The 72,089-nt window shown below is 39.2% G+C and overlaps 1 non-coding gene across 1 annotated transcript; it reads right to left on the reverse strand.

Annotated features, from left to right (window-relative positions):
* Window positions 1-28,098: 28,098 nt before the first annotated feature.
* On the reverse strand, window positions 28,099-28,205 carry LOC148548351 (small nucleolar RNA R71). The gene has a single exon (XR_015897183.1). It is a non-coding gene; the product is annotated as a small nucleolar RNA R71 (small nucleolar RNA).
* Between the last annotated feature and the right edge of the window lie 43,884 nt (window positions 28,206-72,089).

Genomic DNA, 72,089 nt, shown 5'->3' on the forward strand with positions numbered 1-72,089 from the left:
ACTGGTTTCAGGTAACCTCTGGAACATATATGAATTTAAAACAATATGCTTATCCCTAGCGTTGATTACCTTTTCCATTATATGGTTTTCTTGTGTGACTATTACCCTTTGTCTTGATGTGTAAAGTCTTTTTATTTGGATTTCTTTTATAATGGAGTTAATACTCAAATTAGTCTATAAAGTTACACTCTTGCCTTAATTTGATCATCAAAGTTTAAATTTATTCAATTTTTTTCCTCTTAACTTAGCATCTGTAGCTCACGTTAGTTCCTGATCTTGTTTTCGTCATAGAATCGTTAACGACATGATGAGATAGACTGATGGCTGTCGTGTTAGATTCCCTAATGACTATCTAACGTGATAATTGAAACTTTTTACCTTAATCTGCTTCCTAAGAAACTTTTAGAATCCTTAAGTAAAATTAGGATTGTGGTTTCAAATTGAGGTAAAAAAAGGTTTCAATTATCATTTTAGATAGCTGTTAGTAGGTCTAGCAAGGAAGCCATCGGTCTGTCTCAACGCGCAACTAATAGTTCTATCATAAAAAACAAAGCTAAAGACTAACGTGAGCCTCAAATGTGACGTTAGGGATCAAATTGAGTGAATCAAAACTTTGGAACTAGATGGAGGCACAAACTTTAGGGTCCAATCTAAATATGGTATCCTTCATGATGGGTATTAATTGACTATTCAACATTGAATTAAATGAGTAGATCTCCTATTGTGTTTCAGATCATGAATACGTAGCTACTTATTATTTAATTCTCTTTAAATTGGATATTCGGAAGGCCTAGATCGAATGCTTGGGATTTATCTATAACAAATTCATAAAAGACTACATATATGACAATTTGATTCCGAAAAATCATGCCCTTCATAATGGTCTCTAAATGATACAAAATGAATTATAATTAGTTGATTATTAATTAAATGATGACATATAAAAAATAATTTATATCATGTATCATTATCTAATTCACTTAAAAACCAATATGATTTAGGATTGTATCATTGTCTAATTCACATTAGATCTTTTGAGGTCAAAATAAGTTAAACCCCAAAGTGGTCCCTAAAATTCATGGATTGCACCGATTTAGTCCCCGACTTATCAATTGAACGGTTTGTGTCCCTGAGTTTATTAAAAATGCACCAACTTAGTCCCTCTCCACATCTCCGGATAGTTTACCTGCCACCGGCAGTGACATGGCACTAACACGCCACGCTGGCGTATATAACGACTAGCTGAGGTGGCAATTGAAACTATTTGACCCATACTGATCCCTCTACCTATTTTTAACCATAATTTCAGCATCACATCTCTATCGCTCTTCATCTTCTTCTCTTTGTTCAAGAACGTTCTTCTCCTGCTTCTTTGTTGCTACTATTTTAAAAACTACAAACTAACCAACAAGTGCACTGGGTCGTACCAAGTAATACCTCAGGTGAGTGAGGGTCGATCCCACGAGGATTGATAGACCAAGCAACAATAGTTGAGTAATTCACATAGTCAGACAAACAAAAGATAGTGTTTTGAGTCCAAAGCGCATTAAACAGTAAATCAGGAGAATTAAGAAAGCAAACAGTAAATTGGTTGTGAAAAGTATGTAAGAAAATAGTTAAGGTTTTGGAGATGTTCAGATTTCAGGATTAACAATTCTTATTAACTACTTTGATTATGCAAGGATTCAATTCATAGCAAACTTTAGGTGATTAGACTCTAATCCTCTGGTAATTTAATCCTCCTCTATGTCAATTAACCGCTAATTTCTTGGTCACTTAATCTAATCAGAGGGTTTAGGTTCAAATCCTAGTTTATAAGCCACACAAAATCCTAAAGATCCAAAGACGATATGATTATATGTCACGTGTCACATTAAATTTAGATAATTAAAGAGTTGTGAGAATTCATTTTCAAGCTGTTATTCAGGTGATATAATTTTTTCAAGAATCAATAAGAATTCAAGTTAGAGAAAGGTTATTTTCCAATGCACTCTAATCCGTAGGATGAAGAACATGACAGATTCTTGAATGTAAATCAATGCATAAATTAGAAGTAGAAAATAATAGTTATTAATTCATCCAAATACACAAAGCTCATGGGCTTAACAGAGGATGTTTAGTTACTCATGGCTCAGAGAAAACTAGGGTTCTAAAAATTGTGTAAAGTGCAGAATGAGGAAGAGAGAGAAAAGAAGAGAGGAGAGCCCGAAGAACTAAATCTTTTCTCCTTTTATATCTAACCTAATTGATTTAAAAATAAAATAGAATAATAAACCTAAAATCTAAAAGATTGTATTTTGTTTTAATAATCATGAAATGAAAAAAAATCAAAATAATAAATAACAACTAAAGCCAACGAGCCCTTCTTTGAATTCCAAATACACACTACTGGCGCTAAATGCCAGGCTCGGCATTTAGCGCCGCTGAGGCAGATAAGATTTGTTGGATTTGCTGGTTGGCGTTTAGCACCACTAGCGTATGGTCTTGACACTGTTTACGAGGCACATGGCACTAAATGCCAAGTGATGGCGTTTAGCGCTAATTCAATAGAAGGCTTGCATGAGATACAAGGTGCCTGGCGCTAAATGCCAGGTAGCGGCATTTAGCACCAGCTCAACAGAATCTAATTTCTTCCTTTTTCTTCTGCACGAACTCGGTCAAACGCGCTCGAAACTTTGCTGAAATTAATAAAAACCACAATGCGCATCAAATTAGAATCCAAACAGGTTTAAAACACTAAAATCTAAATAAAACTTAATAAATCTTTGTCTAAAATACTAAGAAAATATAGAAAAGATGCTCATGCATCACAACACCAAACTTGAATTGTTGCTTGCCTCAAGCAACTGAAAACAATATGAACCAGAGAAGTGAGGTTGCCTAAGAATTGAGTTTCAATTAAGCTCTTGGCTATTCTCTAAGTGGGGTTAATGATACTGTGATCCTGAACATGTTCGACATTTTACTATCCTTTGAAGCTCAGGAATGTGAATGTCCTTTAGAACTAGAATTCGGATAATATTATGACTTTTTTTTCTTTTTAACCTCTGATTAATCCTTGAACACATCATTTTTTCTTTTCTTTGGTGCTTTGTACCTTGAGCCTAGCCGTGACTCTAAATATTTTGTCTCAAGATTTACTTGACACAAAAACACCAAAAGCACTTAATTGGGAAACTCTTTGAGTTCTGACTTTTCTTTTGAATTTTCTCAATCAGTGGTACTCAGAGCCTTTGTCATACTCTTCATTTGCACTTGGCTTTGACTCTAAGTGCTCTGTCTCAAGAATTTCTTGACACATTCACACCACAAGCATATGGCTAGGAAAATAACTCTTTTGAGCTTTTGATCATACTTATCTTTCCTAGCCATCGATGCTCAGAGCCTTGAGCTTTGCTTTTTATTTTCTTTTTCTTTTTACTGTCTCTTTTGCTCCAAGGATTAATTTCTTGTTTAATTTAGAGAATTTAAGATACTTATCTAAATTCCTGTTCCTCATGAATTAACAGCCTTAACTCCAAGATTAAATATGCACTATTCTTTCTTGCATTCATAACAACAGATGAATACCACCACATCAAAATAAATAAGATAGTTTAGAATATAAACTCAATTTCTCATGCAATGCATCACCTTTTTTCTTTCTCTTTTTAATTTCAAGCTCTGTGAGTGGTACATGAGATATCTTTTTCAAACTAAAAAATAAAAACACTAAAATAATTAACTAAAACTAGAAAAGCTAAAAATGCTAAAAATCATGCAAAGGACTGAAAAAAATAACATAAAATAGAAAATAATAAAATAAGAGCAAAAATAAGAAAATAGCATAAAAAGAACTCAACCACCTCAGTCGTCATGGTGGTTGCCTCCTTTCTCTAATGGAGCTCCCGGGAATCCTCTCTGAAATTTAAAGTCACGCCACATCTGGGAGAGCTCCTGACGTTGAATCTATTGCTCCTCCAGAAGCTGCTGAAGAACAGCAGTGTGGCCCTCATGACTTACCCTCAACTAATTAATGGAGGAGGTCAGCTGCTGCCAATACTCTAGTGGAGGAAAATAATGTTCATGAGGCATCACTGGCTGCTCTGACTGAGGTGGGAAAACTGGCTTCTCCCTCGGGGCTCTATCATACTCCCGACCATACTCCATGGTCTTTTTGAAGATGGGCCTCTCTATGGAGATGGGTGTATTATGCTCAATACGCACTCTGGAAGCATCATAAAGGTGATAGATAAGGTGCAGCAATGCCAGCTTGACGTGGGTGGAGGCATTGAAAGCAATGCTATAGATCTCTTGTGGAATCACCCGCTCCACCTCCACCTCATTCCCGAGCATGATACAATGGATCATCACTGCCTGGTTTATGGTGACCTCGGAGTGGTTGCTCGTCGGGATGATAGAGTACTGAATGAACTCCAACCATCCCCGAGCAACTGGTCTCAAATAATGCCTAACAAACCACAATTTATGGTTTATTTTGGGTTAAATTGAGTGGATTTTGTCAATTCTTCTCACACTTATCTATATAATTTGCAAGTTTTTAAGATTCCTTCCTAATTTTGTGCTATGATTAATAACATGCTTTCTAGGCCTTTGAATTACTAATTTTTAATCCTCCCTTATTACCATTCAATGTTGTGATGCGTTTGTTGAGTGATCTCAGGGTTATAGGGTTGGAATGGCATGGAGGCTGAAGAGAAAGCATACTAAAGAGAAAGGAACACAAGAAATTGAAGTTTGGAAAAGTTGGTCCCGACGCGTACGCATGACTGACGCGTACACGTGACCAGGTGTAGCAAGATGGCATGTACACGTAGCTGACGCGTACACATGACTAGAGCATCGCCCATATGACGCGTACGCATGGCTGACACATACGCGTGGTGAGTGTCACGTGCCTCATTAGAGAGAAAATACTGGGGGCAATTTCTAAGCGAATTTTTGGCCCAGTTTCGAGCCCAATTCAAGGATAAGAGACAGGGAGTGAAAGAGAATAGGGGGAATGCTTACACACTCTAGTTTTAGTTTGAATTCTAGAGAGAGAAACTTTCACTTCTCTCTAGGTTTTTAGTTTCTCAATTCAATTTCACTTGGTTCCTTTGGTTATATCTGTGTTAATTCCAATTTTAGTTTGTTTTAATTTGTAGTTTTCCTCCTCTAATTTTATTTAGTGTTCTTGTTATTCTAGTTATTTTAGATCTTGAATTTGGATCTTGTTGAGATTGATTTCTATTAATGCATTGAGGAATTTCATGTTCATTGTTGTTAATTGCTTTGTTATTGTTAGTTGTTTGTAGTGGATAGCTTTAATTTGAATTATCTTCTCAATTTCATAATGCCTTTCATTTTTGCTCACCAAGTATTTGAGGAAATGTCACTTATGGCTATGGAGTAGATTTTTACTCTTGGCTTGGAGGTTGAGCAATTGGAGACTCTTGAATTGTCAAAGTCTTTTGTTGATTGATAATTGGAAGTTTCTAGTTGACTTGAATGCCACCAAAGCTAGTCTTTCACTAGGATTTGACTAGGATGTGTGGATTAGAGTCAATTATACCACTTGAATTTCCTTCCTGTAAGAGGTTAAATAAGTGGGAGGAATGGACAATTCTTGTCACAATTGATGATGATAATGAGGATAGGATTTCCAATTCTCACCCATAGCCAAGGTTTTTACATTGATTGATTGTTATTCACCCTTGATAGCTTGATCTTTTAGCTTCCTTATTTTAATTGTTAGTGTTCATTGCTTTAATTTCTAGTCATTTACTTTTCTTGCATTCAACTCTAAAAACCCCAGGAACCCCTAACCAGTGATGTGCATCTTATGTCAACTCCTAGGGAGAACGACCCGGGATTCCACTCTCGGTTATTGATTTTATTATTGTGACATATTTTCTAACTTTGACTAGAGGATAGATTGTTGGTTTAGACTATGCTCACAATGGAATTCTTTTAGTAAATTCTATACTGACATTTATCCTCGCGTCAATGCCGCCCCAACTGGTAAAACTGGCCCTTAAAATTGAGCCTCCACTGAGCTCCCGAAAGTATCTACAAGTATCTAGTCTGGCCTCCGGTCGCTATTAACCCTCTCAGTATAAGAATGGATGGTGCACGAAATTGTGATTCACACTTTTCACAACTCCACACAACTAACCAGCAAGTGCACTAGGTCGTCCAAGTAATACCTTACGTGAGTAAGGGTCGATCCCACGGAGATTGTTGGCTTGAAGCAAGATGGTCATCTTATAAATCTCAGTCAGGCGGATTAAAATGGTTATGAGGTTTTGATAATTAAAAGATAAATAAAACATAAAATAAAATAAAGATACTTATATATTTCATTGGTGGGAATTTCAGATAAGCGTTTGGAGATGCTTTGTTGCTTCTGAACCTCTGCTTTCCTATTGTCTTCTTCCAACCATGCGTGCTCCATTCCATGGCAAGCTGTATGATCCTCTCGGATGAAAAATACCAGGTACGATCTCTGCACGGCTAATCAACTGTTGGATTTCTCATCTCGGATAAAAAATACAAGGTATAGCTACCGCACGACTAATCATCTGTCGGTTCTCACTAGCGTCGGAATAGGATCTCTCTATCCTTTTGCACACTGTCATTGCGCCCAACATTCACAAGTTTGAAGCTCGTCACAGTCATCCCTTCCCAGATCCTACTCGGAATACCACAGATAAGGTTTAGACTTTCTGGATCTCAAGAATGCTGCCAATTGTTCTAGCCTATACCACGAAGGTTCTAATCACAGATTTGGATGCTCTGTTGTTAGGAGAGACGATGCGAATCGTGTCTTAGAGACCCAAGAGAATGTACTCCTGCTGTCGTCCAATGACTATGTTGAACATCATGTAGACCGCTTGTGGTTGTCAGGCACGCGGATCTTGGCTAAGCGAGTACTGAAGATAGTGGGTGATTGTCACAGGTCACCCCTTCATTCTGACTTAACTGAATTAAGTATGAGAGTATATCTTGGGAAGAAGTAAGCATGAATTGAAAGAGAAACAATAGTACTTGCATTAATTCATGAAGAACGGCAGAGCTCCGCACCTTAATCTATGAGGTGTAGAAACTCCACCGTTGAAAATACATAAGAGAAAGGAGTTTAGGCATGGCCGAATGGCCAGCCTTCAAATGTAACATAAGATGATAAAGTCTGATAATAGATATCAATACAATAGTAAAAAGTGCTATTTATACTAAACTAGTTACTAGGGTTTACAGAAAATAAGTAACTAAGTGCAGATAGTGCAAAAATCTACTTTCGGGCCCACTTGGTGTGTGCTTGGGTTGAGCATTAAAGCTTTCACATGCATAGGCCATTCGTGGAGTTAAACGCCAGCTTGGGTGCCAGTTTGGGCGTTTAACTCCAGTTCTGGTGCCAGTTCTGGCGTTTTACTCCAGAAAAGGGTCTTTGGTGGGCGTTTAGACACCAGTTTGGGCCATCAAATCTCGGGAAAAGTATGGACTATTATATATTTCTGGAAAGCCCAAGATGTCTACTTTCCAACGCAATTGAGAGCGCGCTAAATGGGCTTCTGTAGCTCCAGAAAATCCACTTCGAGTGCAGGAGGGTCAGAATCCAACAGCATCTGCAGTCCTTTTTCAGCCTCTGAATCAGATTTTTGCTCAGGTCCCTCAATTTCAGCCAGAAAATACTTGAAATTACATAAAAACACACAAACTTATAGCAAAGTCCAAAAATATGATTTTTTCATAAAAACTAATAAAAATATAATAAAAAGTAACTAAAATATACTAAAAACTATGCAAAAATAATGCTAAAAAGGGTATAAATTATCCGCTCATTACAACACCAAACTTAAATTGTTGCTTGTCCTCAAGCAACTAAAAATAAAATAGGATAAAAAGAAGAGAAAATACAATAAATTCCAAAAATATCAATGAAGATTAGTTCCAATTAGATGAGTGGGAGTAGTAGCTTTTTGCTTCTGAACAGTTTTGGCATCTCACTTTATCCTTTGAAGTTCAGAATGATTGGCATCCATAGGAACTCAGAATTCAGATAGTGTTATTGATTCTTCTAGTTTAGTATGTTGATTCTTGAACACAGCTACTTTATGAGTCTTGGCCGTGACCCTAAGCATTTTGTTTTCTAGTATTACCACCGGATACATAAATGCCATAGACACATAACTGGGTGAACTTTTTCAGATTGTGACTCAGCTTTGCTAGAGTCTCCAGTTAGAGGTGCCAGAGTTATTAAGCACACTCTTTTTGCTTTGGACCACGACTTTAACCACTCAATCTCAAGCTTTTCACTTGGACCTTCATGACATAAGCACATGGTTAAGGACAACTTGATTTAGTTGCTTAGGCCAGGATTTTATTCCTTTGGACCCTCATATCCATTAATGCTCAAAGCCTTGGATCCTTTTTACCCTTGCCTTTTAGTTTAAAGGGTTACTGGCTTTTTCTGCTTGCTTTTTCTTTTTTCCTTTTTATTTTTTGCCCTTTTTTTTGCAAGCTTTGTGTTTTTCACTGCTTTTTCTTGCTTCAAGAATCAATTTTATGATTTTTCAGATTATCAATAACATTTTTCTTTTTTCGTTATTCTTTCAAGAGCCAACAATTTTAACATTCATAAACTTCAATATAAAAAATATGCACTGTTCAAGCATTCATTCAGAAAACAAAAAGTATTGCCACCACATCAAAATAATTAAACTAATTTCAAGATAGAATTCGAAATTCATGTACTTCTTTTTTTTTTTCAGAAAACATTTTTCATTTAAGAAAGGTGAAAGATTCATGGAGTCATTCATAGCTTTAATACATAGACACTAAACACTAATGAACATGTAATGAAGAGAAAAACATAGACAGAACATAAAAAACAAAAAACAGAAAAATAAGAACAAAGAAATTAAAGAACGGGTCCACTTTAGTGACGGCGGCTAGTTTCCTCTTGAAGATCCTATGGAATGCTTGAGCTCTGATGGGTGGAAATCCGATTCCACACCAAAAACTCACCGACAAGTGTACCGGGTCGCATCAAGTAGTAAAACTCACTTAGAGTGAGGTCGATCCCACAGGGATTGATGGATCAAGCAACTTTAGTGAGTGATTAGTCTAGTCAAGCTAACATTGGTGAATTAAATGAAAAGTGACCAGCAGAATGTAAATTGCAAGGAATTTAAAAGTGTAGAAAGTAAATTGGACAGAAACTTAAAGAGAAAGAAATGTAAATTACAATAAATGTAAAGGGGATTGGGTGCTGGAAATTAAAGAGGCAGTAAATTAAATCTTAGAACAAGTGACAGAATCTTAAATGACAAGGAAAGTAAATTGCATCAACAGAAAAGGGAATTGAGGTGCAGGGAAATTTAAATTGCTTAGAAATGTAAATCAAGCTCACAGCAAACTCATGTAAAATTTCAGAAAGGAAAACTTGCAGAAGAATTAAAAGCAGCAAGAAGATTTAGATCAATTCTGAAACCCTTAAGAGAATCCACAATTTCAATGATATATTAAAAACAGAAAGAAAGCCAAGAGCTCAATTGCTCACTCGATCAAGACAGAAACAAAATTTCAGAGGAAAGAAAATGAAGCAGAGAAGAAAAGAGAACCCAGATCTGATTTCCAATTCTCAAATTCAAATAGGAAAATTAAAAGAGAGTTCCCTATTCTTCTCCTACTCCTACTGCTTTCTAATAGAGTCAGCCTCCTTTCTAAAATGGAACAGATTCCTTTTTATAGGCTTTTACAAAATTAAAATGAAAATAAAAACAAATTACAATTAAATAAAATTCCTAATCTAACTATTTCTTATGCCTTTGAGTGATGTCAATGAGTTCTGCTTGCTTTGAGGCTTCAATGGGCTTGAATTAATTGAGTCAGATTGCACTTATGGTGGGCTTTTCAGATTGGTGAAGAAGTGTATCCAAGATGGCTTTTTAATTGAAATTGGACCAGGGGCGAGCTCCAGTAGAGCGCTCGGTTAAGTGAGGTAACGCAACGCTCACTAGCCCCCTTGTGTGCCTTCAATTTGTCTCATGCCAAGCTCACATAGCGCTCAGTGAGTTGTTTTAATGTAGCGCCCCTTGCTTCCTCTTGTCTCCCTCTTCGAATCTTAGCTCTCCCATTTTGAGCCAATTTCCTCATGCTTTTCTTTGTGCCAAGCCCGAAAACGTTGAAAGAGTTAATGTAGCGCTCCATTCTTGTTGCGCTTTGCTTCCTTAGCTTTGGTGAGCGCTACGTTGCTTCTTTGAATGCTATGCCTCTCTTTAATTGAACGCTAGGCTTGACGTTCTTATGCTTTCATTTTGTTCTCTTTAATGAACGCTATACATGCTTTATATTGCAATGCATTAATGTGAGCTTTAATAATCAAATGATTCATGCATGCATTCATCTTTATTAATTAATGCCAATGTATTAACGTTAAAGCCATTTGCTTTAATAATGTATTACATGCATTTTTCCATTGGCTTTAATTAATAATGCATGCATTTCAATCATTCATTTATCGTTCATTTCATTGGCATTATATGTTTCATGCATGCATGGTTTTATTTATTTAATTAATAATGCTAATGCGTTCATGCATTGCATAATTATTAAACGCATGCATACATATGCATTAATGCATATGCTAAAGCTTCATGGTCATGGGCCACGCTTTTAAAATGGTGGCCTAAGGTCCAAAGCATGCTCAATCTTTAAAGCCTGCCACAAAATTCTTCTTTTCTTCTTTTGAGCTAATTTTGTGCTATTTTGTTTCTTTTTCCACTTATTTCCTACAAAATTTATAAAATCAAAAGATCAAGGAAATATACCATTTAAGCACAAAAGAATGCAATATTTAAGCACTAATCATCAATTTCTTGTATGAAAAAGCATAGAAAAATATGACATGATGCCATGTCATCACAACACCAAACTTAAACCTTGCTTGTCCCCAAGCAAGAAAAGAATCATGCAATAAAGATTGACAATCCAAGGTAAGAAAAATAGCAACTCAATGTTCATGGTAGGCTAGTTTTCTATGCATGCTACAATCACAAAAGAAATGTAAATGATTGATGCTTCTATCTAGCTCATTTTATGAAATCTTTTCCTTATGTTTCTTCCTTGAAACAAGCTTTTGATTTTCTTATTAGCTTCTCCTTTTAGGTGCTTTGCCCCATGAGTTGATAACAAAGCTACGATTCTAAATGCTTCGTTTTCAAGTATTACCACTTGATACATAAGCACCACAAGCATTTAATTAGAGGACTTCATTAAGCTCATTTGTTTCTTTTCTTGACTCTCTAATCATTGATGCTCAGAACCTTGAGCTTTGAGGGAGTGCTTTTGCACTTGAGCCTAGCCTTGACTCTAAGTGTTTTGTTTTCAAGCTTTTTGCTTGATACATAAACACCACAAGTACTTAACAACTTAATTGTCATTGGTACTCAGAGCCTTCAGCTTTCTCATTCTTTCCCTTTTTCTTTCTTGCCTTAATTTGCACTTGCTTTTTCAAGATTTTCATGATTTCAAAAGATTTCACAAAATATTCTAGATGCAAACTTCAATTAAATAAAATCTAATGCAATTGAGCAATAATTAATCATACTAGCCTTCCAATACTTTTATGCACATGCTAAGTTCTTCTTTAATTCCTTGTTTGTTTATGATCATGATATTTTACTGCTTTGAACTTTACAAAACTCAAGTTGGTAGTCATAGTGGCATAGCAACATGTTACAGATCAAAATTCAGGCTATGTGGTGCACGAATTGTGAATCGCACTTTTCACAACGCGTACTACTAACCAGCAAGTGCACTGGGTCGTCCAAGTAATACCTTACGTGAGTAAGGGTCGAATCCCACGTAGATTGTTGGTTTGAAGCAATCTATGGTTATCTTGTAAATCTTAGTCAGGAAGTCAATTATGTTTATCAGTTGAATTGCGAATAACCAGGAGAGCATAAATTAAAGGTTACTTGTTGTGCAGTAATGGAGAATATGTTGGAGTTTTGGAGATGCTTTGTCTTCTGAATCTCTGCTTTCCTCTGTCTTCTTGTTCACGCACGCACGTCCTCCTATGGCAAGCTGTGTGTTGGTGGATCACCGTTGTCAATGGCTACCTTCCATCCTTCCAGTGAAAACTACGCTCACGCGCTCTGTCACAGCACGGCTAATCACCGGTTGGTTCTCGATCCGGTTGGAATAGGATTTACTATCCTTTTGCGTCTGTCACTAACGCCCAGCCTTCAGGAGTTTGAAGCTCGTCACAGTCATTTAATCCTTGAATCCTACTCGGAATACCACAGACAAGGTTTAGACTTTCCGGATTCTCATGAATGCCGCCATCAGTTCTAGCTTATACCACGGAGATTCTGATTAAGGAATCTAAGAGATACTCATTCAATCATATATAGAACGGAGGTGGTTGTCAGGCACACGTTCATGAATTAAGGAAGGTGATGAGTGTCACAGATCATCACCTCCATCACAGTTAAGCGCGAATGAACATCTTAGATAGAAACAAGCGTGTTTGAATGGAAAACAGGAATACTTGCATTAATTCATCGAGACACAGCAGAGCTCCTCACCCCCAACAATGGGGTTTAGAGACTCATACCGTCAGAGAATACAAAGTTTAGATCTAAAATGTCATGAGATACAAAATAAGTCTCTAAAAGTTGTTTAAATACTAAAATAGTAGCCGAGGTTTACAAAAATGAGTAGACTATGATGGATGATGCAGAGATCCACTTCTGGGGCCCACTTGGTGTGTGCTGGGGCTGAGATTTAAGTGAGTCACGTGCAGAGGCCATTTGTGGAGTTGAACGCCAGTTTTTGTGCCAGTTTGGGCGTTCAACTCCAGCTTTTGATCCTTTTCTGGCGCTGGACGCCAGAATTGGGCAGAGAACTGGCGTTGAACGCCAGTTTACGTCTTTTATCCTTGTGAAAAGTATGGACTATTATATATTGCTGGAAATCTCTGGATGTCTACTTTCCAACGCAATTGGAAGCATGCCATTTCGAGTTCTGTAGCTCCATAAAATCCACTTTGAGTGCAGGGAGGTCAGAATCCAACAGCATCAGCAGTCCTTTTTCAGCCTGAATCAGATTTTAGCTCAGCTCCCTCAATTTCAGCCAGAAAAATACCTGAAATTACAGAAAAGCACACAACTCATAGTAAAATAGAAGACAAATAAAATAGAAGACTAATAGGTTGAGAAGTAATAATATCTCAGAGTTTTTGATTGAAGCTCAGATTCTAATTAGATGAGCGGGACTAGTAGCTTTTTACTTCTGAACAGTTTTGGCATCTCACTTTATCCATTGAAGCTCAGAGTGATTGGCATCTAGAAGAACTTAGAATTTAGATAGTGTTATTGATTTTCTTAGTTCAGTGTGATGATTCTTGAACACAGCTTCTTTATGAGTCTTGGCCGTGGCCCTAAGCACTTTATTTTCCAGTATTACTACCGGATACATAAATGCCACAGACACATAATTGGGTGAACCTTTTTCAAATTGTGACTCAGCTTTGCTAAAGTCCCCAATTAGAGGTGTCCAGAGTTCTTAGGCACACTGTTCTTTTAGCTTTTGGATCTTGACTTTAACCGTTCAGTCTCAAGTTTTCACTTGACACCTTCACGCCACAAGCACATGGTTAGGGACAGCTTGGTTTAGCCGCTTAGACCAGGATTTTATTCCTTTAGGCCCTCCTATCCACTGATGCTCAAAGCCTTGGGATCCCTTTTATTTGCCCTTGCCTTTTGGTTTTAAGGGTTATTGGCTTTTTCTGCTTGCTTTTTCTTTTTCTTTCTCTCTCTTTTTTTTTTCTGCAAGCTTTGTTCTTTGCTGCTTTTTCTTGCTTCAAGAATCATTTTTATGATTTTTTAGATTATCAATAACATGTCTCATGTTCATCATTCTTTCAAGAGCCAACATATTTAACAGTCTTAAACAACAAATTCAAAAGATATATGCACTGTTCAAGCATTCATTCAGAAGACAGAATGCATTGCCACCACATTTAACTAATTAGAATTTCTTTTATTAAAACTCGAAATTTTATTGCTTCTTATTCAAAAGATCTACTACTTTATTCATGTTTGCTGATGATGAGAAAAATAAATTATAGCTTAATTGGAGATAAAATCAAAATAGATACTAATTACTACTATATGACTTCTAAGGTAAACTTTTATAACGACACTGTCACAGAGTTAAGGCGGAAATTGGAAATTAACAACCTTTATTCTGGGGGCACGAGGGTTCCTCTGATCCTTGGGGTGCTTGGTCCTACAAGAGAAGACTTTTGGCGCTTCAGTTCCCTTAAGTCACGCCCCTGCTCCTCTTGTTCTTTAAACATATAGGTCAGCATTTGACTGTGTTCCTTCTGTTCTTTTATTATTTGCTCCATAGCTTCCCGTATCTTGGTAACGAACATCTCAAGATACTCCCAGTATTCAGATTGAGGGATCTCTGGGAGGAATTCCTGTGCTCTCTTCTTGATGGGATCCTCCTGTGCTTGTTGTTTTTCCATTGATGCTTTGGTGATTGACTTTTCAATTAGGATATATTCAGTTATTCCCATCCTTACTCCAGCGTCCTTGCAGAGCAGAGAAATCACGCTTGGATAAGCCAACCTGGCCTCTTTAGAATTTTTGTTAGCAATCTTGTAGAGTTCAGTTGAAATCAGCTGATGAACCTCCACTTCCTTTCCCATCATGATGCAATGGATCATCACTGCTCTTTTGACTGTGACTTCAGAACGGTTGCTAGTAGGCAACAGAGAACGCCCAATGAAGTCCAGCCATCCTCTGGCGACTGGTTTGAGATCCTCCCTCTTGAGTTGATTTGGGACACCCTTTGTGTTGGTGGTCCACCTGGCTCCAGGGATACATATGTCCTCTAGAATCTTTTCCAGGTCAATGTCTGCTCTCATCATCCTCCTGTTGAAGGAGTCTGGATCATCCTTTAGCTGAGGTAGCTTTAAGATCTCCCTGATCTTGTCAGGGGTAGTATGAACAATCTTCCCTCTGACCATGGTCCGAAATTCATAGAAGGCAGTTCCAGATAGTTTTTGCTTGCCAGTCTGCCACATATTAGCATAGAACTCCTGGACCATGTTCCTTCCTACTTTCGTTTCAGGATTAGCTAGGACTTCCCAGTTCCTGATTCGAATTTGCTCCTGGATCTCCAGATATTCATCTTCTTTCAGATCGAATCTAACTTCCGGGATCACTGATCTCAGACCCATTACTTTAAGATAATGGTCTGAATGTTCTTTAGATAAGAACTTCCCTTGATTCCAAAGTGGTTTTGGAACGCTCTCTTTCTTGCCTCTTGGAGTGGGTTGTTTTCCTTTAGGAGCCATGATCTTAGCGATCTCGGATAAACACACCAAAATTAGAGGTTTGCTTGTCCTCAAGCAAAAGAAAAGAAAGGAGAGGGATAGAAGGAGAGCTAGGTGCAATTGTTGATGGAGGAGGAGGGAGGCCGAACCCAAATTTAAAGGGATGGGGGGTGGGTTTTCGAAAAATTGGAAAAGATAAGATAAAAAGATTGAGTTGAAAAAGATAAGATAGAAGATATAGTTTAATTTTGAAAAGATATGATAGATTTTTGAAAAAGATAAATCTGAATTTTGAAAAAGATAATATGGAGATTTGAAAAAGATGTGAATTAGTTGAAAAGATTTTTGAGTGAAAAAGATAGATTTGTTTTTAGAAAAGATTTGAAAAGATTTGGATTGAATTTGGAAAGATGGATTTTTAGAAATTAAGGATTTTAGAAATCAGGGTTCTTGACATGTTCATGTAAAAATCATGCATTGAAGCATAAAATTTGAAATTAAAACGGAAATACGTGTGGAAAAAATGAACTTGGCTCCTCCCTGCCTTCCTGGCGTTTGAACGCCCAAACACTGCCTGTTTTGGGCGTTCAGCGCCCAAATGCTGCTCTCCTGGGCATTCAACGCCCAGTGGGTGCCCCTTTCTGGCGTTGAACGCCCAGCTGCTACCATCACTGGCGTTCAGCGCCCAGTGGATGCCCATTTTGGGCGTTGAACGCCCAAAATGCACTGTTACTGGCATTTTTGTGCCAGTGGGATCTTTTTCTCTGTTTTATGTGCCGAGGTCTTCTGTAAATGATTATTTACCTTGTTATCAATGAACTCTGTATAAACAAATAAAAATAAAAATAGAAATAGGGCAAAATGCTTAGAGGATTGTTGCCCCATGGCTGGGTTGCCTCCCAGCAAGCGCTTCTTTATTGTCTTTAGCTGGACCTTGCTGAGCTTTTAATCTAGCTTCAGCCTTGAGCATTCTTGCTCAATGTTGCCTTCAAGATAATGCTTGATTCTCTATCCATTGACAATGAACTTCTTATCAGAATCAATATCTTGAAGCTCCACATAACCATATGGTGACACACTTGTAATCACGTATGGTCCCCTCCACCGGGATTTCAGTTTCCCGGGGAATAGCCTGAGTCTAGAGTTAAACAACATGACCTTCTGTCCTGGTTCAAAGATTCTAGATGACAGCTTTCTTTCATGCCATTTTTTTTATTTTTCTTTATAAAGCTTGGCATTTTCGAAAGCTGTGAATCTGAATTCCTCTAGCTCATTTAGCTGGAGCAATCGTTTTTCTCCTGCTAATTTGGCATCAAAGTTTAGGAATCTGGTTGCCCAGTAGGCCTTATGTTCCAGTTCCACAGGCAGGTGACATGCCTTACCATATACGAGTTGGTATGGAGATGTCCCTATGGGGGTCTTGAATGCTGTCCTGTAAGCCCACAGAACATCATCCAGGCTCCGTGCCCAATCCTTTCTACGGGTATTTACTGTCCGTTCCAGAATTCTCTTTAATTCTCTGTTAGAGACTTCAGCTTACCCATTGGTTTGTGGGTGATATGGAGTGGCCACCTTGTGGCGAATTCCATACCGAACCATGGCAGAGTAAAGCTGTTTATTGCAGAAGTGAGTGCCCCCATCACTGATTAGTACTCTAGGGACACCAAACCTGCTAAAGATATGTTTCTGGAGGAACTTCAGCACTGTTTTAGTATCATTGGTGGGTGTGGCAATAGCCTCAACCCATTTTGATACATAGTCAACTGCCACCAGAATATAAGTGTTTGAGTATGATGGTGGGAAAGGTCCCATGAAGTCAATTCCCCATACGTCAAACAACTCAATTTCCAAGATTCCTTGTTGAGGCATGGCGTAACCATGAGGCAGGTTACTAGCTCTTTGGCAACTGTCACAATTACGTACAAACTCTCGGGAATCTTTATAGAGTGTGGGCCAATAGAAGCCACATTGGAGGACCTTGGTGGCTGTTCGCTCACCTCCGAAATGGCCTCCATATTGAGATCCGTGGCAATGCCACAGGATCCTCTGTGCTTCTTCTCTAGGCACACACCTACGGATAATTCCGTCTGCACATCTCTTAAAGAGATAAGGTTCATCCCACAAGTAGTACTTTGCATCAGTAATTAATTTCTTCTTTTGTATCCTGTTGTACTCCTTGGGTATGAACCTTGCAGCTTTATAGTTTGCAATATCGGCAAACCATGGTGCTTCCTGAATGGCGAATAAATGCTCATCAGGAAACGTCTCAGAGATCTCAAGAGAAGGGAGGGACGTCCCTTCCACTGGCGGTATCCGGGACAGATGATCAGCCACTTGATTCTCTGTCCCTTTTCTGTCTCTTATTTCTATATCAAACTCTTGCAGAAGCAATACCCATCTGATGAGCCTGGATTTTGAATCCTGCTTTGTGAGTAGATATTTAAGAGCAGCATGATCAGTATACACAATCACTTTTGATCCTACTAAGTATGATCTGAACTTGTCAATGGCATAAACCACTGCAAGTAGTTCTTTTTCTGTGGTTGTGTAATTTTTCTGGGCATCATTTAGAACGCGACTGGCATAATAAATGACATGCAGAAGCTTGTCATGCCTCTGTCCCAATACTGCACCAATGGCATGATCACTGGCATCACACATTAGCTCAAATGGTAATGTCCAGTCTGGTGCAGAAATGACTGGTGCTGTGACCAGCTTAGCTTTCAGCGTTTCAAACGCCTGCAGGCACTTTGTGTCAAACACAAATGGCGTGTCAGCAGCTAGCAGATTGCTTAGAGGTTTTGCGATTTTTGAAAAATCCTTTATAAACCACCTATAGAATCCTGCGTGCCCCAGAAAGCTTCTGATTGCCTTAACATTGGCAGGTGGTGGTAATTTTTCAATTACCTCTATTTTTGCTTGATCCACCTCTATTCCCTTGTTTGAGATTTTATGCCCAAGAACAATTCCTTCAGTCACCATGAAGTGACACTTTTCCCAGTTTAAAACTAGGTTGGTTTCTTGGCATCTTTTCAGAACAAGTTTCAGGTCATCAAGACAGGAGCTGAATGAGTCTCCATATACTGAGAAGTCATCCATGAAGACTTCCAGAAATTTTTCCACCATGTCAGAGAAAATAGAGAGCATGCATCTCTGGAAGGTTGCAGGCGCATTACATAGCCCAAAGGGCATCCTTCTATAAGCAAACACTCCGGATGGACATGTGAATGCTGTTTTCTCTTGATCCTGGGGATCCACTGCAATCTGGTTATAGCCTGAATAGCCATCCAAAAAGCAGTAATAATCATGACCTGCTAGTCTTTCTGGCATCTGGTCTATGAATGGTAAAGGAAAATGATCCTTTCTGCTGGCTGTATTGAGCCTTCTGTAGTCAATACACATGCGCCACCCTGTAACTGTTCTTGTAGGAACCAGTTCATTTTTTTCATTATGAATCACTGTCATGCCTCCTTTTTTTGGGACGACTTGAACAGGGCTCACCCAGGGGCTATCAGAAATGGGATAAATAATCCCAGCCTCTAGTAATTTGGTAAACTCTTTCTGCACCACTTCCTTCATGGCTGGATTTAGCCGCCTCTGTGGTTAAACCACTGGTTTGGCATTATCCTCCAATAGGATTTTGTACATGCATCTAGCTGGGCTTATGCCCTTAAGGTCACCTATGGACCACCCAAGAGCTGTCTTGTGTGTCCTTAGCACTTGAATAAGTGCTTCCTCTTCCTGTGAACTTAGAGCAGAGCTTATGATCACTGGAAAAGTATCACCTTCTCCTAGAAATGCATATTTCAAGGATGGTGGTAATGGCTTGAGCTCGGGTTTAGGAGGTTTTTCCTCTTTTAGAAGAAATTTCAGAGGCTCTTTCATGTCCTCTGAATCCTCCAAATCAGGCTGAACATCTTTAAAGATGTTTTCCAACTCTGATTCGAGACTCTCAGCCATGTTGATCTCTTCTACCAAGGAGTCAATAAGATCAACTTTCATGCAGTCTGTTGATGTGTCTGGATGCTGCATGGCTTTGACAGCGTTCAATTTGAACTCATCATCATTGACTCTCAGGGTTATTTCCCCCTGTTGGACGTCAATAAGGGATCGTCCAATTGCTAGGAAGGGTCTTCCTAGAATGAGAGTAGCACTCTTGTGCTCCTCCATTTCCAGCACAACAAAGTCAGTGGGAAAGGCGAATGGCCCAACCCTGACAATCATGTCTTCAATCATGCCTGATGGGTATTTAGTGGAGCCATCAGCAAGTTGAAGACATATCCGGGTTGGTTTAACTTCTTCAGTTAAACCAAGCTTTCTGATAGTGGATGCAGGTATTAGGTTGATGCTTGCCCCAAGATCACATAAAGCTGTCTTGGTGCAGTCACCTTCTAATATGCATGGTATCAGAAAACTCCCAGGGTCTTTAAGCTTTTCAGGAAAGCTTTTCAGAATGACTGCACTGCATTCTTCAGTGAGGAGAACTCTTTCTGTTTCTCTCCACTCCTTTTTATGACTCAAGATCTCTTTCATAAACTTGGCATAAGAAGGTATTTGCTCAAGTGCCTCTGCAAATGGAATCTTTATTTCAAGAGTCCTTAGATAATCTGCAAAGCGAGCAAATTGCTTATCCTGCTCCTCTTTCCGGAGTTTTTGAGGATAAGGTATCTTGGCTTTATATTCCTCGACCTTAGTGGTTAAAGAAGCCTTTTTAGAGGGGTTGTTATCAGCACTTGTGTGTGTCTGGTCCCTCACTGGCAATTGAGTGCCAGAGTCAGAAGCTGGAGTGAAACTGGACGCCAGCTCCTTATCTGCTTCTGGCGTCTGAACGCCAGAAATGTGCCCATTTTGGGCGTTCAACACTGGATTCTGCCCTATTTGGGCGTTCAACGCCAGATTCTTGCCCATTTCTGGCGTTGAACGCCAATCCTGCCTTGTTTCTGGCGTTGAACGCCAGTTTTGGGCATGGTCTGGGCGTTCAGCGCCAGCCTTCCACCAATTCTCTGGCGTTTTAGCGCCAGAATTATTTTTCCCTGGGCTCTTACTGTCCTCAGGTGAATCTTTGGTGGGTTGCTCATTTCTTGACTTTTTGATGCCTTGAGGTGGGGTATTTAATGGTTTCCCACTTCTTAATTGAACTGCTTGGCATTCTTCTGCTATTTGCCTTGATAGCTGCTGCTTTGTTTGCTTAAACTGTTCGTCCATATGTATATTAGCTATCCTTGTCTCTTGTAGCCTGTCCTTGAATTCAGCTAGCTGCTTTGTTAGAAAATCCAATTGCTGATTGAATTCAGCAGCTTGTTTTACAGTACTGAATTCAGCAGTTACTGTTTCAACCTCTTCATTCATGGAAGGGTTGCTCCTTAGGTACAGATGCTGATTCCTGGCAACTGTATCAATGAGCTCTTGAGCCTCTTCAATTTTCTTTCTCATATGGATAGATCCATCAGCTGAGTAATCTAGAGACATCTGAGCTCCTTCTGCAAGCCCATAATAGAAGATGTCTAACTGAACCCACTCTGAAAACATTTCAGAGGGGCATTTTCGTAGCATCTCTCTGTATCTCTCCCAGGCATCATAAAGAGATTCATTATCTCCTTGTTTAAAGCCTTGGATGTCCAGCCTTAGCTGTGTCATCCTTTTTGGAGGGAAATATTGATTCAGGAATTTTTCTGTCAACTGTTTCCGTGTCCTTATGCTGGCCTTAGGTTGGTTATTTAACCACCTCTTAGCTTGATCTTTTACAGCAAATGGAAACAGTAATAGTCTGTAGACATCCTGATCTATTTTCTTATCATGTACTGTGTCAGCAATCTGTAGAAACTGTGCCAGAAACTCTGTAGGTTCTTCCTGTGGAAAACCGGAATACTGGCAACTTTGCTGCACCATGATAATGAGCTGAGGATTCAACTCAAAGCTACTGACTCCAATGGAGGGTATGCAGATACTACTCCCATATGAAGCAGTAGAGGGGTTTGAATATGACCCCAGAGTCCTCCTGGATTGTTCATTTCCACTTAGATCCATGATGGAGAAAGGGAGATGATATAAAATAGGAAAAAATATTTTTATTTATTTATTTATATATTTATTTCGAAAATGAAATAAATTAAAATAGAATAAATAAAAATTGAGTGAAGATTTTCGAAAAACTGAGGAGAGAGAAAGTGGTTAGGAAGTTTTGAAAAGGATATGATGATTTTAAAAAAAAGTTTTAAATTTTGAAATAAAAAATCTGAATTTTTAGAAATATATTTCGAAAAATTGTTTTTAAAATAGAGAGAAAAGATATTTTTGATTTTTAAGAGGAAAGAGAAAAGCAATAAGATAGCACAAGATTTAAAATTTTTAGATCTAATGCTCCTTATTTTCGAAAATTTTGGAGGGAAAACACCAAGGAACACCAAACTTAAAAATTTTAAGATCAAGACACAAGGAAAACTCAAGAACACTTTGAAGACTCACAAGAACACAAGAATATGAAGGAAGAACACCAAACTTAAAGTTTGGCACAAAATTTAATAGAGAAAATATTATTTATGAAAAGGATTTTAAAAAGAGTGTACCCAACTGCCACGGGCTTAGACTAATGCTCTAGCCAACTGGGCAGTAAATGTAACACTTGTTTTAAAGAAGGATATTTTTAACCAAGAACAATAATAAGAGACTCTAAACCAAAAAGAAAAATTTTCCTAATCTAAGCAACAAAATAATCCGTCAGTTGTTCAAACACGAACAATCCCCAGCAACGGCGCCAAAAACTTGGTGCACGAATTGTGAATCGCACTTTTCACAACGCGTACTACTAACCAGCAAGTGCACTGGGTCGTCCAAGTAATACCTTACGTGAGTAAGGGTCGAATCCCACGGAGATTGTTGGTTGAAGCAATCTATGGTTATCTTGTAAATCTTAGTCAGGAAGTCAATTATGTTTATCAGTTGAATTGCGAATAACCAGGAGAGCATAAATTAAAGGTTACTTGTTGTGCAGTAATGGAGAATATGTTGGAGTTTTGGAGATGCTTTGTCTTCTGAATCTCTGCTTTCCTCTGTCTTCTTGTTCACGCACGCACGTCCTCCTATGGCAAGCTGTGTGTTGGTGGATCACCGTTGTCAATGACTACCTTCCATCCTTCCAGTGAAAACTACGCTCACGCGCTCTGTCACAGCACGGCTAATCACCGGTTGGTTCTCGATCCGGTTGGAATAGGATTTACTATCCTTTTGCGTCTGTCACTAACGCCCAGCCTTCAGGAGTTTGAAGCTCGTCACAGTCATTTAATCCTTGAATCCTACTCGGAATACCACAGACAAGGTTTAGACTTTCCGGATTCTCATGAATGCCGCCATCAGTTCTAGCTTATACCACGGAGATTCTGATTAAGGAATCTAAGAGATACTCATTGAATCATATATAGAACGGAGGTGGTTGTCAGGCACACGTTCATGAATTGAGGAAGGTGATGAGTGTCACAGATCATCATCTCCATCACAGTTAAGCGCGAATGAACATCTTAGATAGGAACAAGCGTGTTTGAATAGAAAACAGGAATACTTGCATTAATTCATCGAGACACAGCAGAGCTCCTCACCCCCAACAATGGGGTTTAGAGACTCATGCCGTCAGAGAATACAAAGTTTAGATCTAAAATGTCATGAGATACAAAATAAGTCTCTAAAAGTTGTTTAAATACTAAACTAGTAGCCTAGGTTTACAAAAATGAGTAGACTATGATGGATGATGCAGAGATCCACTTCTGGGGCCCACTTGGTGTGTGCTGGGGCTGAGATTTAAGTGAGTCACGTGCAGAGGCCATTTGTGGAGTTGAACGCCATTTTTTGTGCCAGTTTGGGCGTTCAACTCCAGCTTTTGATCCTTTTCTGGCGCTGGACGCCAGAATTGGGCAGAGAACTGGCGTTGAACGCCAGTTTACGTCGTTTATCCTTGTGCAAAGTATAAACTATTATATATTTCTGGAAAGCTCTGGATGTCTACTTTCCAACGCAATTGGAATCATGCCATTTCGAGTTCTGTAGCTCCAGAAAATCTACTTTGAGTGCAGGGAGGTCAGAATCCAACAGCATCAGCAGTCCTTTTTCAGCCTGAATCAGATTTTAGCTCAGCTCCCTCAATTTCAGCCAGAAAAATACCTGAAATTACAGAAAAGCACACAACTCATAGCAAAGTCCAGAAATATGAATTTTTCCTAAAAACTAATGAAAATAGACTAAAAACTAACTAAAACATACTCAAAACTATATGAAATTAACCCCAAAAAGCGTATAAAATATCCGCTCATCACTATGCTTATTCATACACACATGTAAACAGAGAAGATAAAGACAATCATGCAACTTAAAGTGCTGGAAACAAATGAGAGGAAAAGAAACTTTGCAACCTTCTAATTCATTTTCTCTATTGTTGTCATTTTCCTCTTATTCTTCCCTTTCCCTTGCAAAACTCAGAATGCTTGCTCATCCTCAAGCAACAATTAGAACAATGGCTATGGGGCTAAGATGGATCATGAATGTCTTACACAATGGAAGGTTAGCAGTACATGTGTTTCAAGCAAGCAAAATTGAAGATAACAATCAAGCCACAAGAGACAGAGACATTGTGATTGCAAATATAAGAGAGTGTGCATGATACATAGCATAAAAGATAAGTAGCACACCAAACTTAGTGTGACACTTTCACTTGGAATTGATGCAAGTATCTAGTAAGGATTGGAACCAAATTTTGTTGCATAGCAACACCAAACTTAGAATGCAATCATATTTCAATTTATTTGAACTAAAACTAAGCAAATGAAACTGTTATATGTTAAATACAATCACCAAGCCAAGAATCTGTCATGAATAAGGATTTCTTGGTGATGTATTAACAAAAACAGTTAATAAAAGGAAGCATTTAAAAACAAGGAAATGACTAAAACAAGGATAAAACTAAAATTGTCTAACTAAAAGAAAGATAACACTACAAAGGGCATTATTATTGTGCAGACAAGTGGAGTTGCTTAATGAATTGCATTGAGAATTAAGTGGCACACCAAACTTAGAATCTTAGTGTGACACTTTCATTTTTTGATGCAATCACCAAGAAAGATTGAAAACAAATTGTTGCAGGACAACACCAAACTTAGAATGTAACTATATGCCAATTTATTGAAATTTAAACAAAGCAGACAGAGAAAGTAAACAAAGCAAAGAAAAGAAATGTTACCTACAGTTGACATGTTCGTCACTTTCTTCCTCTTCTTCCAGTTTGTTAAGAGGAATGACCTCAAAGGGGGAGAAGATTCAGCTATTGTCCCTTGTCTTGGCCTCTCCTCAGCAAGCTTCCTTTTGTAAATGGCTTGATTGAGCTTGCTTGCCGGATCAGGGACAGGATTGGTGCTCTTATTAGTTGCCTTCACTTCTTTGGATTCAAGACTTGGTTGCTGATGCCAGGGCATTTTGGCCAGTTTCACTGACCATTTCTTTACTGTTTTTAGGGTAGTTTCATGCATTTCCTTAGGAAATAAGCTAGTTTTGGGTAGATATTCACTTACATCTTGATTCAAGCATACATTGTGCACTTTACATAATTTCATGAGGATTTTTGCATGAATTTAAGGACAAATTGGATGTTGCATTTCCCATGACTTGGACTAGAACTTTGATGCACTTTATTGCTTGATTTCAGGACAAGGGAAGCAAAGAAGAACCACATTAGTGGCTACGTTAGTTACACTAACGTTAACACTAACGTGGAATGGGAGTAACTTGCAAAGTTAATGAGAAAAGTGATTGCCAATAATGCTCTCGAAGCCATCATTGCCCACGTTAAGAGTTACGTTAACTAAGTTAACGTGAACTCTAACGTGGAAGTAAAGAAATGAAGCCAACGTTAGTGACACTTAACATTATCACTAACGTTGGACCAAGATCATGAGTGGCCACGTTAGAGTCCACGTTAACTTAGTTAACGTGGCCTCTAACGTTAAGAAGAAAGGGGGGAAGCCAACGTTAGTGACACTCAACATTGTCACTAACGTTGGCCAAAGCACATTAAGCCACGTTAACTCCCACGTTAACCTAGTTAACGTGGAAGCTAACGTGAAGAAACAAAGTGTTCGACAACGTTAGTGACACCCAACATTGTCACTAACGTTGGAAGCACACAAGCCCCCAATAAGCCACGTTGACTCCCACATTAACCTAGTTAACGTGGAAGCTAACGTGAAGAAGGAAGGTGATCGCCAACGTTAGTGACACCCAACATTATCACTAACTTTGGAAGGAGCCACACATGCCACCATGAGCCATGTTAACTCCCACGTTAACTTAGTTAACGTGGAAGCTAACGTGGATAAGGGAATGATGAGCCAACATTAGTGACACTCAACTTTGTCACTAACGTTGGAAATGGCTAGCAAGGCCACGCTAGAAGCCATGTTAACCTAGTTAACGTGGACTCTAACGTGGAAAATAGGGGCAATTTGGAATGTTAGTGACAATGGTAAGTGTCACTAACGTTCTCGAAGGATGGCAAGCCTACGTTAAAAGAGCCACGTTAACTAAGTTAACGTGGACTCTAACGTAGGGAAGGGGGAGGCTTCTCAACGTAATTGGGAAAGTTGAGTCCCAATAACGTGTGCGAAGGACATAGTGGAAACGTTAGTGGCAACGTTTGTGCCACTAACGTTGAGGTTAACGTGGCTTTTAACTTTGGTGAGGAACGTTAGTGAAAAAGGTGATTGTCACTAACGTTCTCGAACCCATATTTTCACTGAACGTTAACACCACTAACTTCCTGAGCCAAAGTCCCTACCCACTTCATACTTTCTCTCTGCAAGTAAAAGCTAAGCCCAATGAAGAAGAGAACTGCTTCAAACTCAAGATCCAAAGGCCCAAGACTTGAAGAATCAACTAGAAGAACAGAAGAGTAGTATATATAGGAGTAGCTTTGAATTATTTAAGGAGTTGGAAAATATAGGGAGCCTCTTGGCATAGAACTACTCTCTGTATTTTTACTTTCTCTGCACTTCTAGTTTTCATCATGTATTCTCCATCTTTTTTTTCATTTTCCAGAGCTATGAACAACTAAACCCCTTTCATTGGGTTAGGGAGCTCTGTTGTAATTTGATGGATCAATATTAGTTTTCATTATTCTTCTTCTATCTTTTCTCTTGATTTTACTTGAAAGCTTTCGATCTTCATCCAATTGGGTAGTTATCTTGGAAAAGAAGCTATTCATACTTGGATCTCTTCTGAACCTTGAAAGAGGAATGAAGAGATCAAGCTAGAAATGCTTTCTCATGCTGGATCAAATTGGGTTTGGATGGATATGTGACTATAATCCTCTCAACACTTGATTTGGGAAATGCATGTGGTATAATCAGTGACCATACTTCATCTCTTCTCATGAGCAATTGACCAAGGAATTGGCTATTGATCAAGATTTGAGAGATTGAATTACAAGAAATTGTAATCCAATCACTTAAGATTGCCAAGGAGATCAATGAGTGCATTTTTTGAGGAAGAGATGAAAATGAGATTGATCCGGAGAATGCAACATCTCCTAAGCCCAATGAACTCCCCATTTCTGATCTTACCCATTCTCTTTAATTTCTGTCATTTACATTTATGAGCAATTCCCCCATTCCCATTTAAGATTCTGTAATTTACTTTCTGCTATTTACTTTTCCGCCATTTAATTTTCTGCAATTCTCAACTCAATTTCTGATTCGCTCAACTAGAACATTCCTCTAATTAAAGTTGCTTGATCAATCAATCCTTGTGGGATTCGACCTCACTCTATTGTGAGTTTTTACTTGATGACAAATTCGGTACACTTGCCGAAGGAAATTTGTTATGAGACAAGTTTTCCGTGCATCAAGTTTATGGCGCCGTTGCCGGGGATTGATTGTGCATCAACAATGATTAGATTGGAGGATAACTAGATTGAGAATTTTATTTTTGTTTGATTTAAATTTCTGTTTGAGTTATTTACTTCCTGTTTTAGTTAATTTCTTCCCTTCCCCCTACTTTTTCTTTGTTATTTACCATTCATCGCACTAATCCACTAACTGTTTGACATATTGCATCACTCACACTAACAGTAATTCTGACGGATATACTTTCTGCACCTATTCTCTTTGCTTGTACTTGTTAGTTATATGACAGGGAGAAGAAGCGGGGCTTCAACTTCCTTTGATTCTGAACCTGAGAGAACCTTCCTTAGACTAAGGAGGGAGGCAAAAGACAAACGTGTAGTTGGTGCTGAAGAAGAGGAGGAACACTTTGAGGAATACTTTGAACCAAACATGGAAGAAAACATGGAAAACCATCATGAAGAAGAGGCTCACAACCATGGCAGAGGAGGTTGAGCAAATCATGCTGGGGAGGATAGAAGAGTTTTAGGCTCTTACATCAATCCAAACCCAGGAAACTGTGGAAGTAGCATTCAAAAGCCGACCATCCATGCCAACAATTTTGAACTGAAGCCACAGCTCATCACCTTTGTGTAGAACAACTGTTCGTTCGGAGGAAGTGTCCAAGAGGACCCAAATCAACATTTAACCACCTTCCTGAGAATATGTGACACAGTGAAGTCTAATGGTGTTCATCCTGACGCCTATAGACTGCTATTATTTCCATTCTCACTCAGGGATAAGGCAGCCAAGTGGCTGGAGTCTTTCCCAAGGGAAAGCTTGACAACTTGGGAAGACGTGGTGAACAAATTCTTAGCAAGATTTTACCCTCCTCAACGAATTAATAGGCTGAGAGTTGAGGTCCAAACTTTCAGGCAACAAGATGGTGAGACTCTATATGAAGCATGGGAGAGGTTTAAAGACTTAACAAGGAGGTGCCCACCAGATATGTTCAATGAATGGGTGCAGCTGCACATTTTCTATGAGGGGCTCTCTTATGAGTCAAAGAAGGCCGTAAACCATTCATCTGGAGGATCTTTGAACAAGAAGAAGACTATTGAGGAAGCCATCGATGTCATTGAAACAGTAGCAGAGAATGACTACTTCTATGCTTCCGAAAGAGGGAACACAAGAGGAGCAATGGAGCTAAACAATGTAGATGCTCTGTTGGCCCAAAACAAGCTCATCACCCAGCAGCTGGCTGACCTCACCAAGAAGATGGAGAGGAACCAAGTAGCAGCAATCTCCACTTCATTAACAACCTAAGAAGGAGTGAATGAAGAAGCAGAGGGTAGCCAGGAGCAAGCCAACTACATTGGGAATTCACCAAGGCAAAACCATGATCCATACTCCAAGACCTACAACCCTGGATGGAGGAATCACCCAAATTTTGGGTGGGGGAATCAACAAGACCAAAGCCTTGATCAAAGACGCCCAAATCCAAACAATGCAGCCACTCAACACTTCACATCTAGACCATATCAACACCCCCATAACAACTCCTCTCCACATTCATATCAAGGCCAGAATAACCCTCCTCAGCCTGACTTATCATCACTTGATGAAAGAATCTCAAGGATTGAGAATCTACTTGAAGGCATAAGCAAGGAGATTCAAGACAACAAGGTGTTCAAGGAGGAAGTGCGGGCTAATTTCAAGAACCAGGGAGACACAATCAAGAGGTTGGAATCTCATGTAGGGTATCTCTCTGAGCAAATTCCCAAACCCACAGATGGATTCCCAAGTGACACAGAGAAGAATCCGAGAGGTGAAACAAAGAAAGTAAGATGAGAAGATTGCAAGATGGTCACTATAAGTGATAAAGAGATTGAGGATAAGCCAAGCAAGCTGTCAGAACAACCTGAAGATACCTCAGTAGAGGAGGTGGAAAAAGATTACCAAGAACCAGAAATCTCAAAACAGGAGCTGCTGAGACTCTATGCACCTTTTCCACAACTGCTCAAGGGTGCTGTGGAGAGGAGAATATACTCAAGATTTTTTTACTTATTTGCATCTCTGCATGTGAACATACCATTCATCAAGACTGTCCAACGAATGCCTGCATTCATCAAGTACATGAAGGAGTTGCTTCCCAGGAAAAGCTCACTCAAGAGAGGGCAAACAATAGTAATGAACAAGGAGTGCAGTGCCCTCATTCAACCGTAGTTACCAACGAAAAGAAAAGAGTCAGGGAGTTTTCACGTCCCCTGTGCCATAGGGGAAACAGTGTTTGATAGAGCACTATGCGATTTGGGAGCAAGCATCAATTTAATGCCCTCATCCCTGGTAAAGAGGCTGCAAATCAATGAGATATTGCCCACAGATGTAGTCATCAAGCTGGCTGACAAAACTCAAAAACAAGCAAAAGGAGTGGTGGAAAACGTGTTGTTAAAGGTGGGGAAATACTTTCTTCCCACAGACTTTGTCATCTTGGACATGGAAGAGAGTCACACTCACCCAATCATATTGGGAAGACCATTTCTAGCTACAGCCAGAGCACTCATAGATGTGGAGCGAGGAGAGCTAATATTGAGGATCCATGATGAACAACTCAGCTTCAATGTCTTCAAACTCTCCCAAGAAGCTGACCAAGAAAATAAAGAACCAAGCAATGATCATAATGAGATGCTGACAGAGGAAACAAGCACTGAGGCACCACCAACACATCCGAGAACCCCACTGAATGATGAACGAGGCAAACAGCGATTGTCACAGCTCAAGGAGAAGCTGGAGGAATCTAAACCACCAGAGGCATGTGAAGACAACAACAAAATTCACTTAGAAGAAGAAGTCGCCAAGAGCAGGGAAGCATCAAAAGGGACGAAGAAGAAGGTACCAAGGGGGTGGAGGAACAAGAAGATCCCTACGGAAGACTTCTCTCCAGGAGATAAAGTGATCTCAGCTTACTTCCTAGATATCCCCCCTAATCTTCCCACTGTACCATCTCAGTTACCTAAGGTCTTCACTATTAACAGAGTCCTCTCCTTGGAACATGTAGAGATCATTGATACAACCAATGGATATAAGTCCAAGGCAAGAGGGGAGGACTTGAAGCATTATCAACCTCCCTGATGAAGGAGAAACGTCAAGCTAGTGACGCTAAAGAAGCGCTTCAGGGGAGGCAACCCATGTTTTATTAGCTTTTACTAGTGAATAAATTAATATTCATAAATTCCAACCCAAACTTGGTGACGTCCTTATATTGCAGTATATAGTGAGGAACAAGTTTGGTGTTCAAAGCGCACCAAGAAAGCATGAATGCAACAGAGAGCATGCTAGTCTTGGAGCTTTAAACAGAACTGTTCATCACAGTGCTTCAAACTAAGTTTGGTGTCACCCCATGGTGCCACCAAAATGCATATAAGGATACACAGTTAGTTAGTTAGTTGGAGTTCATGAATAAACAATCTAATCTTTTCTTCTCTTTATTATTCTAGCCGTAAAATCTAAATTGATTTTTTTATGATATTTCTTACTTTTCTTATTTGATCTTTATAGGAAAAGGAAAGGAGAATTGAAGGAGATAGATTGGACAATTAAAGGAAGAAGGTTCGGACACCACAAAAGGAAGGACTATACACTTGTTCTAAAAAGGGAAGTCATTGGAAAATGTTGCCATGCAACATTAAAAAAATGGGACCCTTGAAGACCGAGCAATCTCCATCATAAAGTGATGATCCTTGTCCTTTCTACATGCACAACCCCAACCGTCCATCAAACAACCACTCCATCAATCCACACCCTCCATTCACTCACAACCTTTCTATAAAAGTGATCCATGATCCGTACCCTAGCTCCACACTCCACACCCACTCTTCACACTTATTCATTTCGGAGCAAAGCATTTCCGAACCATTTAAACACATTCTCCCTCACCACCTTCATTGCACTCAACCCTAAACAACCGAAAGTCTCCACACCCTTGCCAACTCCATACATTAACCCTCAATCATGGCATCTTCAAGCTCTAAAAGAAGGAAGGGGAAGAAACCTATGGAGCAACACCCGTATGATGAAAAGAGATTCAGAAGCTTGCATCATGCATTGCAATACGGGTGGATGGTTGATAAAGAGATCATTTATGAGCTAGGATTTCAAGTTAGGAAAATTGAGTGTCCCGAAATTACAATGAAGGTAGAAAAGAGAAGATGGGAGCTCCTCACTGATCCGGTCATTAAGGTGAATACAAATCTTATAAGAGAATTTTATGCAAATGCGGTCCGTTATGATAAGGCAGATGAGTCATATACAAGCTTTGTGAGAGAAAAGATTATGGATTTTGGCCCCATGAGTGTCATGAAGGCATTAAAACTGCGGTCCATACCGTTTAAAGAAGAGAGTTATTATTCAAGGATGGACAACAACCCTAATCATGATCAGATTATGCAAGACATTTGTGTACCAGGAGCTGACTGGGAAAGATATGCAGATAGGAGACCAAGGTTCATCAAGAGAGCAGATCTTACTCCGGAAGCAAAGGGGTGGTTCGAGATTGTAAGGAGGTCCATCCTCCCAGCAGCGAACAACTCGGAGGTGAATCTCAAGAGAGCCACACTAGTACACTGTATACTCAAAGGAGGAGAAATCAAGGTTCATGAGCTCATAGCAGAAGGCATTAGAAAAATGGCAGAGAAAAGCGACTCAAGAGGAACGTTAGGTTACCCCAGCACTATTTACCGACTGTGCAAGAAAGCTGGGGTGGTGTTTGAAGATGAGGACCCCGTATGGATAAAAGAGGGTATTCCAATAACCGTTCAACGAATGCATGCCACTGCATCCCCCCTGCCTCAACAAAAGCAAAGGAAGAGGACAGCCCCTCAAGTAGTAGAAGGACAAGCCGTAGAAGGGCAAGCACCAACTACTTTGGATATGCATCAATTGCAGGAGGCCATTGGTGGACTATCTCAACAATATTTGGAGAGCCAAGGAGCACAGAGAGAACTTCAACTACAGATGATGGGGAAGCAAGAGGAGTCACTCTCAAGATGGATGACTCAACAAGGGGATTGGCAAAAGCAAATGATGGATCAGCAACCGAGTCAAGGACAACAATGGAATGAAACATTTCACAGGATGGAACAAAGGCAAAATGAGCAACAAGAATCCATCCAGAGGCTAATCAACATCCAAGCACATCAAGGTGCACATATACATGAGATGCATCGAAGACAAATAGAACAGGCAGAACTATTGGACGAGCAAAGGGCATTTGTAGAAGGAGTTTACATGAGCGAGACTGGGCATCATATAAATACTCAAGCCAGGCTCGGTTACTTGGTAGGACAACTGTCTATATTGCATCCAGGAATCACAAGGTATGAAGAAATGAGGGATGAATTAGCACGAGAAGAAAGACAAAGGGTGGAAGAGAGTCATGAATTAGTAAGGAAGGCACTTGAGGATTGGAAGCAAGCAAGATTGGCACGGATGAGAGGGAATGCAAGAGGACACAAAGAAGACAAATAAGGAGGCAAGCATGGACATCCACAAGAGTAAAAGGTGGTGGAGTTCCTTCTTTAGTCCATCTTTTTCTATGCTTTAAATAAGGAAGATCTTGTATGAAATAGAACTTGCTTCCATGTTAGTTTAAACCTTTTTAAATTCTTTTTTTTAGTTTGTGTGTTGAAGAGGTCTCTGTGTGCTAGTCTCTATGTCACTGCACCCTTACTTTACTTATTTGTATGGTTGTCCCTTTTGAATCAAATGAAAAGAGAATGAGTGCTTTTAAAGACCAGAGAAGAGTTCATACTATGGAGTAAGTTCTTGAGTTTATGGTATAGTCATAAGATAGCTAAGTTGGTTCAACCATAAGGTGGGAAGACGACTATCTGTCAGGAATACTATGCTTGAGACACACCTCATGAGACTAGATAAATAAGAAGATCCTAATAAGAAAAAGGGAAAGAACAATAAAAGTTGAGGAATAAAAAGAAAAATGGTAAGCAATAAGGCTAGGCACCAATGGTTTTAATTTTGAGACATGTGTCTGTGGTACTCCTGTGTGAGGGATCTACTTGGATGAATAAGCTCTTAGGGGTGCCTTATCACTTGGTAACTTGGGTTAACTAACCCGGGATTATCAGCTGAAAGTCCACTATCAAGAGTAACCCTCACTACAGAGCATTTAGTAACCCAAAGAGGTGCTGGACACCAAGGTCTCAAGAAAAGAAAATACATACACTATGTGCCTGTGGTGTGTATGTATGGGGGATAGACTTGAGCAAGTAAGTCCTTAGGGGTACTTCAACACCTAGCACCTTGAACCAACTGGTTCGGGAGTATTGGCTGAAAGCTTATTTTAAAGAGTTGCCCCCTTGCAGAATACTTAGCCTAAGGACACAAATAAGCCCTGAAGTAACAACAAAAGGATCAATGAATAAAAGTCTCATGGGATGCAATCAAAGTGAGTGTTCTAGGACAAGATAAAGGTCTGAAAGCCAGGAATGAACCTAAGTTGCTATGCATGAAACCACCATAAAACCAGGGACATGACTTCCACAAGAATGACTCATTCCTCTTGGCATTCCATTCATCATTCTCTGGTTCCAGTACTTGCTTAGGGACAAGCAAGCTTTAAGTTTGGTGTTGTGATGCCAGGGCATTTTGGCCAGTTTCACTGACCTTTTCTTTACTATTTTTAGGGTAGTTTCATGCATTTCCTTAGGAAATAAGCTAGTTTTGGGTAGATATTCACTTACATCTTGATTCAAGCATACATTGTGCACTTTACATAATTTCATGAGGATTTTTGCATGAATTTAAGGACAAATTGGATGTTGCATTTCCCATGACTTGGACTAGAACTTTGATGCACTTTATTGCTTGATTTCAGGACAAGGGAAGCAAAGAAGAGCCACATTAGTGGCTACGTTAGTTACACTAACGTTAATACTAACGTGGAATGGGAGTAACTTGCAAAGTTAATGAGAAAAGTGATTGCCAATAACGCTCTCGAAGCCATCATTGCCCACGTTAAGAGTCACGTTAACTAAGTTAACGTGAACCCTAACGTGGAAGTAAAGAAATGAAGCCAACGTTAGTGACACTTAACATTATCACTAACGTTGGACCAAGATCATGAGTGACCACGTTAGAGTCCATGTTAACTTAGTTAACGTGGCCTCTAACGTTAAGAAGAAAGGGGGGAAGCCAACGTTAGTGACACTCAACATTGTCACTAACGTTTGCCAAAGCACATTAAGCCACGTTAACTCCCACGTTAACCTAGTTAACGTGGAAGCTAATGTGAAGAAATAAAGTGGTCAACAACGTTAGTGACACCCAACATTGTCACTAACGTTGGAAGCACACAAGCCCCCAATAAGCCACGTTGACTCCCACGTTAACCTAGTTAACGTGGAAGCTAACGTGAAGAAGGAAGGTGATCGCCAACGTTAGTGACACCCAACATTATCACTAACATTGGAAGGAGCCACACATGCCACCATGAGCCACGTTAACTCCCACGTTAACTTAGTTAACGTGGAAGCTTACGTGGATAAGGGAATGATGAGCCAACGTTAGTGACACTCAACTTTATCACTAACGTTGGAAATGGCTAGCAAGGCCACGCTAGAAGCCACGTTAACCTAGTTAACGTGGACTCTAACGTGGAAAATAGGGGCAATTTGGAATGTTAGTGACAATGGTAAGTGTCACTAACATTCTCGAAGGATGACAAGCCTACGTTAAAAGAGCCACGTTAACTAAGTTAACGTGGACTCTAACGTAGGGAAGGGGGAGGCTTCTCAACGTTATTGGGAAAGTTGAGTCCCAATAACGTGTGCGAAGGACATAGTGGAAACGTTAGTGGCAACGTTTGTGCCACTAACGTTGAGGTTAACGTGGCTTTTAACTTTGGTGAGGAACGTTAGTGAAAAAGGTGATTGTCACTAACGTTCTCGAACCCATATTTTCACTGAACGTTAACACCACTAACTTCCTGAGCCAAAGTCTCTACCCACTTCATACTTTCTCTCTGCAAGTAAAAGCTAAGCCCAATGAAGAAGAGAACTGCTTCAAACTCAAGATCCAAAGGCCCAAGACTTGAAGAATCAACTAGAAGAACAGAAGAGTAGTATATATAGGAGTAGCTTTGAATTATTTAAGGAATTGGAAAATATAGGGAGCCTCTTGGCATAGAACTACTCTCTGTATTTTTACTTTCTCTGCACTTCTAGTTTTCATCATGTATTCTCCATCTTTGTTTTCATTTTCCAGAGCTATGAACAACTAAACCCCTTTCATTGGGTTAGGGAGCTCTGTTGTAATTTGATGGATCAATATTAGTTTTCATTATTCTTCTTCTATCTTTTCTCTTGATTTTACTTGAAAGCTTTCGATCTTCATCCAACTGGGTAGTTATCTTGGAAAAGAAGCTATTCATACTTGGATCTCTTCTGAACCTTGAAAGAGGAATGAAGAGATCAAGCTAGAAATGCTTTCTCATGCTGGACCAAATTGGGTTTGGATGGATATGTGACTATAATCCTCTCAACACTTGATTTGGGAAATGCATGTGGTATAATCAGTTACCATACTTCATCTTTTCTCTTGAGCAATTGACCAAGGAATTGGCTATTGATCAAGATTTGAGAGATTGAATTACAAGAAATTATAATCCAATCACTTAAGATTGCCAAGGAGATCAATGAGTGCATTGATTGAGGAAGAGATGAAAATGAGATTGATCCGGAGAATGCAACATCTCCTAAGCCCAATGAACTCCCCATTTCTGATCTTACCCATTCTCTTTAATTTCTGTCATTTAAATTTTATGAGCAATTCCCCCATTCCCATTTAAGATTCTGCAATTTACTTTCTGCTATTTACTTTTCCGCCATTTAATTTTCTGCAATTCTCAACTCAATTTCTAATTCGCTCAACTAGAACATTCCTCTAATTAAAGTTGCTTGATCAATCAATCCTTGTGGGATTCGACCTCACTCTATTGTGAGTTTTTACTTGACGACAAATTCGGTACACTTGCCGAAGGAAATTTGTTATGAGACAAGTTTTCCGTGCATCAGTTGCTGTGTGATTATTGGAGTTTTATCTTCGTCCAGAGCCTTTTGAACTGGTGGTTCCGTGAGCCCTTCCTCTATGCACTTCTCTGCTTCAATTGAGTGTGACTTCTCTTGATTGTCTTCGTCACTTTCTTGTTCCTCCACTCCTTCCTTTACACTCAACATTTGACTTAATAGCTCTTTCATGGAGGAGGTTTGTTGTTCTTCCCAAGATTTCTTCATCTCCTCTTCATATTTCTCAATCACAGATTCAAGTGTTGAGCATCTTTGGTTCAGGGAAGTTTGTGAGGGTTGTGAGTTTTCATGTTTCCTTGTCATCTCAAAGAAAGTTTCAGGTTCAGTTGCCTCCTCCACGTCCTTCTCCATTGAAATTTCACTTGATACAGGGATCTCTTCTTCCTCTTCTTCACTCACAGATTGTTCTTCATCCTTAACACTTGGTAATCCTAAATGAGTTCTTCTCTTCTCTAAATGCCCCTCTATCTTCTTGATGAGGACTTCTTGTTCTGTTCGAAATTTTTGTTGTTCCTCCAGGAATTGTTCTTGTCTTTTCAATAATTCTCTGGACTTTTGAAAGGGGTCATCAACTACTGGTTCAAGAGATGAAGGCTGAGAGTGATTTTGTAGACATGGATGTGTGATAAACCCCGTTTTTAGGGTTTATCATGTGTAGATTTTAAGGGTTTTATCAATGATCTTCCACACTTATTCATATAAAACTGCATGATTTTGTGTTTCTCTCCCTACTTTGCCTCATAGATGAAAACATGCTTCTTTTCCATCAAAAATTGATATATTGTAATCCTCCTCTATTACCATTCGATGCATTGATCCATTTGTTAAGTGGTTTCAGAAGTTATAGGGCAAAAATGGCTAAGAGGAGTGAAGGAAGCATGCATGAATGGAAGGAGCATGTAATAAAGTAGAATTTTGGAATTTAAGCATGGGCGCGCGCGCGCACCATGCGCCTACGCACAGATGTGCACCCCCAGAGCCGGCTCAGTGGAGCCGAACTAGAAGCCGGCGCGCTTATATGGTTGGGCCATATTTACTATGACGCGCGCGCGCACCGTACGCCTGCGCGTAGGTCGCAACAAATCCCAGGGGCGCGTACGCGTACTGTGCACATACGCGCTGATGTGCGCACGTGATTTTTTGAAAAGAAAATGTGACCAGTTTTGGAGCAGAATTTTGGAGGGAAAAGCTTAAGAAGACCAAGGATTAGGGGGGTTAGGACAAAGAGTGATATTTCTAGATATTTTGGGTAGTTAGTTACATTTTTGTTTTTAGAGAGAGAAACTCCAACTTTCCTCTAGGATTTCACTTTCTCCATTGCAATTCTCCTTTGATTTCTTGGTGAAATCCATTGCTAATTCACTTTTACTTTGATACAAGTTGTAGATCTACTCTTCTTCTACTCTCAATTAATGCTCTTTTGATTCAATCTCTTAGATCTAGATTTGTGACTTTGCTACCTTGAATTGTGATTAATGGATTGAGGAATTTCATTCAATTGCTTGATTGTTGATGATTGTTTGGATTAGATAGCTTTAATTCAATTTTCTTCTCTCAATTACATCATGTCTTCTATGATTGCCTACCAATTGTTTGTGATAATGACAACCCTAGCTATGGAGTAGATTTCTCTCACTTGGCTTAGGGGTTGAGTTATTGGAGACACTTGAGTAGTGAATATCAATTGTTGACTAGGAATTGAGAATTGCTAATTGACTTGGAGTGCACTAAAGCTAGACTTCCCTAGGGTGAGACTAGGACTTGTGACTCAAGTTAGTTACTCTCACTTGACTTTCCTCCATTATTAGGGGGTTAACTAAGTGAAGCAATACTCAACTCTTACCACAATTGAAGGAAACTATAATGATGGAACTTCCAATAATTACCCTTAGCCAAGGCTTCTATCTTAATTAATCGTTGTTTACTTTTGTTAGCTTGAATTCTCGCACAAACTCTAAAAACTACAAAAGACTTCCTAATCAATGATGTGCATTCTAAGGCAATTCCTAGGGAGAACGACCCGGGATCAATACTCTCGGTCATAGATTTTAGAATTGTTTGATGCGATGTTTGCATGTTGGTTAGACTATACTCACGATTGGATTCATTGCTAATTTCTAATCGACATACGAATATTTCGGTTCATCAAAATGGCGCCGTTGCCGGGAATTGCTTATGTGTGCCATTCTATTGGTTAGTGTGAATATGTTAATATGTGAAAATCCGAGCTTAGCCCCATTTGATTCAGAAAATTGAAAGAACTTTGCTTCATATTAAGCAAGTTCGGAGGCAGTTAGCTTTTGAGGAAGGTGAAAAGGTTCTTACCAATTCACCAACCATATCATCGTCATCCAACGAAGGCACCAATTACTCTTCCGTTGATACTACTAATAGTTCTTCTTTTGATCTAGGTGTTGACGATATGGCCGCTCCAAGGAGAGTTACTCTCAAGGAAGTGGTTGCACCGGATTTTGTTCTCCAACCTCTCCATGTACTTCATCCCAACGTGAATGCAAACTTTGAACTCAAGACCACCCTCATCAATCTCCTACCAAAGTTCCATGGACTTCCCGCACAAGATCCAACTAGACACCTCAAGGACTTTCATGGTGTATGCTCAACCACTAGGCGGGAAGGATCCAATGAAGTGGCCATATGGTTGTTTGCCTTCCCTTTCTCTCTTGAGGGAAGAGCCAAGGAGTGGTTTTATACCTTACCTAGTGATGTTGTCTCCGATTGGGACTTGCTTAGGAGAGAATTTCTTGATAAATTCATGCTCGTAGAAATGACGGACAAGCTAAGGAAGGAGATCTCTTGTATTATACAAGGTGAAATGGAAACTTTATATGAATATTGGGAGCAGTTCTGTAAACTTCTTGACTCATGTCCTAACCACATGATTGACACTCAATTATTACTTAGCTATGTGTGCCAAGGCATGAGGGAGCAAGATAAGAATCTATTGGATGCCTCAAGCAACGGTTCTTTGTCAAAGTATAGGACGGCGGAGGAGGAATGGCAACTCATTACCGACTTGGCCGAGTCCACTGATAAACCACTATTTTATAGTTTATATTGTGTTTAATTGTGTGGTTTTGTCATGATCCTTACCCACTTATTCATCAATTTAGCATGCATTTAGATTTCCTTCCTAAATTTAGTACATGTTTGAAAATTGCTTCCTAGAGACTCTAATTATTTAATTTTAATTCTCCTTTATTCTATTCGATGCCGTGATCTGTGTGTCAAGTGTTTCAGGCTTTATAGGGCATGAATGAGATGGATATTGGAGAGGAAGCTAGCAAAAATGGAAGGAACACAAGAATTTGAAGAGATAACAAGCGAGAAGTGACGCGGTCGCATGGCTCACGCGACCGCGCGAAGGAGCGCAATTCGCAGTGACGCGGCCGCGTGGCTTGCGCGACCGCGCGGATTGGAAAGCGCAAGCGACGAGGTAGCGTGGACGACGCGAACACGTGGAGAGGAAAAAGCGCAAGCGACGCGTCCGCATGGATGACGCGATCGCGTGACATGTGTGATCTGCATAATCTGCAGAATTCGCTGGGGGCGATTTTGGACCTTATTTCGGCCCAGTTTTCGGCCCAGAACAGCAGACTAGAGTCAGAGAATATGCAGAAACAACACACACATTCATTCAGTAGTTTGAGATCTAGTTTTTTTTTCACTCTCTTAGTTTTTTCCTCTCTAGGTTTTTAGGATTTTAATTTTTCAATTGGTCTTAGCATTAGAACATTAAGAATAGTTATTTCCTCATCAAGACTTCATCATTCTAGTTTATTTTCTTAACTTGGTTTTATTCTTCCATGTTCTTTGTTTTGTTCAATTTTGTCATTCAGATACTTTTATGATTATTTAATGCAAGGATTATTTCTTTTTAATTCAATTTCAATTCCAATAATCATGTCTTCTTTTAATTCCCTTTCATGTGCTATGGATTCTTTATTTACAATGCGTGAGTAGTTTCCTTACTTGATGGGGAGTTGATTAAAAGGAACTCTTGAGTTGGAAGGATTGAAAGAAAAGTTGTAATTGGGTTGAATGTTGGATTGCTATCCTGTCACCGACACCAATCCCTTTAAACTAAGTGGGTTGCAACTTGTGAACAGATCTGGCATTCCAACTTGTTTGACTTTCCCTTACCTAGTAAAGGATAACCAAACAGAATAACCATTAATTATAAATTAATCTTACAATCGCACCATCAATAGTAGAAATTCCAACCAATCAACTCCCAGTCAAGGCTTTTATTCATATTATTTAAATTTCCTCAATTTACATCCCAATTTACTTAGCTCAACTTCTTGGAACATCTGATTAATAAGATAACACACTTTTCTGCAACTCGTCGGGAGACGACCTGGGACTTAAAACTCCCAGTAATTTTAATTGAAATTCTCTGTGACATACTTTTAAATTGATAGGAAGATTTTAGGTGAGTTAAGAACTATACTTGCAACGTAACCATTTTAATAATTTTTAATTCACCAGCTTCTGCGTTCCATCATCCACTCAACATGCTAGACGGAGAATCAACCGCCCAAAGGCCGTGAATGAAGTTTCTTCTAGTGGTGAGACCGCTACCCTTAGCAAGACCTTATGTGAGATGACAAGCCTTCTAAAGCAACTCCAAGTGAATCAACCACAACCTCTACCCTCTCCTCAACACCAACAAAGCCAACAATTGGTCCCCAAAAAAGTGTGTGGTAGTTGCTCATGTTACTCCCACTACACGGATGAATGTCTAAGTCTCCAAGAAGATAACACTCTAGCGGCTACCCACAACTTTTATGATCGCTCTTACTATGAACGTGCTAATCAAGGATACCATTCACAAGGGAGCAATTACAACCAAGGGTACCCCCAACAAGGAGGCAACTATAACCAAGGGAGTAAAAACTCTAATCAAGGTTGGAGGGATAGCTCCAACCAAGGTTGGCGGGACAATCATGAACAAGGAGGTAGGGACAATGGAGGTAACCGAAGATGGAACAACAACACTCCACAAAACCGATACTCACAAAACCCTCCAAATCAACTACCAAACTAAGGAAGAAACTACCAAACCTACATACCACCCCATAGACAACCACTTCTACCCAACCAATCACAAGCACCACAAATCACATACCCTTCCACTTCCCCAAATCAAGATGACACACTCTGATCCATACTCCAAGGGCAAAAAAAAAAACTCCAAAATACACTCAACTCAAGTCTCAATGGTCTTACTTCCACCCTCCAATCACTCATTGCTCGCATGGAGCCGCCTTCTACGTCCACTCCTCAAGCCTCAAACTCTAGTGCCATATCTTCTTAACCTCTACCTAACCCCAAGGGTGGTATCAACGCCATAACCTTGAGGTCCGGAACTCAATTGAGAGAAAGGGACTCAAAGGCACCTAGTCCAACGATAGTTACTTGACAAGAGGACTTTTGCGTGGTCTAGAAATTTGCGGATAAATCCTCGTTGCAAGTATAGTTTCTAAACCTTCAAAAGTCCTTTCATACAAACGTTTTGGTTGTCACAAGTAACAAACCCCTTTTTAAAATTGATAACCGAATATTTAAACCTCGGGTCGTCTTCTCAAGGAATTGCAGGGAAGTATGTTCTTATTATTGGTTATGAAGATTACAAATTGGGGGGTTTGGAAGTAAGGAAGAAATATGTTATATGACAAGTAAAATAAAATAATAATAATAAAATCTCTTGGCAAGGTATAAGAAATTGGAAGTCCAGACTTAGTTATCCTTATCAATAATAATGAAAGTTGAATCTTAATTCCACTTAGTTGACCTTTACTAAAGCAAAGGAAAGTCAAGGGACAAATTGGTTTGATCTTCGAATCCTATTTATTTCCTAAGAAAAGATTGGGATTATTGAAGTTCAACTCAATTGGCAAGATAACAATTATCAATTATGCTGTTGAATTGGATAACTCCTGAATTACTGATTTCTTAACTAAGACCAAAAGGGGAAAAAGTAAATTTGCTGGAATAAAAATGCCTTCAGATGTAAAGCAACAATAACATAAATTAAAGAAAGCAATCATAAACTGAAATACCTCAAATAACATTAATTAAGAAAATTATATGCAACATGAAAGAGTACATAAACTAAATTGGGAAAATAAATAAAAATAAAGAACCTGGGATTGAGAGTCACTCCTAAAACTAAGAGAAGTCCTAAATCCTAATCCTAAGAGAGAGGAGAGAACCTCTCTCTCTAAAAACTACATCTACTCCTAAAATTGTGAATGTGAAAGCCTCCTTATGAATGGATGCATTCCCCTACTTTATAGCCTCTAATCTATGTTTTTTGAGCCGCAAACTGGGTCAGAAACAGGCCAGAATTCGCTGGTTGCAAATTCAAACACACTGATTTTCGTCACTGCGACACGGCCGCATGGAGCATGCGGTCGCGTTGCCTAGCGTCAGGGAAACTATAGCATATTATATATCAAATCGAAGCCCCAGACGTTAGCTTTCTAACGCAACTGGAACCGCATCATTTGGACCTCTGTAGCTAAAGTTATAGCTGTTTGAGTGCGAAGAGGTCAGGCTAGACAGCTTAGCAGTTTCTCCAACTTCTTGTATTCCTTCCACTTTTGCATGCTTCCTTTCCATCCTTTGAGCCATTCCTGCCCTGTAATCTCTGAAATCACTTAACACACATATCAAGGCATCTAATGGTGATAAAGAGGATTAAATATAGGGAACTTAAGGTCAAAGAAGCATGTTTTCAATCAAAGCACATATTTAGGAAGGCAAATGTAAAACCATGCAAATAGTATGAATAAGTGGGTAAAGAGTTGATAAAATTCACTCAATTGAGCACAAGATAAACCATAAAATAGTGGTTTATCAACCTCCCCACACTTAAACAATAGCATGTCCTCATGCTAAGCTCAAGAGAAGTTATAAAGATGAAGAGGAATGTAAGAAAGTATGAAATGCAACCTATCTATATGAATGCAACTACATGTAAAATGATTCTACCTACTTAGTTAAAAGTAAACAAATCCTTCAAGAAGAAATATGAAATGGATTTCACTAATTCAAATCATGAAAATGAAGTACAAATAGACTTGCAAGAAGAAAATAGCTCATGAAAACAAAGAACAAGGGATTGAGCATCGAACCCTCACTGGTAGTGTATACACTCTAATTACTCAAGTGTTTTAAGTTCGATTCTCTCAATTCTCCACTAACCTTGCTTTCTAAGACTTGCTCTTCATCTAACAATCAACATAAATTTAATGCACAGATACACATATCAAGAGGTCTTTTAAGGGTTGTAATGGGGTTAGGGTCAAGGTAGGATTGTATTTGGTCAAGTGGACTAAAATCTGAATCCTTAATTAACTTAAACTTTCCACCTAACTTTAGACAATCCATGTAATCATAATACCACATCTAACTATCCATTAACCATGTTTTCCACATGTTCATGCATTCTAATTTCAAGTACAGTACATATGCATTGCTTTTACCATTTACTTTGGGGCATTTTGTCCCCTTTTTGCTTAATTGCTTTTTTTTTCTTTTCTTTTTCTCATACTTTTTTTTTATAATATATATATATATATTTCTTTTATTTTTCTCAATGCATATGATTAAGTTATTGGATGCATGAATCATGTCCTAAACATTTTTTTTCACATATTCAGAAAATTCTAACATACTCAATTCTCAAACCAAATGTTTCCAAATTCACTTCCCCACACTTAATTCATGAGCACTCTCACTAGTCTAAGCTAACCAAGGATTCAAATTAAGGACATTATTGTTTTCCGCTTAGAGTTAATGATGTGCTAAAGTAAAGAATAAAAGGGGTAAAATAGGCACAACATTGGTTTGCAAAGGATAATGAAAGGTAAGGCCATATGGGTATGTAAGCTCAGTGAAACAAAGGCCTCAATCATGTAAGTGTATGCATACATCAAATAATGGAAATATAGAATTAAGCAAGACAAAGATCACAATTTTAGAGAGAAAAATACACACACCAAAAAATAAATTATTGGTTGATAAAATGCAACCAATTCAAATAGGCTCAAAAAATCTCACAGGTTTTGTGTGTTCGAGCTCTAAACCATGTTCCAGTATAATATATCTTCAAACAAGTGTAACAATAAATTTTATTCAAATTAGTGAAATTCTCTAAAAATTTTCTTGAAAAAGAAAATATTACTTCAACCAAGTGGTAAAATATGCAAAAAAAAATCAAACAAATATGCAATCAAACATGCAAATGCAACAACTAACAAGGAAAATAAAACATTGGTGTTTGAGAAGGAAACACTAACCCATGGAGATCGGTATCGACCTTCCCACACTTAAAGATTGCACCGTCCTCGGTGCATGCTGAGATGTGCATGTAGACGGGTTGTTCCAACTGATGCTTTTCTTCAAGGGTTGTGCAGATGGATTTGTTTGTCTCCCCTTAAGAAGTTTTTCCGCTCCATTCGTGATGGCCATCCTGAAAGAAGATGGAAAAGAAAAAGTAACCCAAAAATAAAGATAGAAAATAAATAAAATATGGGTGTTAATGCCAGATAATAAGGGTCTCAATTACATGGTAGCTACAACATGCAAATGAGAAAACAGTAGAAGTACATGGCAAATCAGGAATGCAAAAATTTGCAAAAATGGGAAAGAGAGTGTGGGTAAGGAGAGATAATAAAAATTCATGTCAATGTAAAAGTAATACAGGTATAAAAGATTGGCATTGATATAAATAATATTACCTATCCAGAATAAAACAAGTCACTAAGCACCCAAAATAATTCAAGAGAAGATGCAACAGTTAAATAAGAAAATTTTAACACCAAAGGAAAAATAATGAATTTAGAAAAGAAAATAAAAATATGCACAAAATTAAGATGCAATGAATGAAATATGCAAATAAATTAAGTAAAATAAAATAAAAGATAAGAAGAATGAGAAGGGAAAGAGGGGAAGAAGAAGTAAGTAAGAAAGGAGGGGGAAAAATTAGGATTGGGGGAGAAAAGATAATATATTTGGCAAACTAGGATAAGCTGTGCGGCGCAAGCGACGCGGTCGCGCGGCTTGCGCTTAAACTGATTGACGCGGTCACGTCGGTCACGCGGTCGCGTGACCCGTTTTATGCTACTGGCGCGAGGGCAGCCTCGCTCTCGCACAACTCTCTGTTCAAAAATCATTAATTGCCAAATATTGGGTGACGCGATCGCATGCAGCATGCGATCGCGCGAGTGGCCACTTAGTAGGATGTGACGCGGCCGCGTGGGGCACGCGGTCACGTGAGATGGACTGCGCGTCCAACGCTAGTCCAGCACCACTCTAGCACAACTTTCGGCTGTGCACCATTATTACGTCGAAATCCTGGTCACGCGGCCGCGTGGGGCACGTGGTCGCATGGGAGGCCACTGATCCCATATGACGCGGTCGCATCAGCGACGTGATTGCGTGGGCCGAATTGTGCCATTGGCACGCCTCTAGCCACGCTCTCGCGTGACTCTCTGTTCATTTTATTATTCTCTCCCACACCTGCGACGCGGACGCGTCAATGGGGCGGTCGCATCGCATGAAATAATTTTTTTTTCTTTTTTTCCATTTTGACGAGAGGACTTTTGCGTGGTCTAGAAATTTGCGGATAAATCCTCGTTGCAAGTATAGTTTCTAAACCTTCAAAAGTCCTTTCATACAAACGTTTTGGTTGTCACAAGTAACAAACACCTTTTTAAAATTGATAACCGAGTATTTAAACCTCGGGTCGTCTTCTCAAGGAATTGCAGGGAAGTATGTTCTTATTATTGGTTATGAAGATTGTAAATTGGGGGGTTTGGAAGTAAGGAGGGAATATGTTATATGACAAGTAAAATAAAATAACAATAATAAAATCTCTTGGTAAGGTATAAGAAATTGGAAGTCCAGACTTAGTTATCCTTATCAATAATAATGAAAGTTGAATCTTAATTCCACTTAGTTGACCTTTACTAAAGCAAAGGAAAGTCAAGGGACAAATTGGTTTGATCTTCGAATCCTATTTATTTCCTAAGAAAAGATTGGGATTATTGAAGTTCAACTCAATTGGCAAGATAACAATTATCAATTATGCTTTTGAATTGGATAACTCCTGAGTTACTGATTTCTTAACCAAGACCAAAAGGGGAAAAAGTAAATTTGCTGGAATAAAAATGCCTTCAGATGTAAAGCAACAATAACATAAATTAAAGAAAGCAATCATAAACTGAAATACCTCAAATAACATTAATTAAGAAAATTATATGCAACATGGAAGAGTTCATAAACTAAATTGGGAAAATAAATAAAAATAAAGAACCTGGGATTGAGAGTCACTCCTAAAACTAAGAGAAGTCCTAAATCCTTATCCTAAGAGAGAGGAGAGAACCTCTCTCTCTAAAAACTACATCTACTCCTAAAATTGTAAATGTGAAAGCCTCCTTATGAATGGATGCATTTTCCCACTTTATAGCCTCTAATCTGTGTTTTCTGGGCCGCAAACTGGGTCAGAAACAGCCCAGAATTCGCTGGTTGCGAATTCAAACACGCTGATTTTTGTCACTGCGACGCGGCCGCATGGAGCACGCGGTCGCGTCACCTAGCGTCAGGGAAACTATAGCATATTATCTATCAAAAATCGAAGCCCCAGACGTTAGCTTTCCAACGCAACTGGAACCGCGTCATTTGGACCTCTGTAGCTAAAGTTATAGCTGTTTGAGTGCGAAGAGGTCAGGCTGGACAGCTTAGCAGTTTCTCCAACTTCTTATTTTCCTTCCACTTTTGCATGCTTCCTTTCCATCCTCTGAGCCATTCCTGCCCTGTAATGTCTGAAATCACTTAACACACAGATCAAGGCATCTAATGGTGATAAGAGAGGATTAAACATAGGGAACTTAAGGTCAAAGAAGCATGTTTTCAATCAAAGCACATATTTAGGAAGGCAAATGTAAAACCATGCAAATAGTATGAATAAGTGGGCAAAGAGTTGATAAAATCCACTCAATTGAGCACAAGATAAACCATAAAATAGTAGTTTATCATTACTCAAGAGGAGAATGGAGTTGAGATAGAAGAAATTGAAGAGGAGGAGGAAGCACATGTGATAGTTGAAGATGAAGACCCTCAACCAAGGAGTGAAGCCCCTAGAAAGGAGCAAGTCTTAGAGGAAGTGGCTCAACCAATTCCATTTCCTACATTGGCAAGGAAGGCTAAGAAGCGTGTAGAACTTGACCCAAAAATGGTGGAAATGTTCAAGAAAGTGGAGGTAACTATCCCTCTCTTTGATGCTATACATCAAGTGCCTAAATATGCAAAATTTCTTAAGGACTTATGTATGAACAAAGATAGAATTCATGAGTTAGCTACCATTCCCTTGGGGAGTTCTATTTCGGCTTTGATGGGAGCCATTCCGGAAAAATGTGTTGATCCGGGCCCTTGTTTAGTCTCTTGTGTCATTCATGGAGTCCAATTCATTAATTGTATGTGTGATCTTGGTGCATGCGTTAGCATTATACCTCTTTCCGTTTATCATATATTGAAGCTCCCACCGTTGAAGCGATCGGTGGCTAGGTTTGTCTTGGCGGACAAGAGCATAATAATCGTGACGGGTATTGCGGAGGATGTGTTGGTCAACATAAAGGGTTTGATATTTCCAATTGATTTCCATATCATTGAGATGCCACCAAGTGAAGCCGAAAGGACATCGTCTATCCTACTTGGGAGGCCGTTTTTGAGGACCTCTAGATTCAAGTTGGATGCCCATTTGGGAACCAACTCATTTGAGAAAGATAGGAGAGTTGTAAGTTTTAGCCTAGAAGAAGCAATGAGGCACCCACCGGATAACCACTCCATATTCCGGTGTGACTTGATTGACAACATTGTGGCCGAAGTGCATTATGCAAAGCTAGATGAGAAACATATGGTTGAAGAAAATAGTGAAGACCCAAGTGAAGAAGTTCAAGTGACAAGCCAAGAGCAAAAGCTAGAATTGAAGCCACTACCACCCTACCTAAAGTACTCATACCTTGATGAAGCCCACAAGTTTCCAGTGATTATAGCAAGGGAACTAAATCCTCAACAAGAAGAAAAGTTGTTATGTGTTTTGAGGAAGAACAAAAGGGAAATAGGGTGGAGCTTGGCGGATCTAGTAGGGATAAGTCCCCAAGTGTGTGAGCATGATGATTAAGACTTTTGTGTGATCTAGAATTCACAATTGAAGTCTCGTTGTAAAGTATAGTTTTTAAACCAACAATAGTCCTTTCATACAAAAGATTGTTTGTCACTACAACAAACCCCTAAATTTATAAACCGAAGTATTGAACATCGGGTCGTTCCCCCTAGGAATTACAATAGAGTGTCTTGTTATTGGTTATGAGGTATATTTTGGGATTTTTAGGATAAGAGACATAAAATGTAAATGGCAATGAAATAAACTAACAACTACAAAGGTCTTGGCAAAGGTTGGTGGTCAAGGATCTCTATCCTTATCACTAACCACAACATGAGAATTGGCAAGGATCAATCCCACTAAGTCAACCCCTAACTAATAGTAGAGAAAAGTTAAGTGAGCTATATCAATCCAAGTCCATAAGTCCTAGTTCTTCACCAAATCAATTAGTGAGATCTAGAGTTAACGGCTCCCAATGGTCAATTACTTGGACATTAGTGACTCAAGAGTTCCTAAGTTACCTTCCCAAGTCAAGAGCACTAAAATCCACTCTAAAATCCAACCAAGTATTTCATCAAACACTTGGAAGGCACAAAACAAAAGCAAAGTAAATTTCAAGAATTAAAGGAATCTACAACTCAAAAGTAAGAGATTAACAATAGAAAGGCAAGACAATTATGAAACAACAAAGAACTTACCAATTGCATTGAAGAAGAAATGTAGATCTACAAAAGAAAGTCATAAGCTACAACTAACAATGCAAAGGAATTACAAGAGAAGTAGAATGCTACAATTACAAGAGAACAATTAAGGATGAAAGAGGAAAATTAAGAGAGAAAAAGAAGAAGTAGATCTAGATCTAAACCTAATCCTAATTCTAATCCTAGAGAGAAGTGAGAGCTTCTCTCTCTAAAACTACTCTAAACTAATCCTAAAACTTAAACTATGACTGATGATCAAAAGTATGTAACAGAAATGACTTGGATTGGGCCCACAAGGCTTTAGAATTCGCTGGCCACGAATTTGCATTTAATGAATCACATGCAAATCAGCACGTATGCGTACTGTGCATGTGCGTGCCCCTATCCGCGATGCAAATATGGCAAATCTTATATCATTTTGAAGCCCCGGATGTTAGCTTTCCAACGCAACTAGAACTGCATCATTTGGACATCTGTAACTCAAGTTATTGTCAATTAAGTGCGAAGAGGTCGGCTTGATAGCTTTTGCAATTCCTTCATTTCTTCATGAGTTCTCCATTTTTTCATGCTTTTCCTTCATTCCCTTGATCCAATCTTTGCCTCCTAAACCTAAAATCACTTAACAAACATATCAAGGCATCTAATAGAATCAAGGTGAATTAAGATTAAACAATTAAGGGCCTAAAAAGCATGTTTTCACTCTTAAGTACAATTAAAGGAGAATTTACAAAACCATGCTATTTCAATGAATAAATGTGGGAAAAGATGATAAAATCCTCTAAATGCAACACAAGATAAACCCTACAAATGGGGTTTATCAACCTCCACACACTTAAACCAAGCATGTCCTCATGCTTAAACCAAGAGAGAAACAAGGGGTATCAACATTTATTCAATGAAATCTAATCTAAATGCAAACTAAACTATATGCAACTATCTACATGAATGCAATTGTTTGGTCAAAATAAGTCAATTCCCAAGAATACATATATGCACAAGGGCTAAGGGTATTAACAACCATGCCAAACCACAATTGAATTGAGCTATTAAATATTTTTACAAACTTGCATGAGGAGTGATGATCATAAGTGGAAAACATGTAATTGAGCAATCGAACCCTCACCGGTAGTGTTTGCACTTTATTCGCTTAAGTGTTTAGGGTTGATTCACTCAATTCTCCCCTAATCATGCTTTCCAAGATTTGTTTTTCTTCTAACAATCGACATTTATTTCATGCATGCATACAAGTATCATGAGGTCTTTTCATTGGTTGTAATGGGGCTAGGGTCAAGGTAGGATGCATATATGGTTAAGTGAGCTTGAAATTTGAATCTTTGATAAGCTTAGACTTTCCACCTAGCCTATGACACCCTATACAATTCCAAAGCTAACCTAACTACCCATTCTTCACTTTTTAACATACTCATGCATTTTTTTTCTTGATCACAACACATATGCATTGATTTTATTGAGCTTCACTTTGGGGCATTTTATCCCCTTTTTATTTCTTTTCTTTTTCTTTCTTTCCCTTTTTTTTTCTATTTTTTTCTTTTCTTTTCTATATTGTTTTTCTTTTTCTTTTGTTTTTCTCACTTTTGTCTTTCTTTCAAACTATATACAAGAATATCAATGCATAAGGTTTTACATTCATTACACATGAGCATGTACCTAATTCCCAATATTTTCAACAAAAATACGAAACTACCCTTTGATTCCCCTAATGTCCCAAGGTTTCCACACTTGAATGATACACACACACACTAGCCTAAGCTAATCAAAGATTCAAATAGAGGACTTTTATTATTTTTCGCTTTAGGGTTTGTAATGTGCTAAATTAAAGAACAAGTGGGTTAATCGTAGGCTCAAATTGGCTAATAATGGAAGATAAAAGGTAAGGCTATTTGGGTAAGTGAGCTAAATGAAACGATGGCCTCAATCATATAAATGCATGAATACACAAAATAATAGACATAAATAATCAAAAAAATCAAAGATTACAATCATAGAAAGAGAATAGTGCACACAAAAAGGGAAAATAAGTGGTTATAAGATGTAACTACACCATTAGGCTCAAATCTCACTTGCTTGTGTTCTTAGCTCAAAAACATGATCCACAATATATACATATATAATTCAAGCAAGTCCTATGAAAAGTTTTCACTCAAATCAATTGGTGCCCTATAGATAGAAATCTTGAAGGACCTCATTATTTTTACTAAGCTTATTATGTATATATATGCAAAATTAAGAAAATGCAACAAAAAATCCTAAAAACCTAAAATGAAATGCAAAAGTGTTGGAATTAGAAATTTGTCACCCAAAATCGCTGATCGGTCGGACGATCTCCCCACACTTAAAAGTTTGCACCGTCCTCAGTGCATTCAAAGATGAGATAGGGGGTACGGGGACTCTCCGAGTTGCTACTTTCAGCTGGTAGATCACCCAGTTGCTCCGTGTTCTTAGTCTTGCTTCCGTTTTTACTTGTGTCGCATCAATCATGAAAAATAGAAAATAACACCGTAAGATGAGAAAATACAAAAGCAAGGAAGCATACATTATTGGAATGAGGTAATTCACTAGAAATGAGTGAGTGGATTAGTGTGACATTAATGACAAATGAGTGTGTGAATTCTAAATTAGGAACCTTTTAGAACACACACTAGCACAAAAGGCGATGTCACAAAAGAAGCATGCACTTCACTTATCCTAGTGTGCTTGAGATGCTTTAAGTAAAGTTGTAAGGTAAAACAAGCATTAAAGAAGTATGAAAGCATTCAAGCTAAAAGCATATGGATGCATATAATCATGAAACACAATACATTAAAGTAAATGCACAACATCCAATGTCAAGAGATTGCCTAATCAAAGAATAGGGTTCAAATCACATGGTGGCCAAATCATGCAATTCAAGAAGAGTTACAAGCTCGAAGGCAATTCTCATCACTTGGTATTCTTAAAAGGTAAGCATGAAAAACTCAAAACCAAGTAGCAAAATATAACCTCAACAATAGAATCCAATAAAGATTATAAACATAATGATGTTAAGATAACATCCCTTTTTAATACTCAGCAGCAATTAATGGTAAACAAGAATAACAATCCAACACTTACAATGAAAAAGAGAAAATGAAATGAAAACTAACTAAAATGAACTAATCAACTAACTAACTAACTAACTAATTAACCAAAATAAATGGTTATCAATGGTGTTTGGGAGTGTTGGATGAGGGGTAGAAGAAGGGAAGAAGAAAGGAGAAGGAAAGACATGGAAAGAGGAGAAGAAAAGAGATGTGTTGAAGGAAGGACATCCGCGCGTACGAGCGCATGGCGCGCGCACGGATGGTGGTGCAATGGGCACGACGCGTACGCGTACATGGCACGTGCGCGCGGATGGCTTATTTCGAGAGTGACGCGTACGCGTCATGTGCGCGTCTGCACGAATTGGTTTGTGCGAAAGGCACAATGTTAGCGCAGCATTCGCACAACTCTCGGGTTTTTGGCTTGGGGTGGAATTTCTCAATCCACGCGTACGCGTACATGGCGTGTGCGCACGAATAGGCGAAAATGCTTGATGCACGCGTACGCGCGGATGGTGCCTTTTTTTCAAAATTTTTCTATGTTTTGCACCAATCCAAGCATTCCAAACTTCCAAACAACTACCAAAACACCATAAAACCTTATTTAATATACTAAACTACCAATTAGACTCAACAAACACAACAAAACATGAAATTAAGCCAATTCTATTAGTATGTACAAAAGAGAAAAAAAATGAAAAGAGTTTACCATGGTGGGTTGTCTCCCACCTAGCACTTAAGTTTACCATGGTGGGTTGTCCTTAAGTTGGACTTATGGGGAGCTCCTCTCAAGGTGGCTTGTGCTTGAATTCTTCTTGGAACTCCCACCAATGCTTGGTTCTCCATTGTTCCGCAAGATTTCTTATTTGTTGCACCAAGTGTTGATGGAGTTCTTCATAAGCTTGGGGCTCCCAAAATGGATTCTCCTTGTGCGATCCGGGATCCCACACTTTATTTTTACACCCGTCTTGAAGTTTATCATCATTATTAGCCCATCCGGGTGGTGAGCATGATGAATTCTCATTGTAGTGACCTAGACTCAAGTGATCTAGCTCTATACCAACCCTTACAATGCCAACCACTAACCATTTCCCTCTTAAAGCCACATATATTTCTAAGTTGACCATCCGTCTGAAGCAAACCATATTCAAGGGGAATAATAAAGCTCAAGTATAAGGAATTTACCCACTTGAATGAAAGAGTGGATGGTGATGGCTTGGGGAGAGGTATCTCCAATGTCCTTGCAAGATCTACTCCATTATATTCTTCCTTGATTGCCTCTGCCTCTTCACAAACTTCTTCACTTTCAATCCTTTGTTCATCATTTTCATCCAACTCTTCTCCATCACTCAAATCATAATTTGGAGGAAGGGAAAATCTACCTCCACATTGCTTTCCATCTCATTGGGAGGAGGTTCGTCAAATTCAAAGGATTCACCACCAAGAAGTTTGGATGCATGATCTTCATCACCAAGGGAACTTAATTCTTGCTCCACTCCTTCCAAGTCTTCATTCAATAATTTTTTTGGAGGTTGTGCACTTTCCTCCTCAACATCAACTTCGATCTTCTTGGAGAGCTTCTCTTCAACTCTAGGTTCCCAAGGAGGTTCCGCATCGCCTAAGTCTTTAACCACTTCTTCCTCTTCTTCAATGAGCATAGGCTCTTCCAATTGCTCTAGTACAAAATAACATCCCTCATTTTCCACCGGAGTTTCCAATCTCTCCTTCATGCCATGCTTTTTAATTAATTCTCCACATATGACCATAGGAGTGCTTTGAGTTCTCAAATATTGGGAGGTTAAAATGCTTACTACCTTGATCAAGGTAGTCACAAATTCCAGTGTTTCCCTTTGCATCTCTCCATGCCCTTGAAGTATAAGGCTAAGGATTTAATCCATTGTTGGTTCGGGTGGAGAAGATGGTTCATTGTCTTGGAGAAAGGGTTCATAATAGGAAAGTGGTTCTTCTTGGTAAGGGTGTAGTGGTGTGTATTGAGGTGGTTCTTGGGAGTATGGATATTGGAATGGTGGTTCCATGTATGGATCATGTGGTTCAAAAGATGGTTGGTATGATGTATATGGATCAAGGTTATATGAGGGTGTTTGGTGAAGAGAGGCTTGTGAGTGTGGTAGATGGCTATGTTGAGGATATGGTTCATAGGCATATGGTGGTGGTTCTTGAAAGTCACAAGGGGCTTCACCATAACCATTTGATTAGTGTGCATCAAAAAATGGCTCTTGTTCATAGTCTATTGGTGGAGGTTGTTGCCATGAAGATTGATCATATGCATATGGCTCCTCCCACCTTTGATTATCCCATCCTTGATACACATCCTCATTGTAGCTCTCATTTCCTACAGCATAGTTAGAACCAAACTCATAGCCAAAGTGAGAATTCATATTGAAAAGAGAAAATAAAATTCAAAAGCTAATAGAAAAATGATGAAAAAAAGTCCTAAACTAGCAAAGACTAACAAGCAATCCAAAAATAAAGCTATTCACAATATTCACATATATACAATAACCAATAACACAACACCATTGCAACTCCCTGGCAACGGTGCTATTTTGATGATTAAGACTTTTGTGTGATCTAGAATTCACAATTGAAGTCTCATTGTAAAGTATAGTTTCTAAACCAAGAATAGTCCTTTCATACAAAAGATTGTTTGTCACTACAACAAATCCCTAAATTTATAAACCGAAGTATTGAACCTCGGGTCATTCTCCCTAGGAATTGCAATAGAGTATCTTGTTATTGGTTATGAGGTATTGATGAGCGGATAATTTATACGCTTTTTGGCATTGTTTTTAAGTAGTTTTTAGTATAATTTAGTTAGTTTTTACTATGTTTTTATTAGTTTTTATGCAAAATTCATATTTCTAGACTTTACTATGAGTTTGTGTATTTTTTTGTGATTTCAGGAATTTTCTGGCTGAAATTAAGGGACCTGAGCAAAAATCTGATTCAGAGGCTGAAAAAGGACTGCAGATGCTGTTAGATTCTGACCTCCCAGCACTCGAAGTGGATTTGCTGGAGCTACAGATACCCAATTGGTGCGCTCTAAATTGCGTTGGAAAGTAGACATCCGGTGCTTTCCAGCAATATATAATAGTCTATACTTTGCCCTGGTTTTGACGACGCAAACTGGTGTTCAAACGCCAACTTCCTGCCCTATTCTGAAGGTAAATGCCAGAAACATGTTACAAACCAGAGTTAAACGCCACAAAGAGGCTGCAACTTGGCGTTTAACTCCAAGAGAAGTCTCTACACGTGTAAAGCTCAATGCTCAGCCCAAGCACACACCAAGTGGTCCCCGGAAGTGGATTTTCGCATCATTTACTCATTTCTGTAAACCCTAGTTACTAGTTTAGTATAAAAACTACTTTTAGTGATTTATTTCAGATCTTTTGATCATTTTTGAGACTATCTTTGTATCACTTTTGATCTCTTGATCACGTTTAGGGTGCTGGCCATTCGGCCATGCCTGGACCTTCATCACTTATGTATTTTCAACGGTGGAGTTTCTACACCCCATGGATTAAGGTGTGGAGCTCTGCTGTTCTTCATGAATTAATGCAAAGTACTATTGTTTTTCTATTCAATTCAAGCTTATTCTTATTCCAAGAAATTCACTCGTACTTCAACCTGATGAATGTGATGATCCGTGACACTCATCATCATTCTCACCTATGAACGCGTGCCTGACAACCACTTCCGTTCTATCTGCAATAGCTTGAGTGTGTATCTCTTAGCCTCCAGGTTCACGATCAGAGTCTTTGTGGTATAGGCTAGAATTATTGGCAGCCATTCCTAAGATCTGGAAAGTCTAAACCTTGTCTGTGGTATTCCGAGTAGGATCTGGGAAGGGATGACTGTGACGAGCTTCAAACTCGCGAGTGTTGGCCGTAGTGACAGACGCAAAAGGATCAATGGATCCTATTCCAACATGATCGAGAACCGACAGATGATTAGTCATGCGGTGACAGCGCATTTGGACCTTTTTCACTGAGAGGACGGACGGTAGCCATTGACAATGGTGATCCCCCAACATAAAGCTTGCCATGGAAAGGAGTATGAATGATTGAATGAAGATAATAGGAAAGCAGAGATTCAGAAGGAGCAAAGCATCTCCATACACTTATCTGAAATTCTCAGCAATGAATTACATAAGTATTTCTATCTTATTTTATATTTTATTTATCTTTTAATTATCAAAACCTCATAACCATTTGAATCTGCCTGACTGAGATTTACAAGGATGACCATAGCTTGCTTCAAGCCGACAATCTCCGTGCGATCGACCCTTACTCACGTAAGGTTTATTACTTGGATGACCCAGTGCACTTGCTGGTTAGTTGTGTGGAGTTGTGAAAAGGAGTTGAGATTACAATCGTGCGTACCAAGTTTTTGGCGCCGTTGAGATCACAATTTCGTGCACCAAGTATATTTTGGGGTTTTTGGGATAAGAGACATGAAATGTAAATGGCAATGAAATAAACTAACAACTACAAAGGTCTTGGCAAAGGTTGGTGGTCAAGGATCTCTATCCTTATCACTAACCACAACATGAGAATTGGCAAGGATCAATCCCACTAAGTCAATCCCTAACTAATAGTAGAGGAAAGTCAAGTGAGCTATATCAATCCAAGTCCATAAGTCCTAGTTCTTCACTAAATTAATTAGTGAGATCTAGAGTTAACAGCTCCCAATCCTCAATCACTTGGACATTAGTGACTCAAGAGTTCCTAAGTTACCTTCCCAAGCCAAGAGCACTAAAATCTACTCTAAAATACAACCAAGCATTTCAACAAATACTTGGAAGGCACAAAACAAAAGGATAGTAAATTGCAAGAATTAAAGGAATCTACAACTCAAAAGTAAGAGATTAACAATAGAAAGGCAAGACAATTATGAAACAACAAGGAACTTACCAATTGCATTGAAGCAGAAATATAGATCTATAAATGAAAGTCATAAGCTACAACTAACAATGCAAAGGAATTACAAGAGAAGTAGAATGCTACAATTACAAGAGAACAATTAAGGATGAAAGAGGAAAATTAAGAGAGAAGAAGAAGAAGTAGATCTAGATCTAAACCTAGTCCTAATTCTAATCCTAGAGAGAAGTGAGAGCTTCTCTCTCTAAAACTACTCTAAACTAATCCTAAAACTTAAACTATGACTAATGATCAAAAGTATGTAAAGTATGTCAATTCTCCTTCAATCCTTGGCTTACATAGCATCAGAAATGAGTTGGATTGGGTCCACAAGGATTTAGAATTCGCTAGCCACGAATTTGCATTTAATGAATCACATGCAAATTGGCGCGTACATGTACCGTGCGGATGCAACTATGGCAAATATTATATCATTTCGAAGCCCCAGATGTTAGCTTTCCAAAGCAACTGAAACCGCATCATTTGAACCTCTGTAGCTCAAATTATGGTCAATTAAGTGCGAAGAGGTCGGCTTGACAGCTTTTGCGATTCCTTCATTTCTTCATGAGTTCTCCATTTTTTCATGCTTTTCCTTCATTCCCTTGATCCAATCTTTTCCTCCTAAACCTGAAATCACTTAACAAACATATCAAGGCATCTAATGGAATCAAGGAGAATTAAGATTAAACAATTAAGGGCCTAAAAATCATGTTTTCACTCTTAAGCACAATTAAAAGAGAATTTACAAAATCATGCTATTTCATTGAATAAATGTGAGAAAAGATGATAAAACCTTCTAAATTCAACACAAGATAAACCCTACAAATGAGGTTTATCAGAGCACCAGATCTTTTTGGAAGAAGAAGCAAAGCCCGTAAGACAACCTCAAAGACGATTGAATCCTACCATTTTGGAGGTTGTCAAGAAGGAGGTAACACGGTTACTCAAGGCGGACATCATCTACCCCATTTCAGATAGTGAATAGGTGAGAAACACTAGAACTTTAAAGCCATTCAATATAAGTTTTACATTGAGAATAATGGGAATTTTTAACTAAACCTGCATGACATACATAACTGATAAATGATTTTTGAGCTAGAGAACACACAGCCTGTGAGTTTTGAGCTTAATTGTATGGTTACATTCAAACCATAATATTTTATTCCTGTGTGTTCCGCCCTTCTTATTTATTATGGTGTTATTTACTTTGTTTTAATCTATATGTCCGATTATAGAATAGAAATACATACCAAGAGAGTTATTGAGGCCATTATTTGATTTTAGCTCACTTATCCCAAAATAGCCTATCCTTTACATCACCCTTGTTAGCCCCCTTGAGCCTTTAAATCCCCTTTTATTCTATCAGCCACATTATTAGCCTTAAGCAGAAAGACAAAATAAAAATCCCAAGTTTGAATCCTTGGTTAGCTTAAGATAGGAAGTATGTATGGTTTAAATGTGGGAAAACCTATTGGGAACATGGATGATAAAAACAAAAGGTAGAAAAGTTGAAAAGAATAAAATAACTCAAAATAAAAGTTTTAGGAAGCATGATCATGTAAAATCAAAATAATTGAATTACCATGTGCATTAAAAAAAAGTGTTATGAATAAAGGGAACACAAAAGAATTCACCAATTGTGAAATAAAGCAATGCACATGGGATAAAAATTAAATATTGAGATATGAGCACGTAACATCAAAAGTGAGAAAATATGAAAAATAGGTAAAGAAGCTTTGATTTAGAAAGTATGTATGTTAGGTGAGATCTTAGTCTAATTAAGGATTCACTTATTAGCTCACTTAGCCTTATACATATACCATTACCTTTACCTTGGCCCCATTACAACCTTACTTAAAGACCTCATCATTTTTGGTATGACTATATTCTATGATTGTTGATTGGTTAGATGAAGAACAAAGTTATAGAAAGTAAGAATAAAAAGAAGAATATAGTGATTAACCCAATAAACACTGAGTGATTAGAGAGTAAACACAAAATCCAGTGAGGGTTTAATAGCTCATTAACATTTATCTCTATTTAAATTATTAATTGTCTTGCAAGTTTATAAAATGCTTTTCTCTCCCATTTCAATTGTAAAGGAACTTTATCACTATCTAAGACTTGGCTATATATATATATGATTCCTTGAGAATGTGAGTTAATTCAACTACATGCAAGCTTTATATACAAGTGAATAAAAATTAGAATTGCATGTTGCATCATTCATTTAGGTAGTTGCATTTAGATTAGATTGCATTACATGACATTCCATCACTTTAACCTTACTTTTCACCTTGGATTTAGCATGAGGACATGCTATTGTTTAAGTGCGGGGAGGTTGATAAACCCATATTTTATGATGTATTTTATGCTTAGATTGAGTGATTTATTCAATCCTTCACCCACTTATTCATATTAATTGCATAGTTTTACTTTCCCTTCCTCATTATGTGATGTATGTGAAAAACATGTTTCCTATGCTTTAAAACTAATTATTTTAATTACCTCTAATTCCATTCGATGTCGTGACTAGTGTGTTGAGTAGTTTCAAATCTTCTAAGGCAGGAATGACTTAAAGGATGGAAAGGAAACATACAAAAATGGAAGGAAAGCACAAAACGGAGTTTCTAAAGAAATTGGCATCCACGCGATCGCATGGGCAACGCGGACGCATGCCAAGCGCAAATCAACAGCGACGCAGCCGCATAACTGACGCGACCGCGTGACAAGAAAAGCTCCGAATGACGCGACCGCGTAACCCATGCGGACGCGTGACAGAGGCCACACACCAGAAATTGCAGAAAATGCTCCCAGCGATTTCTGAAGCCCTTTTTGGCCCAAATCCAAGTCCAGAAGGCATAGACCAGAGGTTATGAAGTGAGGGAATGCATCCATTCATAGAGAGACGACTTTAGTTTTAGTTTTCATCATTTAGATTTAGTTTAGAGAGAGATTCTCTCTCTCTTTTAGGATTAGGATTTAGGATTTCTCTTAATTTGGGAGTGACAATCGATCCCATGTTTAATGTTCCTTTACTTTAAGCTTCTCTTTTACTTTTATTCATTATTTTAGTTGATTATTTACTTTTGCAATTTAATTTATAAATTCTTCCATGTTACAGATTATTATTTTGGATTAATGTTATTTGAGGTATTTCAGTTAATATTGCTTTCTTTTATGTATTAGTTACAATTATTCCCAATCTGAAGACATTCTTATTCCAGTGGATTTACTTTTCTCCTTTTGGTTTTGGTTAAGAAATCAGCAACTCAGGAGTTATCAAACTCAAACATGCTTGATAATTGTTATCTTTGTTAATTGAATTGAGCTTCAAGAATCCCAATCTTTTCTTAGAAAATAAAACAGGATCCGAAGATCAATCCAATTAATCCCTTGACCTTCCTTTATCTTAGTAAAGGCTAACAAAGTAGAATTAAGATTCAATTATTATCATCATTGATAAGGATAGCCAGGATAGGACCTCTAATTTCTCATACCTTGCCAAAAGTTTATTTACAGTCATTTATTTATTTCACTTGCTATTTAAATTACTTGTTCTTCATCTACTTTAATTGCCACTTAAATTACTTGCTCCTCATTCTCAAAACCCCAATTTACAATCTCCATAGCCAATAATAAGAACATACTTTCCTGCAGTTCCTTGAGAAGACGACCCGAGATTTGAATACTTCGGTTATCAATTTATTTAGGGGTTTGTTACTTGTGACAACCAAAACGTTTGTATGAAAGGACTTTTGAAGGTTTAGAAACTATACTTGCAACGAGGATTTATCCGCAAATTTCTAGACCATGCAAAAGTTCCTCTCGTCAATACCACAAACCGAATTCCACTCAATCTTGGAAGCTTGCCACTCCTCCGAAGGAGGAGGTCATTTTGGATGCCAAAGAACGGCAAGAAAAATCCTAGATTGTGGATTTTGGTGGCCAACTCTTTTCAAGGACACTTCTCATTTTTGTAAATCTTGTTCTCAATGTATTAGATTTGGTAATATCTCCAAGAAGGATGAAATCCCCCAACAAACCATGCTATTTTGTGAGATTTTTTATGTGTGGGGTATAGACTTCATGCGGCCATTCCTAAATTCTAATAGTTTTTTCTACATTCTACTTGTCGTTGATTATGTGTCCAAATGGGTGGAAGCAATACCCACCCGGACGGATGATGCTAATGTGGTCCTTTCCTTTGTGAGAAATAACATCATTTGTAGATTTGGGTCACTACGAGCAATCGTGAGCGACCAAGGTTCACATTTTTGCAATAAGAGAATGGAAGGGCTAATGAAAAAATATAGCATCATGCATAAAGTAGCTACGGCCTACCACCCACAAACAAATGGCCAAGCTGAGGTTTCTAATCGGGAGATTAAACGCATCTCGGAAAGAATTGTGAAGCCCAATAGGAAAGATTGGAGTGCTAAGCTCACCGATGCATTATGGGCCTACCGAACGGCATACAAAACACCAATTGGCATGAGCCCATTTCGGTTGATGTATGGAAAAGCTTGCCACTTACCGGTGGAGATAGAGCACAAGGCATATTGGGCCATTAAGGAGTGCAATCCGAGTTTGGGTTGAGCCGGAGTTGAGAGGAAGCTACAATTAGTGGAGTTGAAATGTTTGAGGCTTGAGGCTTATGAGAACTCTAGACTTTACAAGGAGAAAATGAAAGCCGTGCATGATAAGAACATAAGAGGTAAAGAATTTAAAGCCGGTGATCTAGTCCTCCTTTACAATTCTACATTGAGATTGTTGCCCGAAAAACTAAAGTCAAAGTAGGAAGGCACATATCAAGTAGAGAAGGCGGAACCCTATAGGGTTTACCATTTGTGCCATCCCTCAAGTCCGGATATCTATAAGGTCAATAGGCACCGTCTCAAGTTATCATGGTGAGAAAATGAGAAGCAACAAGGAGATTGAGGTATTCCTTTTGGAAGATGCACCTCTTGGCAAAGAATAATGAGCTAGTGAAAGTCCAACTTAAGGACATTAAACAAAAGTGCTAGGTGGGAGACACCCCAACATGGTGAGATCTATCCTTTTTACTTTTTTTTATATAGTCTTGAATTCTTCATTGTTTTGTGATTGCTTAGCTAAAGTATTGTTTGATTAGATTTGATTGTGAATACTTTAGATAACTTGTTTATGAAGATTTCCATTGCTTTTTCAATGGATGGATTGATTGTGTGGTAGAAGAACACACCATCTTTGGGCATTACATTGAGTTTTGGGTGTTTTTACCCCTTTAGCTTGTTTGGCCACTAAATTCATGATAATTAGACATTCTTCATGTCATTCAAAAAAAAAGGGGGGTGCGCGGGCGCGCACTACGCACGTACGCGCGCATACGCATTCGCAGCTCCTGGGTCATTTTTCTGAGAGTTGTGCAAATTCTGGGCTAATTCTGAGCCCCAGGCATAACACTGCCCGTGCATGCGCGCACTTGGCGCGTACGTGCCCATGGCCCATTTGCGCAAAAGCGCGCGTATGCGCACTAGCCGTGTCCGCGCCGATGTTGCAAAATGCAATCCTGAGCCATTTTCCCGAGAGTTATGCCCAAGTTGGGCTAATATCATGCCAATGGCCTAACTCGACTCGCGCGTACACGCACCTGGAGCGCACGCGCACAGCAGACAAAATGCATAATGACGCGCCAGCGCAACGTGTGCGTTCGCGTCGATTGAAAAATTCATCTTCTGGTACTTTCTCCCGAGAGTTGAGCCAAAGTTGTGCCCAACTTATGCTGAGAGCACAACCCAGATGCACGCGCAAGCGCACCTGGCGCTCACGGGCCCCTCTGCACTTTCCCACTTCACGCATATGCGCACTCTGCGCGTCCGCGCCCATGCTGATTTCTACCCTTGCACGCGCGCGCGTGCATGGCGCGCGCGCGCCGGTCTCGCGACCCAATCGCATTAGAGCGTGCCATTTTCTTTTCATTTCTCTTCCCCCTTCTTGCCATCACCCTTCTTCTTCACTTCTACCCCTCCTATCACTTCTACCACCTCTCTTCCACCACCACCGGTGGCAACCACCACCTCCGGCGGTCCCACACCTCTCTTCCCCTTCTCCTCTCTCATACTCCTCACTATCTCCTCTCTCACCTACATACCCCATTTTTCCTCTTCCTTGTCAAGGTACTCTCATTTTTTTTCTTTTCTTTCATTTTCTTATTTAGTTGTCTCTTTTCCTTCTTCCTTTCCTTAGTTACATTCCCTTACTCTTCCTCTTGGTTAGTTTTCATTCATGTTCTCTTTGTTTGTCAGCTTTTCTTTCTCTTTTTCTTTTTCTTATGGGTGTTACAAGTGGAGATTACTCTTGCATTGATGAGTTGGTTTGTCTTAATTACTTTCCCTTACAATGTGTGGTATGCTATGATGTTTGATGATGCTTTATGGGATGTTACATTGTCACCTTTCTCTCATCTTTTGTCATAAAAAGGGATGCACACCAAGTGTTTGATGGAGGACCCACATGACTTTTTGGAGTTACATTTGATTTAGCTCTTCTATTTTAGTGTTCTTTCTCATTCACTTGCTTGTTCCTATATGCATCAAGCTTGATGCTCTTCTTGCTCCCTCTTTACATGCTTATCCCCTAATACTTGCCTCTTGTCTTGATGTTAAGAGTGTATTCTTCTCATGCTTATTGTTTGCATGCCTATACCACTCATACTTCACATGCTAGTGATTAGCCATGTTTTTTTTATTATTGTTACCTTAGTTACATGTTGCAGCTGTCATGTATCTAAGCCACTTATTCTCTTATGCTTTTCACTTGCATGATTGTTATTTCTTGGTGCTTCTTTAAGCTTAATTTTACCACCTTTCCCTCTTTTCTAGGATGGTTGTCAAAAGAGAAAAAGGAAAGGCGTCCAAGAAGGCACCCCACGGTCCACTAGCAAGGCACAACAAGCACCTAAAGCCAAGCCCCTCCTCAATAAGACAAGGAGCATTGCTAACACTGATGTTTTGGAAAAGGACAATCCGGCTAGGGATCCGAACAAGTTCCCCAACCGCTATTGTGAACTTGCCTACCCCTTGATCAAAGTAAGGAACTATCATGCAGAGCCCCTTCTAGCCCCTCCGGCTCATGTCATTCCTCTTGTCATGCCCCGCATCGAGCGGCGGCAATGGGAGTTCTTATTGAGGAAGCCACGTGAAGCAAACTTGTCTTGGGTGATAGAATTTTACACCAATTATCACTCTTCATCCTTACATCGGTATTTGTGCACCGAAGACAAGTTCCCGTCACAGAGGAGGCCATTCAAAGTGTGCTTAAAACCGGACCGTTAGCGGAAGGGATTGATGCATATCAAGAGATTTTGTCGGCACGATGCGAATATGAGTTTGATTGGGATGCCATCCTCAAGGTCATTGCCATACCTGAATCATTTTGGATTCGAGGGAGGATTAGGCCGAGGCCCAAGGGCATTGACGTACGTTTTCTTAACAGAGAGGCTTAGGCATGGGCACAAATTCTGGCCCATTATGTGCTCCCTAGCACCCACAGCTCATCTATCACTGCCGAGTTAGCCTTGTTGGTTTGGTGTATCCTCACAGAGAGACCGGTTCATATTCCCCGTCTCATTCGCCAAGCTATGGGCCGCATCTACGCTAAGGGAAACCTACCCTTTCCCGCTCTAGTGACCGACTTAGTTGCCGCAACCGGTGTCCCCCGAGAGACCAAGGATCGGAGGGACATGATACCGATAGACGGCGATGTTGTTCCAAACGGGAGATATCTCTACCCTCCGGCAGACACCGAGGATCCAAACTTAGCCATCCCCATGAGCATTCCCACCACCTCAACCGCACCGCCAAAATCATCCATGCAACGAATAGAGGACCTCCATAAGAAGCTTGATCGTTATGAGCGGCACAACCAATGCCGATACACTTTTGTCAAAAAGCTTCTAAGTTGCCTAGCACCACCTATGGAAGAACCGGATATTTCCACAACCACCGGCACCGATAATGTAGATAGCGATAATGGAGAAGATGATGGACACTCAGAAGCCGATCAACCACTGTGTCTCACTCAAGGCATGGAGGACCGTGCCAACTTCTAAGTGTGGGGAGGTCGGTCGGCCGACCGGTCTTCATAGGTAATACCCGAATAAATTTTGAATTTCTTTTGTTAAGTAGGATAGATTACATTTGACATTCCTTGCATGTTAGTTATCTCTTAATAAGTCCACTTGGTTAGAATAATGACTTCTTTCCTAGGAAGCTAGAACTTTAGGGAAAACTCCCCAATTAAAAAAAAAATTTGATGCTATGCTTGTTTGAAGAATGTAATTTGGAACATGGATTTTGAGCCAAGAACACAAGAAAGTAAGTTTTGAGCCTAATTGCGTGGCTACATCTTCTAGCCACTTACTTTCCTTCTTGTGAGCATTGTTCTCTCTACGATTGTGATCCTTAATTTGTTTGACTCTATATGTCCATTGTTATATGTGTGAATGCATGTACGTGATTGAGGCCATCAATTCACTTAGCCACTTACCCAAATGACCTTACCTTATAACAACTTTTGCAACCAATTTTGAGCCTACGCTTAACCCACTTATTCTTAATTTTAGCACATCACAAGCCAAAAGCGAAAAACCTATGAATGTCCCTATTTGAATCTTTGAATAGCTTAAGCTAGTGCGTGTGTGCCATTCAAGTGTGGGAAAATGGGAGGGAGCATCGGTTGAGGTAAAAGCATGTTATTGTTAAAAATATTGGGAAGTGGATACATACTCATGTGATTGATTAAATATATAGACCTTATGCATTGATATTCTTGTACATAGTTTGAAAAAAAAAAAGGGGGAAAGAAAAAGAAAAGAGACCCAAAGAAAAAGAAAAGAAAAAGAGAAGCAATAAAAGGGGACAAAGTGCCCCCAAAGTAAGACTCAAAGACAAATCAATGCATATGTGTAATGATCAAAAGTGAAAGCATGAGTATGTGGAAGAGTAAGGAGTGGGTAGTTAGGTTAGTACATAATTGTATAGGATGTTATAGAGGTTAGGATGGGAGCTTAAGCTAATCAAAGGATTCAACCTCTAACCCACTGGTGCACGAAATTGGGATCTCTAGTAATGGCTCCAAAGGCTTGGTGCTCTAATCTCAATTCATAATTTGTCACAACTTCGATACAACTAACCAGCAAGTGCACTGGGTCGTCCAAGTAATAAACCTTACGTGAGTAAGGGTCGATCCCACGGAGATTGTTGGTATGAAGCAAGCTATGGTCACCTTGTAAATCTCAGTCAGGCGGATATAAAATAATTATGGAGTTTTCGAAAAAGGATAATATAATAAGGATAGAAATACTTATGTAAATCATTGGTGAGAATTTCAGATAAGCGCATAGAGATGCTTTCGTTCCTCTGAACCTCTACTTTCCTACTGTCTTCATCCAATCAGTCTTACTCCTTTCTATGGCTGGCTTTTTGTAAGGATGTCACCGGTGCCAATGGCTACTTTCAATCCTCTCGGGAAAATGGTCCAAATGCTCTGTCACAGCACGGCTAATCGTCTGGAGGCATCACCCTTGTCGATGGTTGCATCCTATTCCTCTCTGTGAAAATGGTCCGATGTGCTGTCACTGCATGGCTAGTCATCTTTGAGGTTCTTGATCATACTGGAATAGAATTTACTATCCTTTTGCGTCTGTCACTACGCCCAGCACTTGCGAGTTTGAAGTTTGTCACAATCATTCAATCCCAGAGTCCTACTCGGAATACCACGAACAAGGTTTAGACTTTTCGGACTCTCATGAATGCCGCCATCAATCTAGCTTATACCACGAAGATTCTGATTAAGAGATCCAAGAGATATTCATTCAATCTAAGGTAGAACGGAAGTGGTTGTCAGGCACACGTTCATAGGGAATGATGATGATTGTCACGTTCAACACATTCAGGTTGAAGTGCGAATGAATATCTTAGAAGAAGAATAAGTTGAATTGAATAGAAAACAGTAGTACTTTGCATTAATCTTTGAGGAACAGCAGAGCTCCACACCTTAATCTATGGAGTATAGAAGCTCTACCGTTAAAAATACATAAGTGAAGGGTCCAGGCATGGCCGAATGGCCAGCCCCCAAAACGTGATCACAGGATCAAAAATACAATCCAGGATGCCTAATACAATAGTAAAAAGTCCTATTTATAATAAACTAGCTACTAGGGTTTACAGAAGTAAGTAATTGATGCATAAATCCACTTTCGGGGCCCACTTGGTGTATGCTTGGGCTGAGCTTGAAGTCTACACGTGGAGAGGTCATTTTTGGAGTTGAACGCCAGCTTTTGTGCCATTTTGGGCGTTGAACTCCACTTTGCAACTTTTTTCTGGCGCTGGACGCCAGAATTGGGCAGAGAGCTGGCGTTTAACGCCTGTTTGTGTCATCTAAACTTGAGCAAAGTATAGACTATTATATATTACTGGAAAGCCCTGGATGTCTACTTTCCAACGCAATTGGAAGCGTGCCGTTTCGAGTTCTGTAGCTCCAGAAAATCCATTTTGAGTGCAGGGAGGTCAGAATCCAACAGCATCAACAGTCCTTCTTCAACCTCTGAATCTGATTTTTGCTCAAGTCCCTCAATTTCAGCCAGAAAATACCTGAAATCACAGAAAAACACACAAACTCATAGTAAAGTCTAGAAATGTGAATTTAACATAAAAACTAATGAAAACATCGCTAAAAGTAGCCAGATTCTACTAAAAACATACTAAAAACAATGCCAAAAAGCGTATAAATTATCCGCTCATCACAACACCAAACTTAAATTGTTGCTCGTCCCCAAGCAACTGAAAATCAAGTAGGATAAAAAGAAGAGAATATACTATAAATTCCAAACTATCAATGAAACATAGCTCCAATCAGATGAGCGGGACTTGTAGCTTTTTGCCTCTTGAATAGTTTTGGCATCTCACTTTATCCATTGAAGTTCAGAATGATTGGCATCTATAGGAACTCAGAGTTCAGATAGTGTCATTGATTCTCCTAGTTCAGTATGATGATTCTTGAACACAGCTATTTTATGAGTCTTGGTCGTGGCCCTAAGCACTTTGTTTTCCAGTATTACCACCGGATACATAAATGCCACAGACACATAATTGGGTGAACCTTTTCAGATTGTGACTCAGCTTTGCTAAAGTCCCCAATTAGAGGTGTCCAGGGTTCTTAAGCACACTCTTTTTTTTGCTTTGGACCTTGACTTTAACCGCTCAGTCTCAAGTTTTCACTTGACACCTACACGCCACAAGCACATGGTTAGGGACAGCTTGGTTTAGCCGCTTAGGCCAGGATTTTATTCCTTTAGGCCCTCCTATCCACTGATGCTCAAAGCCTTGGGATCCTTTTTATTTACCCTTGCCTTTTGGTTTTAAGGGTTACTGGCTTTTTGCTCTAGCCTCTTAGTTTTAAGAGCTTTTGGCTTTTTCTGCTTGCTTTTTCTTTTTTTAATTTTTTTTCTTCGCCTTTTTTTTTCTGCAAGCTTTGCTTTTTTGCTGCTTTTTCTTGCTTCAAGAATCATTTTTATGATTTTTCATATTATCAAATAACATGTCTCCTTGTCATCATTCTTTCAAGAGCCAACATATTTAACATTCTTAAACAACAACTTCAAAAGGCATATGCACTGTTCAAGCATTCATTCAGAAGACAAGAAGCATTGTCACCACATCAATATAATTAAACTAAGTTCAAGGATAAATTCGAAACCCATGTACTTCTTGTTCTTTTGAATTAAAACATTTTTCATTTTAAGAGAGGTGATGGATTCATAGGAAATTCATAACTTTAAGACAAAGTTACTAACTACTAATGATCATGTAATGAAGACACAAACATAGATAACCACTTAACATAGAAAACGAAAAACAGAGAATGTAAGAACAAGGAATGAGTCCACCTTAGTGATGATGGCGTTTCCTTCTTGAGGAACCAATAATGTCCTTGAGCTCTTCTATGTCTCTTCCTTGTCTTTGTTGCTCCTCCCTCATTGCTTTTTGATCTTCTCTGATTTCATGAAGGATGATGGAGTGCTCTTGAAGTTCCACCCTTAGTTGTCCCATGTTGGAACTTAATTCTCCTAGGGAGGTATTGATTTGCTCCCAATAGTTTTGTGGAGGAAAATGCATTTGAGGCATCTCCGGGATCTCATGGTGATGAGATTCATGCGCCTCTTGAGCTCCATGAATGGGCTCTCTTGTTTGCTCCATCTTTTTCTTAGTGATGGGCTTCTCTTCCTCAATGTGAATGTCTCCTTCTATGAAAGCTCCAGTTGAGTAACATAGATGGCAAATAAGATGAGGAAAAGCTAGCCTTGCCCCAGGGGAGGGCTTTTCGGCTATTTTGTAGAGTTCAAGGGAGATGACTTCATGAACTTCTACTTCCTCTCCAATCATGATGCTATGGATCATGATGGCCCGATCCACAGTAACTTCAGATCGGTTGCTAGTGGGGATGATGGAGCGTTGGATGAACTCCAACCATCCTCTAGCTACAGGCTTGAGGTCCAGTCTTCTTAGTTGAACTGGCTTGCCTTTGGAGTCAATCTTCCATTGAGCTCCTTCCACACATATGTCCATGAGGACTTGGTCCAACCTTTGATTAAAGTTGACCCTTCTAGTGTAGGGGCGTTCATCTCCTTGCATCATAGGCAAGTTAAACGCCAACCTCACATTCTCCGGGCTAAAATCTAAGTATTTCCCCCGAACCATTGTAACATAATTCTTTGGATTTGGGTTCTTACTTTGATCATGGTTCTTAGTGATCCATGCATTGGCATAGAACTCTTGAACCATTAGGATGCCGACTTGTTGGATGGGGTTTGTTAGAACTTCCCAACCTCTTCTTTGGATTTCATGTCGGATCTCCGGATACTCATTTCTCTTGAGTTTGAAAGGGACCTCAGGGATCAGCTTCTTCTTGGCCACAACATCATAAAAGTGATCTTGATGAGCTTTGGAGATGAATCTTTCCATCTCCCATGATTCGGAGGTGGAAGCTTTTGTCTTCCCTTTTCCTTTTCTAGAGGATTCTCCGGTCTTAGGTGCCATCAATGGTAATGAAAAAATAAAAAGCTTATGCTTTTACCACACCAAACTTAGAATATTGCTCACCCTTGAGCAAGAAAAGAAAGAATTAAATGACGAAGAAGAAGAAAATATGGAGAAGAGGGGGGAGGTGTGTTTCGGCCAAGAAGGGAAAGAGAGGGTTGTGTTGTGTGAAAATGAAGAAGAATGGAAGGCTTTATATAGGGAAGGGAGGGGGGGTTAAGGTTCGGCCATATGGGTGGGTTTGGGTGGGAAATTGATTTTGAATTTTGAAGGTAGGTGGAGTTTATTGGGTAGGTTTATGGGGAAGAGTGGGTGGATGTGAGTGGTAAAGGGTTAATAGGGAAGAGGGATGGAAGTGATAGGTGAAGGGTTTTGGGGAAGAGTGTTTATTGGGAATAGAGGATGATTGAGAAGAGAGAAGAGAGTGAGTGAAGGTAGGTGGGGATCCTGTGGGTCCACAGATCCTGAGATGATCCTGTGGGGTCCACAGATCCTGAGATGATCCTGTGGGGTTCACAGATCCTGAGGTGTTTAAGGATTTACAACCTTGCACCAAATTAGGCATGTAAAATGCCCTTGCACACAACTCTGGGCATTCAGCGCCAGGTTGGTGCCCATTTTGGGCATTCAACGCCCATTTGTTGCCCATTTCTGGCGTTGAACGCCAGAACCATGCTTGTTCTGGGCGTTCAGCGCCAGCTCTTCTCCAGGGTGCAATTCTGGCGTTCAAACGCCCAGATGCTGCCCATTTTTGGCATTCAGCGCCAGAACCATGCTCTGTTCTGGCGTTGAACGCCCAAAACATGCTTCTTACTGGCGTTTAAACGCCAGTAAGGTCTTCCTCCAGGGTGTGATTTTTCTTTTGCTGTTTTTGATTCCGTTTTCAATTTTTATATTTATTTTGTGACTCCACATAATCATGAACCTAATAAAACATGAAAAACAAAAATATAATTAGATAAATAAACATTGGGTTGCCTCCCAACAAGCGCTTTTTTAATGTCAATAGCTTGACAGTGGGCTCTCATGGAGCCTTACAGATGTGCAGAGCTTTATTGAGACCTCCCAACACCAAACTTAGAGTTTGGATATGGGGGTTTAACACCAAACTTAGAGTTTGGTTGTTGCCTCCCAACACCAAACTTAGAGTTTGACTGTGGGGGCTCTGGTTGACTCTGCAATGAGAGAAGCTTACTGTGCTTCCTCTCCATGGATGCAGAGAGAGATCCTTGAGTTGTAAACACAAGGTTGTCCTCATTTATTTGAAGGATCAATTCTCCTCTGTCCACATCAATCACAGCTCTTGCTGTGGCTAGGAAGGGTCTTCCAAGGATGATGAATTCATCCTCATCCTTCCCAGTATCTAGGACTATGAAATCAGCAGGGATGTAAAGGCCTTCAACCTTTACTAACACGTCCTCTACTTGTCCATAAGCCTATTTTCTTGAATTGTCTGCCATCTCTAATGAGATTTTAGTGGCTTGCACCCCATAGATTCCCAGTTTCTCTATTACAGAGAGGGGCATGAGGTTTATCCCTGACCCAAGGTCACACAGAGCCTTTTTAAAGATCATGGTGTCTATGGTACAAGGTATTAGGAACTTTACAGGATCCTGTTTCTTCTGAGGCAATCTCAGTTGATCCAAATCACTTACTTCATTGGTGAACAAGGGAGGTTCATCTTCCCAAGTTTCAATACCAAATAATTTGGCATTCAGCTTCATGATTGCACCAAGGTACTTGGTAACTTGCTCTTCAGTAACATCCTCATTCTCTTCAGAAGAGGAATACTCATCAGAGCTCATG

Source organism: Arachis ipaensis, chromosome B8 (genome assembly GCF_059453495.1).
Source record: "Arachis ipaensis isolate K30076 ecotype BB chromosome B8, ASM5945349v1, whole genome shotgun sequence".
In the NCBI taxonomy this organism is placed as follows: Eukaryota; Viridiplantae; Streptophyta; class Magnoliopsida; order Fabales; family Fabaceae; genus Arachis; species Arachis ipaensis.